General features: G+C 38.2%; 3 protein-coding genes across 7 annotated transcripts in view; all 3 read right to left on the bottom strand.

Annotated features, from left to right (window-relative positions):
* Nucleotides 1-1,683: 1,683 nt before the first annotated feature.
* Nucleotides 1,684-13,569, bottom strand: LOC146325704 (serine/threonine-protein kinase 38). Of its 3 annotated transcripts, none has more exons than XM_084721850.1 (14): nucleotides 13,487-13,569; nucleotides 9,376-9,513; nucleotides 8,720-8,771; nucleotides 8,349-8,471; nucleotides 7,990-8,073; nucleotides 7,754-7,877; nucleotides 6,752-6,906; nucleotides 6,447-6,549; nucleotides 6,210-6,271; nucleotides 6,003-6,120; nucleotides 5,779-5,902; nucleotides 5,518-5,613; nucleotides 3,168-3,262; nucleotides 1,684-2,523 (listed from the first exon to the last, which is right to left on the bottom strand). In XM_084721850.1, the coding sequence occupies exons 2-14, from the start codon at nucleotides 9,504-9,506 to the stop codon at nucleotides 2,387-2,389; spliced, it is 1,404 nt and encodes a 467-aa protein (XP_084577976.1). In that variant the 5' UTR covers nucleotides 9,507-9,513; nucleotides 13,487-13,569; the 3' UTR covers nucleotides 1,684-2,386. The 3 variants fall into 3 exon arrangements, with proteins under 3 accessions (XP_084577976.1, XP_084577974.1, XP_084577975.1); XM_084721848.1 differs by having other exon boundaries at nucleotides 6,438-6,549; XM_084721849.1 differs by lacking the exon at nucleotides 13,487-13,569 and adding an exon at nucleotides 12,972-13,100 and having other exon boundaries at nucleotides 6,438-6,549.
* Nucleotides 13,570-18,535: 4,966 nt separating this feature from the next.
* dennd2da (DENN/MADD domain containing 2Da) lies at nucleotides 18,536-54,330 on the bottom strand. Of its 3 annotated transcripts, XM_084721851.1 has the most exons (18): nucleotides 54,123-54,330; nucleotides 46,357-46,423; nucleotides 45,557-45,637; nucleotides 45,351-45,416; nucleotides 43,208-43,267; nucleotides 34,002-34,049; nucleotides 33,457-33,549; nucleotides 29,310-29,485; nucleotides 28,556-28,668; nucleotides 28,353-28,422; nucleotides 28,179-28,256; nucleotides 27,296-27,436; nucleotides 22,944-23,092; nucleotides 21,344-21,515; nucleotides 21,201-21,251; nucleotides 21,022-21,103; nucleotides 20,681-20,926; nucleotides 18,536-18,878 (listed from the first exon to the last, which is right to left on the bottom strand). In XM_084721851.1, exons 1-18 carry the CDS (start codon nucleotides 54,150-54,152, stop codon nucleotides 18,811-18,813), a joined length of 1,791 nt encoding a protein of 596 aa, XP_084577977.1. In that variant the 5' UTR covers nucleotides 54,153-54,330; the 3' UTR covers nucleotides 18,536-18,810. The 3 variants fall into 3 exon arrangements, with proteins under 3 accessions (XP_084577977.1, XP_084577978.1, XP_084577979.1); XM_084721852.1 differs by lacking the exon at nucleotides 43,208-43,267 and having other exon boundaries at nucleotides 54,123-54,329; XM_084721853.1 differs by lacking the exons at nucleotides 43,208-43,267; nucleotides 45,351-45,416; nucleotides 45,557-45,637; nucleotides 46,357-46,423; nucleotides 54,123-54,330 and adding an exon at nucleotides 41,630-41,877.
* A 17,461-nt stretch (nucleotides 54,331-71,791) lies between these two features.
* The window catches only part of igf3 (insulin-like growth factor 3), a 6,319-nt gene continuing 6,021 nt past the window's right edge, over nucleotides 71,792-72,089 (bottom strand). The window contains exon 3 of the mRNA XM_084720071.1: nucleotides 71,792-72,089. This exon is cut by the window's right edge and continues 399 nt beyond it. The gene's annotated coding sequence lies outside the window, so the exon portion shown is untranslated.

Below are 72,089 nucleotides of genomic sequence, written 5' to 3' on the forward strand. Positions count from 1 at the left end.
TGTGTGTGAGTATGTTAGGGGTGTAACAACCCAGCAACCTGGATCAATGCATCGATTCAAGGGTCAACAATTCAATATGATCGACGCAAAGCAAAAACATCGATTCATATCAGCATCTTTGAGATGCGCCTTTATTTTGAAATTCCCATGGCATGTGTCAGCGTTTGCTTCCAAGCGCACATCCTTCCTAAACATTAGAACAGTGCAAGCGCCAGGCAGAAAAAGATGATGAGCATATTCACTCCTGAGGTAAAACACTCTGATCCGTTTCATCAGTGATTGGCTGAAAAAATGTGAACGCAGGCTGGAATTCAACCGTGGTTTTCTGTTGGGAGATGCAGTAACTTAAACCAGAGGTGAGAAAGAGAACTACAAGTTATACATGGAAGTTGTTAAGCTATGAGAAGAGGGAAAAGTCTGCTAGCCTGGCTATGCAATGTAACATGCAATAGGCTTAAGCTAATAATAGAGACTAGCAAAAGACAGCTGTTTTGCACATGAACCTTGACACTTATTATTGACCCGAATTTAAGAAATCTGTAATATATTTACTGTAATAAATCATAAGATGACCATGATGTGTCATCATGGATCAAAGAAACATGTTAAGTTGAAATACTTGATTCACTTGACATGAACGCTACAGCCTCCAGTCCAGACGAAGTGTTTTGTGGGTCCATTTCACATTAATCAGAGATCAAATTAATGCTGAATTTTTGTTGAACGATTGTGTGTCTGTATATGAGTTGCAAGAAATCATTAATAATCTTGTAGAAGCCATAGGTGTTTATAACTGTTAAATTGAGCGAAATGTTAATGGAGTTTGGCGGGCAGTGAGACAGGCAGTCACTGAACTCATTGTCAATGTTAGATACTTTCAGAGCAGTGGGCTTTAGTTTTCAGGATAACTTTACACTGACAAACAACTGACAGTGGAGGACCCGTTCTCGCTTGTTATTGTCAATTTACAAGTCGGAGGGGACACAACTCGCTTCAACAACAGATCATATATTAAACAGCATTTCAACCTATTTAATGTACAGTTCATGGCTTCAACTTGCCCGTTGGTCTGCTGTACTCATTTTACCACGTGCAATAGCATTTTAAAGCCCTTTAAAGCCATGTTTGATGTGTGTTAGTGGAGTCAATTTAAAGCCAAATTAACTGCACCTAACTGGTTACAATTATTTAGGTGTTGTTTTTTCCATTTTATGGACCAAAGCAGAAAAGAAGTGCAACTGATGCCATATCGTGGCAGACTTCAGATATCAGCAAGTATTGTATCATTGACCAAAGAATCGATATATCATATGATGATGGATTTGATTTACACCCCTAACATGTGTGTGAAAAAGTGTGAATGTGTGGCAAAAACCTTGTAAAGCGCTTTATACATGTAGCTATTTAGCATTTATATCTAGAATTTACCACTGTGAAGACTTGGACACGGTCAGGCATTAAAATAATAAAATGCAGACATTTGTGGGGAAATGGTAGCTTCAGTTCTGAGACCACCGTCACACTCATGTGGCCACAAGTGTACTTTCCCAGTCCAATAAAATCATCCAAATGAATGCTCTGTAGGCCTGACTGTACTGGAGTTGGATCAAGCATCATATAAGGTGCTAAAGATTATTAGAACGGAAGCGGGTCGTTGTGAAAATGTAACAAGACTCAACAAAATGCACCATTCTCATATATTCACGCTTTTCAACAAGCAACTCTTGCAAATATCAATCTATAAAACTACAATTCTAAGTGACAAGACAGAGAGATCAAGCAGACAAACATCATTCAGCTCAGTCTTTGGTTAGGTCGTCTTAAGAAGCCAGCAGCACTTTAGAGAAGCCTCATAGTGAGCTCTTGTAGGAAAACAAAGAGAAACGTTAGGACAGGATCCCTGAAGAGCACCTGATTCACTTCAAGTGGCCACTTAATGCAACGTTTGAGCTGAGAAGTCAACGTGAAAAAAAAAAAGGTGAATGGAGTGGAGGTCCTGGTTTGGAAGAAGAAGAGCCCTTGGTCCAAGAGACTGGTGCTGGTTTGTAGAGAGGGAATGTAGATGATGCTGGTGTCAGGAGGAAAAGACATCCCACTGCATCCACTGGTGAAGAAGGCAAGTGGACAGGATCACAATCACTTTAATCCCAGTTTGGAAGCGTCAGAGAAAGTAAAGACCTGCAGAAATGAAGGCAGCGGTTCCTATGGTTGGAAAGCGACGGACGAAATTGAGCCCCTTTGTTTATTTGCAGAGTCCGAGAAGCCTCGTCGCTCAGGTAACAGAGAACAGACGGAACAGTTCTCCTGTCGGGGCTGGAGTTCCTCAGACAAACGGGGGTTTGGACGACTCATTCAGGTTTAATGGTGGAGTTGGTTGTCTGAAGGTTCATCTCTTCCCTGTCTTCATGTAGGACGGGATGGCTCCTCGAGCCGTCAGGCCCTCGAAACGCTTGTATGTGTAGTTGATGAAGACCCAGTCCTTGTTTTTCAGGTCGGCCTCCGTCTGGTTAGACACCGAGGTGGCTGCACGAGGAAGAGGAGGAGGAGGAGATGAAAGGACAAGAAAGAGGAGAAGTAGTAGCAGAAAAAGAAAATAAAGAGCAAGACGAAGGAGGAGGAGAAGGAGAGAACAGAAGACGGAGAAAACAAGATAAGAGAGAAGAACAAGAGGGAGAAGGAGAAGGAAGAAAGAAAGGAGGAGGAGAAAAAGGACATGAAGGAGAGGAGGGCATGAAAGAGAAAATGAAGAGGGACAAAAATAAGAAAGGAGGAGTACAGGAAGAAAAAGAAGAAAAGAATGTGAAGAAGTGCAAGAAAAGGATGCAGGAGAAGGACATGGAGAAGAGAAAAAGAAAATGAAAAACAGGAATAAGAAGGAGAAGAAGCAAGAGAGGGAGATGAAGAAGAAAGATGAGAAAATGCAAGTGAGAAGAAGATTAAGGAGAAGGACAAGAAGCAGCAGGAGGAGGACAGGAAGAAGGAGGGGGAAAAGAAAATGAACCATGAGGAGAAAATGAAGAAAATGAAAAGGGGAGAAGAAGACAGAAGAAAAAATAGAGGAGGAGGAAGAGATGTAGAAGCAAAAGAAGAAGAATTTGAATCATTTCAAGATATGACCACAACACAGGCAGAGTCTGAAGTGTGTTCATCAGAAGCAGGTAACATACCTGTTGGTGTGAGGATGTCTGAATCAGGGAACTCGTCGAAGTTTGAGGTGTCGTCGATGCTTTTGATCTCTATGGGAATGGCAGCAGGTCTCTCTCTGCAGGACACAACAGTGATGTTAGAGAAAAGAGCTGGACACATGACATTTGAGAACGTGGAAAGCCGGGTGACAATCAGCTGATCATCTGCACCGTTCGCCCGGCTTTCATACAACAGGTGCAAAGAACGAGTCAGAAAAGTAAGAATGTCTCTAATCTAATTTGATGAGTGTCTGCACAATCACCAAAACAAGCACAAAATGGACACTTGTGGATGGTGCACACACAAAACACACTGTCTGATTATTCTGCTGCTTTGCCTCAACTGTCAGTGTGACAGGGTTTCCTGATGGACAGATAGCTTTACTTCTTGCTAAAGTAACCACTAACCATCAAGAGGTTGAGCATAAATGAAGCTAGTAATGCTTTTAAGTTCATAAGATCCCTAGCCGTATGCTAACTGAGCTAACTAGCTGACAGCAGCTATAGTTAGCAGTTACTTCAGCAACGCAAAAAGCTATCTGAGGGAATCACAGGGAAAACCAGAAAATATTTTCTCTATAAAATATGATCATATTTCACCAAAGTCAGTGAATTAAGTTATGAAGTTGTGTTTCTGTGTAGTAATCAGCGAGGCTCAGCCCCACGAAACACACAGCAGCATTTGTGGCTCATCAAATTCAAGACAACAACAACAAAACTGGTCCTAGCAAACTGAAATGATGTACGTGTTCATGTGCATATAGAGCAGAGAAGTGAGAGCAAAGTATTGAAAACTCGTGTACAAGGTGGTTAAATTGCAGCGTTGTGTTTAACAACTTTGAAGCATCAGCGTAAGTGAGATCATTTGCATTTCTAAGTGCTACTTCTGTATGTGCTGGATTGTGGCTCTCAGTGACACAGCAGCCTTTGTGCAGTGGCAGTATGCTTTAAATATCACACTGGTTGTCTGTCCCTCCTTTTAATACAACTATTTTGGGTGTTGGTTTGGTTTCCAGGCAGACACTCATTTCAATACTGGAAACTTGCCTGGTCTGCTGGGATATGTTTCTATGGTAACTACAGTCAGTTTTTGGTAAACTTCCTTTATGAATGAAGCTGCCCTGTACAATGATCTGTTTGCCACTGGAGCATCTGAGAATCGACGGCATGGCTTAAGCACACTTTATTATGATCAAGTGCATTTCTCAATGTGTTTTTTTACAAATGGCAGAGACACAAAACTCTGTTTGAAATTCAGTGTAATGGATTAACTTTACAAATATTTAAAAATCCACTAAGGTTGTAAATTTTGTACATTTTTCTTAACTGATAGTTGAAAATGCTAACAATTGATTAATCACTTTATTATTAATATTCAATGAGATATAAAGTGCATGTTTTTTTCCTCATTATAATTTTTTCTAGTTGTTTTTTTTTTCATGTCTATTTTTCTCATTCGAGGTTTAAGGGAATAGTTCTCCCCAGCATCAAAACTTCAGATCTCGCCCCTGGCCTGTAGTGCTATTTATCCATCTAGATAGTTTTGGTGTGAGTTGCAGAGAGGTCTGCTTCCTCTCCAGTATAATGGAACTAAGTGGCACTCGGCTTGTGGTGCTCAAAGCACGAAAAAAATCCATTTGAAAAATTCAAAACCAGTGTCTCCTTCCAAAAATCATGACCAGTTTACTCAAGATAATCCACAGGCCTTGTTGTGAGCAGTTTCATGTAGGAACTATTTTCTTTCTAGTAGAAAACAAAGCAGGTCTAGTAGATTCTACTGCAGAAAGAAAGTAGTTCCTACATGAGACTTGTCACAGCAAGGGACACTGGTTTTGAATTTTCAAAAAAAGAAATCTGGTGCTTTGAATACTATAAGAATGCCGTTTAGTTCTATTATATTGGAAAGAAGGCAGACATCTCTATGGCCATTATCTCAGAAAGTCTGCAACTCACATTAAAACATTCTATATGGCTAAATGACACTAAAGGCCAGGGGGGGAATAGGTATTTTTGATTGAACTGTACCTTTAAGTTTCCTTATTAAACAAATGCCTCTACCAGAAAAAAAAAACAAATCAAGTGAGGAGCAATTACTGTCATATCTAATTATCAATTGATATAATTTTAATGTTAAATTCTTAATGGTGATTAATCATTTAATGATTAATCATGAACACCCCTACCACCAACCTCAGGACATTGTCCCCAGTTATAGCTCAGCCAAGGCACAAAGCAAAAAAGACTATCTGTGCAAACACAATTACAGTCTGTCAAATGTCAACACATGACATGTTGTTGTGTTTAACATGAACATGTGAGAAGAGTCCCTCACCTGATATGGTCGTAGTCCACCCCCTCAAAGAAAGGATTGGACTTGATCTCCTCCACTCCTGCAGCACCAATCCTGTGCTCCTCCTCACAGCAGAACCTGCTCACAACATGTCTTCAATTAACATCACAAACGTTCACCAACTCAATACAAACCACTGACATGTTCAAAAGCAAACAATGCATCCATGCTCAAAATGCAAAAACAAACACAATCAGTGATATCAATTCTGGTACAAGTGAGAGAGAGGAGAGATGATCCTGCCTGAGGATGAGGTCTTTGGCCTTCTCTGATATAGGCACTTCTGGAGGGAAGATCAGCGTCTCTCGCCAGTTCATCACTTTCCTGTATGTCTCCTGAGGCGTCTCTGAGCAGAATGGAGGGTAACCTGCAGACAGAGAGGACAGCATAAATACCAACTATTGTTTAAACCACATCTGGCCTGGTTTAAAACCCCTGATGGTGAATAATCATATCTCAGTCATTACCTATCAGCATCTCGTACATGATGACACCCAGACTCCACCAATCACAGAGTTTGTTGTATCCGTTTTGCATGAAGACCTCAGGAGCGATGTAGTCTGGGGTTCCCACTGTGGAGAAAGCCTGATAGGGAGCAACAGAAAGCATGTTAGAGGCTGTTTGCATTGACCACAGTGCCATCAGAGAGTGATCACATCTCTGTTGAGACCTACCAGCTGCCTCCTGTTCCTCTTCCAGGTCTCTGCTTTCCTCTTGGAGTTCATGTTCTGGAAGGCTGTGGAGACACGACAGCTCAGTGTTAGGACAAGCTGTGACCATTCTGATGCAGTAAACACTTCAACTGGTGTTTGGATGAAACGAGTCATGCAACATGAATAAATACGAGTGGCTGAAGTTGCATGCAGGGTAATGTATGAAATAAATGGAAAGGGTTGCCTGACTTTGCTTACTGAGGTCACTGGGCAGGCTGTGGTTCAGGTTCTTGTAGAACTCGGTGCGGTGAGCCCTCTTCAGCCCCGTGCACAGACCGAAGTCAGACAGCTTCACATGACCCTGCAAACACAAACACACTATTATAATCACTGTATGTTAACAATGAGTGCCTGAGTCATTAGTAAGGCTAGGCCACTTTGGCCTTTGATAATACATATTTATTGGAGCATGGCAGCAAAAAATGTAGGACACCAAGGCTCTTTAGTCCATTTAATTAAAATAGACACAATCCTGATGGAAGAGGAGGTTAAGTGTGACTCACCCTGGAGTCCAGCAGCAGGTTGTCTGGTTTGATGTCTCTGTGAATGAAGCCCAGCTGGTGGATGGAGTCAATGGCCAGCACCGTCTCTGCTATGTAGAACTGAGTCGCCTCCTCTGTCAGAGTGTCCTTCTTCATCAGGAGAGTCATCATGTCTCCTGCAGCACAACAGCACAAACATGTTGTAGAGGTGGACAAAAACCTATTCTGACCATGCCTTCCCTACTGAGCCTTTAGCTCCCAGGTTAATTCCTGACATAATATTCTCTGGCTCTGTAGTTTCTGGAATTTTTTAGTTGAAAACAGCTACCATAAAGATTTATCTTGGTTAGAAGTGAGTCACTTTAGTGGTGTCAGAACACCTGTGTTAAGCTGGGTTGTGATGGGTTCTGGTTGTTGTGAAGTTGAAGCTTCAAATGCAGACTAATACAGGTGTCTTTCAAAACCAAACATTTAACTCTAAATATGCTGCAGTTTTACAAAGTCGAATCATGTAGAAATCTAAACGACTAGGGCTGCATGATTCTTACTAAAATGTGTCTGAGATTCTTCTTCTAAACAGGGCTTTAAAAAAAAGACAACATAAACATAACTTATATCAAAGTCTTGGACCTATAGGAGTGAATGAAACATTATCATTTAGAAATGAGATTACCTAGACATATGAATTAAGATTGTGTTCATTTAAATGATTAATCTTGCAGCCCTACTGCCAACTTGTATTCATAGCATCATTAAGCAAACAACAAGCTCTCAACAGATTACGTACTGCAATTCCAAATAAAATAATCTCCTGTTAGCATGGTTCAAATTGCTATTAAATTACCATCAAAGGGTAACAGATTCTTGTAAGTAACATAAATAGCATAATAATAGCATATTAAACTAAACAACATAAATAATTTTATTTAAACACTTTGAACTTGGCTTCAAAATAAACATATAATAAAAATAATTCACAACACTTTTCAGCCAACAGTGTGTTGCAGTGTTGGAGAGTTATACCTCCAGGCAGAAACTCCATGATGAGGTAGAGGTTCATCTTATCCTGGAAGCTGTAGAACATTTTGACCACCCACAGGCTGTCCGCCTCCACCAGAATGTCTCGTTCAGCGCGGATATGACCAACCTAACACATGGACGGACAGACACACACACACACACACACCAAAGAACATGGGTCAAAGATGTCTGACAGATGCAACAGCAACATTCTAGTGTGTGTGTTTTTGCTGCCTCACCTGCTCTTTCTCCAGCATGTCAGCTTTGCGGAGGATCTTCATGGCGTAGACGTGACCAGTGTCTTTCTTCTGCACCAGACGAACCTGGATGCAAAACACAACAACACTCAGACCAATCTGACAAAAGGTTAATTAGCGGGAGAATGACTCAACTCTGCTGAAAAAAAAACCAAAGAGTCTGATCAAATCTAGTAAGAAAAAAGTCCTTGTGTTTCAGCTGACAAGTGATCCAAGACAGATATCTAAAGGTATGTTGATTATCAAGATGAAGCACTGTAATCTTAGTTTGAAAAACTGCACTCTTGAGATGATGATGACATCTGAATCAGCTCCTAAGTATTAACATAAAAGGTTTTTACCTCTCCAAAAGCTCCTCGGCCAATCACCTTCAGGGACTCAAAGTCCTCCAGGCCCAGTCGAGTGCGTTTCAGTCGCAGAAACTCTGTCTCTTTCCTTGCATGCTGAGAACGCCGCATTCGTTTCTGCAGCGCACAGACAGCACTTTTAAAAACACATTTCTGTATGATACACACTTGATTATTCAAAACTGCGCCTTTATAAATCTCTAACTAAAATTCACTGTTTCTCCAGCAATTTAAGATCTTGTGATGGCAGTGCAGCAAGAGTTCTGTCACATGTGGACAAGCACTATAAATGCTTACTGTTCACTAAAAACATTAGGCACTTTGCAGCACTGTTCCAGCTAATCTAAAAACACTGAAACGCTCACCTCTTCATCAGCCAAGCCTTCCTGATCCATCACTTTCTCCAGCTTCTGCTGCCTGAAATGACAATTTGACATTAGCATTTTTTTCCCATTTGAGTTCCCAGTTGGAAATTTCAACTGAAATGCTTTCTGAAGTTGCATTTTTTTGACTTGGAGAGTCAGAGGAACCTCACCAACTCTGACCTCAAAATTCCCTCTAAATAGTAGTGAAAACTGTTTATTAGCACTTGTGTCTCATTAAATCAGTTGTACACACAGTGCTGTCTGTTGACATGTTGCTTTTTTTTTTGTGCTGGACAGAGGTCAGCTCAGGTGTGACGTCATTCCCAGCTCTGATTTCTGACTTCTGAAGTAAATGGAATGCATCATTACTATACCTGTATTCCTATCCCCTACATGAAGGCTTGGAGGCTACAAATTCATTTGTACACATTTGTATGCAAATTCTGAAGTGCCATTAGAAAAGGTTGGTGTGAACAGCAAAACATCCAGATGGAAGCATGTTTCCAAATAAGTTCTGACATAGTGAACATTTAACTTAAACTTGACTCTGACAGAAAAAGAAATAGAAGAAACAGCAGAAGAAGAAGAGGCTGAAATAGACTGTTCAATATAAGAATATTTAATTTTTTTCGAATAATAAAATTTCTTGACGTTACCTCATCTCTCTCTCCTCATGCTGGGCGATAAGGTTACTATAAAAGTTCTCCAGGGTCACTTTGGCCATGGTGACCCGCTCCTTGGTGTGGTTACTCATGGAGGAACACGAGCTCTGGCCAGTCATCGCCATGCTTTACCTGGAGAGAGGCACAGTCAATGAGGTGAGCAGAGAGCATGTCCTGCTGACACATACAGAATCTGGGGGAAAAAAAACATTGTACCAGTGAGGAGGAATAGGTAGGACGGAATAATTGAGGGCCAAAGGAAACAGCAAAAAGTCTGATCTATTTAAACATATCTTGTTGTTATGCTGAGGTCAGATGTTATAACACTGAGCTGTGCTCTAAAAAAAGTTCAACTATGAATGGAGATGACTGTCAGGAAGGATGGAAAATTAGGAGCAGCCACCAGCCAAATGCTGGTAAAATATTAACGTGGGTGGTAGATTTCTGGCGAAATAGTGATTTACATGGTGAAGTTAAACATTTATCTGTCAGTGGCTGGTCTGTATTCACATCTTAAAAAGTTAATTTCCCCACCCTGCTGTTGTGCCACGAAAAGAGGAAGGAAAGCTGCTGCCTCTGCTGTCTGAGCAGAGCAATGTTGATAACATTGTGAAAGGGCAGTTATGAAGAAATGATGAGGAAATCTGATTTGTGCAAACACAAACTCTCCTGTGAGATAGATAGGGTTTTGAGGCAAACTGCGCTCCTATAGGTTTCTTTATGTTTACTTAATGAGGGGAAGTGAAACAATATAGGTTAATCATACATCACGTAAGTTCCCTCAGACAAATGCATTTACTGGCTTAATTCAAGTGGTCATACCTGCACTATGTGCAGTTCATGTGACATTTTGCTGGGAGAGTCATGTGCAAATATGGAGTCAAAACAGCAACAGTAGTAAATCACTTAAAGCTATTTCACTGACCAAGACATGATCTTCACTGTGGCATAACTGAGAGCATCACAAACAAAGTTGTTGTCAATACTGAACCAATCTTGGCATTTTATCCTGTAAATTCTGGAAAATGTAAAAACTGAAACAGCATAACTGGAATGGACATAAAGCATGGAAGGGTCAAAATTATGTTTTTCCTAAGTGTCCTGACACTGTTCCAAATTCTACTTTCAGCTGCCCCAAATTTAACAACCACTGTCCCGAACTGAAGCTCATTTCCTCTATTATCCACCATAAAAAGGTCTGCTACTTATTCCCTGCCCTTATATCTGAATTAAAAATTAAAATCACTCTGGGTGTTTGGCCAATGGCCCCAGTCAGTTTTCATTATTCTTTTAGTCACTGGTTGAGTTACTGTTTCTTGTTTGATCAATAAATGTATCACTGGAAACTGCAGTGCAAATGCAAATGGGTTTCTAAAAGGTAATCATTTTAATTGTAATAATAAGGGATGTCACAATTTCAATATTAAATTGAAAATCAATCAAAATGAGCTCTGAGTTTCAATAATTGAAGTCACAGGCATCTGGCACTTGTCAGAAGAAAAGAAAAAACACTTAAAAAAAACAGCACAGTGTATCTTACTGGCCGTTATGTCACAATTGATGCTTTTTGAAGAATTTAACAAGGAATTTGTCAAGGAACTACTGACCTTTACAAGTCAGTACTTGATAGTCTAGCAATGGCATAACCGTCAGTGGAAGACAAAAAGTTTAAATTGAAAGATCTAATTGAATCATTACCTTAAAATAAAGTCATACCGAATAGTAACACCCACAGTAATGTTACATTTTACTACTGACTTGTCCCAGACACTATATTTAAGTGCCCCAGGTGCTATTTTAAATGCCCCCAGGACAATAAGACATCCTTAATTTCAAGTAGTGAATGCTGGTGAGTGATAAATGTAATCCTAAAGGGGAAAGATGTAACATGCTAGCATTCCAAAATGGTATTACAGTCCAAACAAAGTATTGAGTGAGCTGTTTTCCCTGCTTCATCCTCACAATTGAAGCTTGGGCAGGTTGCCTGCAGGTTGCAGGGACATTTACCTCAAAGCAGACTCCAGAAAGTAATATTAACTGAACTAATAGGCCTCCTTGGTGTCTGCATCTGCTTGAGAGTATAAATCGAGCCCTGAACCTACACAAGCGCAAGACACGCACAACATTATACTTTGACAATGACAAGCAACAACTTCTTAAATCTGTCAATGTCTGGCGATGTAAAGCTATGCACGTTAGCCTGAAAAACAAAAGCCCACTGCTCTGAAAATACACACTCTGGAGTTGGAGTTCAGTCACTGCCGGCTTTACTACTTTACAGAGTCTGTTTACATATTGTACAATTTAACCATTAAACATTTACACCCTCTGACAGATAATTAATGATTTCTTACAACTCATAAGCAGACGCTAACTTGCTTGGTGAACATCTGGGATTAATATTAGCTCTATATAAAATGAATAAATGTGACATAGTGTGGAACACATGGGCAAAAACAAAAATAGATGTTATGGAAGAACTCATTGGCTGTAACACTGGAAGCCAGTATTTCAACTTTAAACTTGATTTCACAATGTTTATTTTATTCATAAGGACTAGAGCTGCAACAATTAATCGATCATTAAATTAATCTTCAACTATTTTGATTAACGATAAATTGTTTGGAGTCATTTTTTAAGGAAAAACAGTCGAAATTCTCTGATATCAGCTTAATTGTGATTTTTTTTTACGCCTCTCTGACAGTGAAGTGGATATGGTTAATAATGACCAATGGGTTGTGAATAAAGCAAGACATTTGAGGACATCATCTTGGACGTCGAAACATTGTTTGTCAAATTTCCACCATTTTCTGACATTTTAAAACAATTGTTGATCAATTGGCTATGAAAATAACTGTTAGTTGCAACCCTACATACTTCCTTAATCTCTAATGATATATCATGGTCGGTTTATGATTGAGTATAGTGAATATCTTAAATATTTCTCCTTTAAGCGATCCTTTAAGTGGCATTGATGAAAATCGAAAATTCAAGGGACACAGTTGCTCTGATGAGATTTCATTCATGCAGTTGCCATGGTTTCCTGGTTCATTAAACTGATTTCATTTGCTTTGTGTACAACAGATGATAATTAGATTAAGTGACAGATTTACACAGACACCGATAGTTACAGTGCTCTTAAGAGGATGGAATACAGCGTGCATTTAATCTCTCTCTGTGTATTTAAAGGTTAGGCTCAGATTTGATAAATTTCTCCTTAATATAACACTCACATGCCTACACTGAAGCTACTGGCTGCTGTAATAATTTCATGGACCTGAACTAATGAAGTGAACGTGTTCCGTGTTACGTGTAATTTGGTTACATTTGTACGTTACACAAATTAAATAAGATCTAATCGTGGCGTCCTCCATAAAAACTCTCGCAGGACATGAGGTTATGTGGGCTATTCACAAGGTGAATGATGAATAATTTAGGTGTTTTGCTCAGCTCTTGTCAAAAACACACTGACCCAGCCAGTGTCAACAAGACGTCGGTGGTTAGTTTCGGTTGCAACGCAGTCATACGTGTCATAAACTACATAAAGTGTTAAGAATTATGAACAGAGAGGATTTTAACTCAACACTTACCTGCTATAACGTAACCGTGTTTCAAATACAGTTTACAGTTTTAAGCTGGGGTTGTTTACGTTAACCAAATGATTTAACTTGCTAACATTAGTTAGCTAGCAAGTTAGCTATTAAAGTTCCTGGCTCCGTTAAGTGCCGCAGTGAAAGTACGGAAAACACTAAATATGTCCTTCAAAATAAAAGTGTCACGCATGCAGATAGGCAGTTTCAGCCCTTGCTCATCACTCTGAATTTTATTTTTAGAGCCTTTACCCGGAAACGTCTACTTCCATTTTCTCAAACTTGACAACTTGAAGTTACCCAAAGCGAATAGCTAAGGGAAAGTTAGCTAGTAAACGTTAGCCACTTAACCTATCTGCTGGAAGAGCTCGAATCGTTTGTTTTGAAATAGGACATCGGAAGACAGGGGACGTTCACGGTTCACTTAGTAGGATACTTAACTAAAGGAAACGTTCAGCATATTGCCTTCTACTTCTTTCATTCTGTATTTTTACAGTTGGTCTTTGTTCGCTTACCTTGGTCGAAGGTGCGGTATCTGCCGTCTCTTCCTCTGCTTCCCCGTGTGTTGCGTCACCATTAATTTCAACTCATCACGACACCTAGTGGCCACACAGGTAATAGCCACAGTGCCTAATGTGGATTTTTATATTTCCAGTTTATACTGTTCCTATTTTTATATTTCCCCTGTTCATAGTGTTCCTGTTTTTATTGTTATATTTCCTCGCTTTAATTTGTTCATATTTTTTTATATTTCCTCTTTCTTATAGTGTATGTTTGTATTTTATTTATTGTTTTAGTTTTTTTTTTAAATGATACTTTATATGTGCAATCCACACTGTAAATTTCCCAACTGTGGGACTAATAAAGGAATATCTTATCATATTTTATATCATATATAATTACTTTGGTATACTTTGCGTGTCTTGCAGTTTCTGTGACTGTCACTCTCTAGTAGTTGCTTAGAGCAGCTTTAAGTTGGTTGGGTCAGCCTGTTCATAATTTCTAGCCATTATTATGTTAGCAAAGAACAAACAAACAAAAAAATAAAATAAAATAAAAAATATTAATGGCATCACTTTAATTCCATTTTTGTACATATCAAAGTATATGTCATTTATGAAAAGTTTTGGTTTGCTTAAATATCTAAACTTGCTCCGTGCCAGAAAACAGCCTTGGCCCAGACAAGATATCACAACTTCAAACAATTTAAAAATGTGTTAAAAGTCTCTAATATCTAAAACTAACAATACCTCTTGATAAAAAATGTGCTATTGTAATCAACGTTTTTGACTTTAAAATAGATTTTTTTTTTTTTTTTGTGGAAATGGCTGTCAATCATGTCAGATTTTTACAAAAGCATGATTTAATCAGGCTAATCAGGGTTAGTTACACACTAAGGAACTCTGTCTCACTTCCTGGCTTGAAAAAGGCAGGAATACTGCTTAAGTACTGTAAACTAACTGGCAAGTGAAAATCAAAACCCCCTCAAAATTCAGTTTTGTCCATTTCAAGAATGAGTGAGAGTCTCTGATCACTTGAACCATTCAGCCCTATATAAAAATGCATTACATCATTATGTCTAATGTAACCTTTAAGTTCTCTTATCCTTTGTTCTAAGATGTGTGCACTTTTACCTCATGGCCATTTCAAAAAATAGAGCACATTTTCAGTGTTAATGTGATAAAACACTTAACAGGAAAATGTTTATCCTCACCACTTTGCTGAGTAGATTGGGATCATTGAACTGCTGGGTTAGAGCTGGGTCAGACGCCAACAGGCCAGTGTATAAGAATAGTGTTTTTGTGGATATACACCTGAGATGATGTTGGTTATACATTGAAAAACATGAAAATCTTTATAGCAGCATGTCTTGCTGCAAGTGGTCCCTTTTTCTATGGATCATCCCTTCGTCCATCTCCTTACATTTATACACAGTTGGGCTGCAGTGACAGCAGGCTATTTAGGGTAGACGTCTCTTTCCCCAGCATCATTTTCCAGCTGCTCCAGGGAGATCCTGAGGAATTCCCAGCCCCTATCCTCGGATCACCTTCCTGTTGGACGTGCTGAGAAAACCTCCACAGGAAGGGTCTTCCTGTTAAAATGCCCGAACCACCTCATCTGGCTGCTTTCGAGCAGCGGCTGTTCTCCGAGCTTCCTCCGGATGTCCGAGCTCCGCACCTCACATATCTTAATTACATGTTTATAATGGTTTTGATTGTTAAAACTTCCCTCTACAACAGACTATCATACATACTAAATTTTGCCCATGTCCAGCTAGAACAGGAAACTCAGTAGAGATGTCCCAATACGATACCTGAACCAGTGCATTAAAAAATAAATCTCAGAGTTCAATCCACTCCAAGCAACAGAATCCATTTTGTTTTCCTAAAAACCCTAACCTCAAAACAATCCAGCCCATGGCAACCCAGTTCACAATCACAAAGACAGACAATTGAAAAAGTCTTAAGACCCAAGATTTGAAAAATTATTGTGAGAATTGTACATCTGCGCATTGTATAAACTTAATATAACACCCCTGTGATTAAGGTCTGGGTCAGCTTAGGAGTAAAAAACACCAGGTTAGAGATAGATCATGGTTTGGGTTAAAATAATCACCTATTAAAATGCAATTTCTAAGTCAGTATGTTTTCCAGATAAACAAAAACACTAGGTGTAAATGCTTCGTGATCAGAGTGTGATCAAATCTTTCTGACCACATCTGGAGGTAGTTTGGTTTGTATTGTGTTGTATTCTGTTATTTGGGTCTCAGGTTTCCATACAATCTGGATAACGTACTCAGATACAGATCACATTTTAAATGCAAATGAGGCGAAACGTAGTCGGGTTTGCATCATCAGCCTTGGCTCTACTAAAACTGCTGGGAAATACACAATCCACCAGATTTTTCCTCCTCCCAACAGACCCAGAGACCTTCAGCTTACCTCAAGCTGGCTACAATAATGCAATAACTTGCAACCTGATCTGATGTTGAGAAAAATAAAGCTAATGTTTTGCTTCTCCAGTGATCACAAAATTTGGCATATGGGATGCTAGCGGGACATAGCAGGATCCTGTCTGATGCTAACACATAATTGGACTGATGCATACAGTACACATTGGAACTTGCCAATCATCAGTGTTGCATTTCAGGTTGTACTGGAGGTGTTTTCAGAAACTGGTATTGTTATCAGAACACACAGAACTGGGCTGGACTGTTCTGTTAAGTTTTGTGAATTTTAAGAATGGGTATTGTTTAAAAAATTACACTACAGTACTAGTACCCTTAAAATGATACCAATACCAAGGGAGTACTTCATTAAATACCTATAGGTCCTACTTTAGGTCCTACTTTAGTATTTTTTTTCCTAGATCTGAGTACAACAAGGAATGAAGGCAGGTATTGTTTGACTGGAAAAGTTTCGATGCCACTTGACACTAGGGCTGTGCATCTTCACTGATCTCACGATTTGATTCGATTATGATTATCCTGTCAACGATTCGATTCGATTCGATTTCACGATGCATCGCGATGGATTGCATCCTCAATTTTCTATATTACTGCACATGCAAGCAGTCAGATAAATATGAACTCCCTTTTTACTGTTTAGAAAGTGCTTCAGAAATCAATATCATAAAACTCTAAACAGTAAACTGTAAAATAAATAAATTGTATAGGTCTAGCCTCCCTGTATTTGTGTGAATTTGTTCCATCCTCAAAAACAAAAATATTTTTGCAGTCTAGCTGCAGCTTCTAGCATCTGTCTTCTGCTCAAGTAATTGCTAATAAAGCTGCAACGATTAATTATTAATCCATTATTAAATTAATCACTAATCATTTATCATTAAATTAACTATTATGATAATTGATTAATGGTTTGGGCTCATTTCTTTTAATCATAAAGTGTCCAAATGTTCTAATTTTATCTTCTCAAATGTAAATATTGTCAGATTTATTGAGTCCTCTTCTGACAGTAAACTGAATATCTTTGTGTTTTGGACACAGTTCTTGGCTGAGCTGGTTCTGCTGTTTTCTCAGTAGTGCCAGCTGTTAGCTTCTGAGAGTGAAAACAGCTAACGTGGTTTCTCAAGTCAGTGGTATTTTCAAGGTGGTTGATTTTTGTGTGACAGACTTAACACACAATGGGCCCTATGTTACGCCGATCTAGGCAAGGCAAGGCAATTTTATTTATATAGCACCATTCATACACAAGGCAATTCAAGGTGTTTTACAGAACTTGAAAATGCATTAAATTAGAAACAATAGATAATTAAAAACTAAAGCTAAAAGCAGGACAATAAATAGTTTAAAACATTACAGAAATGCATATAAAGAAAGAAGCAAACATAAAACAAAAGCGACAGCAGACGAATATAAAAACAGTAGCTACAGATTATCCTAAAAATATGTAACGTATCCACTTCACTGGCAGGCTGCAGTAAACAGTAATGTTTTTTAAATAAACCGACAGTTTCAGCTGACCTCAGGTGTTCTGGAAGTTTGTTCCACAGGTGGGGAGCACAGAAACTAAAGGCTGCTTCACCTTGTTTGGTTCTGATCCTGGGAACACTGAGTAAACCTGTTCCAGATGATCTGAGGGGTCTTGGTGCTTCATAACGTATAAGCAAATCACAGATATAGGTGTATCCTGCTTTGCGCAAAAAAAGCGCAAGTGGCAAGCACAACACGCAATGGGTTAAATTTATTCAAGGTGTGTCCAAACCCACATTTGCCGTCCTGTACCAGGGGCGGGAGTGATATTTTGCCCTGCCCCGCCCTTTGTGCCACCAGCGCAAAGCAGGATGCACCTATCAGATGTGCCCGAGTACCCTCATTAATTCACAGGCGAGTTTAGGCCGAACATGCAATAAACCAATCAGAAAGTCAGCTCTCATCACCTTTAAGACGCAGATGAGCCAGCAGCGCAAGCGGAGGCAGCATGACGGCGGATTTACCAGGAGGAAACAAAGAGAAAAGATTTTAAAGTGAGGAGACAGATCATCAGATCAGATCTGTTTAACTATTATGAAAAGCGTTCTGTGATTGTGGAGATGTGCGCCTCAGCCAAGCGCGAGACACACGAACGCGTTTACCTGAAATATTTACAATTTATTGCTGATAGGAAACATGTTCAAATAACACTTAACTAATCGACACTGGAGGAGGACTCGGTTTTTTACATCGATGATGCTTTGTGCTCAAACTCATTTGAAGTAGATGGATGTTGTTTTCCCAGATGTTGAACTTTTTCTGAGGATGTCGACCATATTATCATCACTATATTGCTGCTGTTTACATTCAACCTGATGCAAATTTTAGAATTATTGTGTTGTATTTTGTGTGTATATGGTGAAGAAACTACAACTCTAATTTCATTATACAACCCTGTGTTGTATAACGATAATAAATGTCCTTGAATCATTGCATTTCATTCATGGAAAGGAAGGAGGCTTTAGTAATTTGTCAGTCACAAATCAATAAAGAAAGAGAAACAGACAGATAACCAACAAACACAAAATGCTTGAAGTCAAGGAGACCCTGTTGTCAAAAAAACAATCCCTGTAGGTCCATGGAGTTAAAAAAGTAGTCTTTATTTGAAATGATTTCCTGCTCATCAGCAACAGACTGTGGCCACAGGCTGAGAACCAACACGTGGAACTGGAGTCTCTCTTTGTGCCAGTGTTTCACAGAGTAGCAGCAACATACAGCCATACAGTAATTCACACATTAGTACATAATTATTTAAAACCAAACTGACACAGGAAATAAAACACACAGTGCAACATTCACATCTTGTCCTATGTACTCCTCTATATACACCCAGGGTCCCCCGGTCAGAAGCTAGTGTTTCTTTGTCTTGTCCCTTTTCTTCTTCTCTTGGTATTCAAGGATCTTCTTGTGAAAAATCCCTGCAAGACAAAGGACAGGATACTGAATCAGTGCACTGTGAAAAAAAAAAAAAATTAGGTTGTTCCAACATAGGCTCAGGATACAAGACTCTAACTATTCATTAATTCATGATGATGAGTGAACTAATGACAATAAAATACATCTAATTTGTGCATTGTTTGTTTGCTGTATTTTTTTTTTTTTAATTCTAAACTTGCTCTGTGCCAGAAAACACCCTTGTCCCAGACAAGAATTCACAACTTCAAACAATTAATCATCTTTGTTTTCAAATCGATTTTGTTATGAAAATGTTAGCAATTTAAAGTTATGTCCCAGTGTTCCATCAACTCAACCACGTTTTTTTTTTCTTTAGATTATTTTTTGGACTTTTTTGTCTTTAATTAGAGGATAGCTGAAGACATGACAGGAAAGGAGGCAGAGAGAGAGGGGATGACATGCAGCAAAGGGCCGCGTGCGGGAGTCGAACCAGCAGCCGCTGCAGAGGACCAGCAGCCTCAGTACATGGGGCGCACACCCCACCAACTGAGCTATAGGGACGCCCCAACTACGCCAGATGTTTACAAAAACAAGCATGAAAAGTTTTAGCTATACCCTAAGGACCCCTGTCTAACTTCCTGGTAATAAAGAAAAAAAACATTAAATAATATTACTATCAGATGTGTCTCAACCATAACATGTCAACTCTGTAGCCCTTCAAAAATCAAAGACAAATACAGATTATAGTTTAAAAGTGTGTATTTTGATTATCATTAGGAGAACTCTGAGAAACTTTAACAAATAAAATGGCTGCTCACTCAAACTATGTTGTGAATAACACTTTGTCAACTCTGTGAGACATCAGCTCTGTCAGATGGAAAAATGTACATGTAATAAAAAATGTAATCACTAGGAGGGTGTCAAGACAAGGTTTAAGATCTTTTAAAATATATTTCCCCAGCATAATTTCAAAAATCACCCCCCTCAAATACAGATTTAATCCAACTTTTTGAGAAAAAGTGATTTATTTTAAATATGTGTTTGTTTCAAAATACAGGATTTACCAGGCTACCTATACTGCAAGACAGGTTCAGGAAGGAAGTGGTCTGACTGTCGTCACCTCCCCCCATCCAACCACCAAGAGATAAAAGTCAAGAGAAATCAAAAGAAAAAGTGCAGTTTGAATCAAAAATACAAAAAAATGGAGAAAAGAAGACGGCAGAGAATCTTTCAAGTTTCACAAAGACATGCCTCTGCTTTTACTGTTGAATGTGTTTGCATATTATGATTGTTAGATCCAGACAAAAGCAGCAGTAGATGTACTGTGTACTGTGTTTTGGCATGACACTTGTTCAGGAGTAAAAATGATGCAAAAACGCCCCAAGGCACCTTCTCTCATGGTACTTGAGAGTCAACTGTCCATGTAGATGATTTTGCACAAAGTGGAGCCAGGAAGAAAATGCATTGCATTATGAAATACTATTTTATGATTAATTTAGGCTTACAAAGTCCTCCTGTGTATAGTTTGCCTTGTGTAAATGTTGCTGAGACAATATATGTATCGTAGCTCTCATTGCTGCTTGCTGCGTTGGCTGGACAAAGCTAACATCTATATGTGTCAGACCTGGAACTGTCACAGATGACTGTTGCAGGAGAAGACACAGTAAGTTGGTCTGACAGCTCGGGGGGGGTGTGAACGCTGTCAGTGCGCTGCTGATGTGACATTTGTGGTCTAGACAAATGATTAGAGATGAACTTGTGAAAGGCCTATTTACTAAAGTCACACCCTGGCACAGATATATGAAAGGAGTCTATAGATACCCACCTTGCTGTGGTCCCCGCTGCTGCTGCTCCGCCTCCTGGATGAACAGGTCGAACATCTGCGTCTGGATGAACTTCTTGACAAAGTGTCGAGTGGTCTTGGACTCGATGGCCTTGTAGAAGCTTCTCTTTTCAAACACCCCCTGCTCTCCAGCGCGACTGTGTTTCACATATGAGGAATAATGGCCGACCGTTCTCACAAAGAAATGCAGGAAAGCTTCTGACACCACCCTGTTCAGCTCCTCCGCCGCTGAAAGAAAGGACAGAGAACAATTGTCATGACAGTGCTTTTATTTCTGTTCCTAACTGACACACCTGTGTTTATTCTAGTTGCAGTTTACTCACATGGGGCTTTTTGTCTGTGACTTAGTGCCTCTAATATTTCAGCTTGGAGCTTTGGGGGTAGAATAGAGTCTTCATCACCAATCTGAAAAAGGAAAAGTTTACAGTTTGTGTACTTCAAAATGATTTAACCTTTAAAATTGTTTTTGATGATCCAACATTTTTGTTGGTACAACACTTACTTTGACAATGAAGGTCTCATCTTTATTCTCAGACAAGTCGACCACCAGCAGCTGTGTTACAGACAGAATAAAAAGGGCAGAATGAAGATGTCACTCTAGCATGCTTTTAAACATGTTTTGTTGTGTTCTCCATGATAACTCACATCACCCTGGTCAGTGACCAGGTCCAGCAGGCGCTTCTGGACCCCCAGCAGGTAGGGCGTGGGCGCCATCACGACATCGATGAGGATCTCTGGAACGATGGAGATGAACGTGTGCTGCCAGGTGAAGGGGTAGAGGAGAGCTGCTACTGCATGAATGACCTGTGAGAGTGTGCTGCAGAGAGACCAGAGAGCTGACGTCACAAATGGTTCTACACAAACTGTCCAGGTTTAGTGAGATACTGTCAGTTACGCTGAACACTACCAGGAGAGTTTTTACATCAAAAGCCTGCTGGGAAGGGAAGGGATTATGCCTTTAGACATGTGGAAGGATTCTAATGAGAATAAAGTTGAAATGTCACTCCTAAGTGTTAATGTTTTAATGACAAGATCCAATTTTCATGTCAAATTAAAAGCAGTATGTTCTCTTTTCATTGGTTGTTTTACAGTCAAAATCTTTCAATTCAATTTTTCTTCTTGCTCTCTGTATTTCAAAATAAATTTGATATGCGCCTTTTTATTTATTTATTTCTTTTTTTTCAAAATCCCTATATTTTTTAACAAATGTCATGGAAGTGATACCTAATAATGCTTTACATTCTCTGACTTCTGACATGTCTTTAGAGACATTTAATATTGTGGAAATATAAATAAGTAATATAATGTGCATCTTGTAGCATAGATTATTAATAGTGTATGTTACCTCATCCATCACAATAAGCCATGTCTGTTCAAACATGTTCACAAAAATGTCAGCAAAACAAATACACAACATTGGAAATGCAGCTGCTGAAGAAACTGAGCTGCCACTATCCATTACTTAAATTACTGATTAATCTGTTGACTTATTTTGATAAATCAATTAACTGATTTCAGTCTTAAATGGTCAAGGTGATGAACATCCAACACAGTTTCCAAGATTGTGAAGAAAAGCAGCCAATCATCAACTTTGAGAAACTGGAACCAGAAAATGTTTGGAAACATTTCTGCTTGATGGATGACATCCATTTGTATGAAAATCAACTATCTAACTTTTCAACAAGTCATTTTCTGTTGCTTGACAAATTAAGAGCCTGTGACTCAGCAGCCTCCACACATCCAGTTCAATCAGCTTCCAGTTTTACTTGTTTGGAGCCGACACACACAGATAAATGAAGTCTTTTATTCCATCAGATCGTTGCTTTTAACCAAATGTGATTTGGCCTGTTACCAGCTGTTTCTGATGATATATCCATGTTTCCATCATAAATTTCATCACTTTATACAGATATTAAAGTATCACAACAACAACAAAAAAATCCTCATCCTTAATTATGCGAAAAAGTGAAAGAGTGATAATGTGCTTAATGGGAGACAGAAACACTTTTTCTGAATGCTGAAACTACCTTTGCGTAGCCCAGGTTGTTCACTCCAAACCAGTTGATGGAAAAACATCTAATTGATATTTTCTTTTTTTTTGTGACATTTGAAAAGAAAAAAGAAACATGGGTAAAGACAACAGTTAACCAGTGTACCTACTAGTACACACTTGTACTTTTTCACTGTTGTCTGCTTTTTTCGTACAGATTGTGTAAATAATAGTGTACAGGTGAGTGTGTAATACCCCAGTTCATCAGCGATGAAAATGATCCGTCTCTCCAGGACAGCGGCGGCAAACACCAGTAACACCTCCTCGTCTGTCAGGCAGTCGAAGAGCGTGGCGAAGTTCACGTGTTCCAGCCAGGAATCCAACGGCCGCGTCAGACTGATGATCTGATGGAGAGTCACCACTGTCACACATTTGTCAACAGTGGTAGCAGCATGTCATCACTCAACTGACAAGTCACTGACTGTCAACTCTTACACACCGCTGTCTGAGTCTGAGGACACTACAGCCCTATCAAAGTGTAAAGGAGGGGAGGAGATACAGGTTTGATTTAGAGCTTTTCAAGATTTGTTTCTAAGACAAATAGCTTGTATTTGGCTCTAATCACACTCTTCATGGAAAATCAGTTTGAAAACTTGGTATAAAGGATATGTATACTGATCACATACATGAGACCAAGCTCCTGGGCTTTATTTTAGATAGTAAAGTAGCATGGACAGAACACATAAATAAGATAGTAGCTTAAATGGGAAATGGTATTTCTGTTATTAAAAGATGTGCAATTAAACCAAACTTTAATACCATCCCATTTCAACTATTGTTCAGTAGTTTAGTTGAATGTTACAAAGAATAAGATAAAAAATTACAAATGGTACAAAACAGAGCAGCGCTCCTTTGTAGATACAGAACAAATGTTGCTATGCATAACTGTCTAGCTTGGTTATGTGTTAAAAACAGATTACTCTATTCATTACTTGTATTCATCAGAAATAACTCTGTTACAAAGACTGCAGAAATTATTGTTTAGTTTGGTCAGACATGACTACTTTATCAGACAAGCTATAAGTGTAAAGCTGAAACAATTAATTGGTTAATTAATTATTAATCAACTATTAAATTGATCTTCAACCATTATCATAATTGACTAACCGCTTTAATAAAAAAATGTGCAAATTCTTTTTAACACTTTACAATAAGGGTCCATTAATTAACATTAGTTAATGTTTAATAAGAAAATTTAGTATGGCATTAATTCATACATTAGTTCATAGTTTATAAAGATGCTCTTAATATTAGTTACACCCATAATAAGTATTAACTAACAATTAATTAATGCTATAATAAACATTACATTCTGTTAACAAATGTCTCTTGTTATCATTTATTTAAGGTTTACATGTTAATTAGGGTTCTAACTATTACTAGTATATGTATATTAAGAAGGTCACAGCTAAGAGAAAAATATTTTGAAAAATGTTTATTTAAGAGTAATAATGGGACACACATCCATCCGCCAACTTCTGAAATGTGTTTTGGTAAAGGTTGAGATCAGTGGACACAGTCCATAGTCTACATGTAGTTTGCTTTTTCCTTTTTTTTTTTTAAATATAGGTGTACATTGACTTTTAGCCTAATCAATAATTGATTGTCAGAAATAATGCTTATTAAACATTAAGTTATGTTTATTAATGGACCCTAATTGTAAAGTATTACCAAATACTCTAATTTCAGCTTCTTAAATGTAAATATTTTCTGGTTTCTTTACTCATCTTTGACAGTAAACTGAATATTTGTGGGTTGTGGACAAAACAAGATGTTTGGGGACGTCACTTTGGGCTGTGGGAAAAAACTAACCAACATTTTCTGACATTTTACTGACCAAACACCTACTTGATCAATTGAGAAAATAATCAACAGATTAATCGAAAATTAAAATATATAATTTTTAAAATAATTAATCACAAATAATGGGGCGGGGTTTTTTTTATGTTAGAATTATAAATGTTTTCATTAATTGATCAAGTGATATGGGTATGACTATAGTATACTTATAGTCAGATCAGTGCTGGATACAATCTTAAGTAATTAAGTCAATGAATATCATCTATTGGACTTTGTATGTTCAGGAACTTGTCTTGTCTGTGTGTGTGCATGTAGTGTGCAGTTTGTAATGCTAGGTGTTATAATATAAATTGTTAGTGTGTTGTCACAATGTAAAGCTTTTGTGGAGCCCAAAAAAAGCTGCTGCAGTGTTGTAGGCTAATGGGATCATAACAAACTAAACTAAACATATTCAGAACAGGCTCTGACCACCATCAGTCCAGTGAACCATGTCTTTGTCCTTCCTTCAGCCTGAGGGCTGGCCTAAGTAACTGTAGCTCAAACCGAGGCCACCATCAGTGATACTTGAGATGATGGTGAACTGTTGAAACATGGCAAGTGGCCTGATGGGAGATATGTGCTAAAGGTTGGGTAATGCAGGACAGGTTCAGACACAACTCCACGCGAACACACCCACCTGGAGGATCTCAATATAGTAAGTCGTTGTGTTATGCTGTACTGTGTTTAGCCGTGTGTATCAGAGTGTAGGAGAGTTTTTCATTCTTTTAGCCTCCTTACAGTTTCACAGTTTTTCAGAGAAATAGGAGAGTGTGAGTAATGACAACTGCCTCTGTATTCATGTTTGTCAGTTCTCAAGAACTCTTATCACCACAGTCCTTTGGAACTTCCACTGCCTAAGATAATATCTCGTCCTCTGTGTAATATTTTCCTCTAGTGACTTTGAATGTCAGAATGCCAGCTGACTGGCAGATGCTGGGAAATCCTCTATATTACTGCAGAGGGAGATTCCATCTGCAGACACAGGCTCTAAACTCTCATAGTATTCTATCAAGATTAGAGTAAGACAAACTTGTGAGAGCTTTTTCAAATTTAAAAGGAAAACGGTAGGCTACAATCTGGGTTGCATTTTTGTATCCTGGGTTTCTGCGGGTTCATTTTTTCCTGTTCAGTTCTATTTGTATAGTGTCAAATTGTAAAGTAATTTCAGGGCACTTTTCAAACAGCTGAAGAGTGGCCAGGAAAAGGGGGCAGAGAGAGAGAGGGCATAAAGTGAAGCACAGGCAGCTGATGCAGAGGACTAATAGCCTCATTACAGCCCCCTGATCATACTCTTTATAGAGCCGGTAGTTCCCACCAAGAACAAGCACTGTGGTGAAGAAAAACTTCCTTGTAAGATGAAATGTAAAAATGTAGGACTCTTTATGATGTTTATAATACAGCATGCTGTTTCTAGAGTGGTATCATTCTTTTTTTTGTTTGTTTTTACATTCAAAGCCTCTACTGAGTTTTTCAAATGAAGCCTCAAATGTCTGTCATCATTTTATGATGCCATCACCCTATAAATAAAGCGACTGATTGGATTAAATGAGCTAGTCTATTTTAATTTGAGCTGAAATACATATTTTTTTTACATCATCGTGGAAGTTTCCCACTGGAAAATGCTGAAAAGCATTTATAGGGAAGTTTCAGGACTTTTCATGTGGATGTCCAGTCAGTGTTGATGCTGAATGTAGTCAATTGAAGCAATAAATTGCTGAGATCTCCTGCTGCAAAATCTGTTGTTCTTTTTGAATTGCACTGTATCACAGTGATCTAGTTTTTTTCTGTAATAGAATCTACTGAAACTAATTTCTTTCTACTAGAAAGACAGCAGTCCCTACATGTAACTGCTCACAACAAGGTCTGTGGATTATCTTGAGTATCCAGGACATGATTTCCCAAAAGGGAAATGGTTTTGAATTTCTTAACTGTAGTTTTTGGAGTTTTCTGCTCTACAAGCCAAGTGCCATTTAGTCCCATTATACTTGACAGAAGGCAGACATCTCTACAGCTGATATCTCCCAAACTCTGCAACTCACACCAAAAAAATCTAGATGGACAAACTGCACTACAGGTAAGATGGTGATGGTGAACTGTCCCTTTGAGGAAGAACTAGCGTGCTAGATGAGTATTTTTCTCACCTAACACTATGTTTTGAGCAACAAAGTAACAGATATAGCCTTGATGGTGATACACAGCAACCTGGCCCTGGGTGTCAGAAGCTGCCACAGCTCCAGGAGCAGGAGAACTCAGCTTTCTTGACCAATATAGCAGCACTGAGGAGTTTATTGCTTCAATTGACTACATTTACCATCAACACTGACTGGACATCCACAGGAAAAGTGCAGAATTTTCCCATTTAACTGTTTAACTGTAATTTTTATGTGCTACTGACCCATCACAGCAGTACATTGCCTAACTTCCTATGCCAGTGCACCTGTTGCTTCTCCAAACTGGGGGTGTGTCGACTGCCATCGACTGTTGGTAATACGCTGACTATGGGTAAGTACCTCATACAAACCCACTTCAAACTATCCCTTTACAGTTAAACTCTGATTTAAGCCATCACATTTCATGTTAAGACAGAATAAACTGCTCGATGGATCTGCTGTAACACTGAGAAAAAGCACATGGATATTTAATATCAATATCATCAAACTTTAAGCGGACTCTTATGAGCGGAAGGTGGGGGGGGGGTTTGGTCTGACCTCAGTGCCCGACTCAGGAATGAAGCTCTTAATCTCCACAGTGTTTCCCGGAGCTGGGAATGGAGCCTCCCTCAGCTTCTGCATGAATGGGTAGATCATGGCCATGGAGATCTGCCGCCGCTTCTCCACCTCGTCAAATATCTGCACACACACACAGGAAACACAACGTCATGACACAGTACAGACACATATAACGTATATACCCAACTCACTCTTTACAACGTTACAATGTACTTTACAAAAGTAAAAATAAAAATAAACAATAATTAAGATGAGGATCAAAGGCCTGTTTCAAATCCTTGCCCACACTGCCAGGAAGAACATTCTGGTAGGGAAATACTAAACCATTCATTTATGTTTATTGACCTTTAAGTAGCCAAATTTAAATGTACTGGATCTAATTCCTAGAACGTTCCAGAGAATCATTTATTCACAGCAACGTTTCACTCCAATTGCTTCTGCATTCAGAGCGAATGACACATATCACTAGACAAACAGAAAACCACCTGACACAGGTGTGTCTCCCAGTTAATAATAAATAAGTGTCACACCCTTGACACATTTACTGCTCTGTTAGTGTTGTTAGCTCACCACAGAGCTGCTCTTACATACAATACACAAATACAGATAAATCAGTAAACATGCCAGTAGTATTTAAAGTTCAAACTGATAAACTTTACTGGCTTTTATAAATATACACTCAATCAAATTTTGATGCCTCTAACGTGTTCCAAGAAAGTGTGATACATCACCCTTTCTTTTAAAAACACCCAGCAAATATGTGGGGATTGAGGACACTAATTGTTAGAGTTCTGAAAGTGCTACATCTCAAAACAATAAGAAATAAGCTGAAAGACACGTGTAAAAGATTTCCCGAACTCACCTTGGAGAAGAGGCCGAAACAAGCAAGCGTGCTGATGATACAGTAAGCCTCAGGAGGTCGAGCTCCTCTTCCTCCAGGCTACAGATTAAAAAGCGAAAGGAGAGGATATTTAATTAGCAGTACAAAATGAGATCTAAATGATGACACAGTGAAGACGCCTACAGTCACACTGACCAGTAACCTCCTGCAGTATCCATTTCTTCTGCTGCCGTCAATCTCAGTCAGAACAAATGAGAAGGTTTCACTGGAAATACACCAGAAACACCAGAACAAATGATGTACACTGATGTAAAATGAAGTGAAACATGAATGCAGGAATAAAGGTTATCAGAGTTAAAAAACAAAAAACAAAACAGCAGACAGTGGAGCAGCTGTACCTGTGGTATTCTGTTAGAGGAGCCCAGTTGATGCCTTCTGGGAAACAAAACAGAGTGATTGCCTTGAGCGTCTTCTCCTCCTCCTCCTTCTGAAATCTGGCCATCCCATCTCTCTGAAAGTAAATACACACACACACATCTCTGTTCATAAAAACTCTGCACAATATAAACATCTCTTGATTACTTTCCTCTGCTTCACTGTGGTTTCTCCGCCAAGAAACCTCAGTTCCTCTGATTTAACACTCAATTAAACATCTTGAAGAAAAAAATACTTTAGATTGATAAGCTGATAATCTAGTTCTTTTTGCTCCAAGTTATTAGGCAAGCGAAAACAGACAATGTAAGGTGACTCATTTGTTATTTATTATTTTCTTAAGAAAACTTCCTGTGTGCAAAAGTGTAAATTCAGCTGAGTCTGTTTGTTTAGACTGTTTGATTTTCTCTGGTATACATATATTTTCTTAAGTTTATTTCTATTTATCCTGTTTGTACCTTGCTTGTTTACTTATTCATTAAATTTGGCTCTTTATTGATGTTTCTGTTATTGTGCTATCCCCTGTTTCTGCTGTAACACTACTAATTTTCCCACCGTGGAATTAATAAAGGATTATCCTTTTGTATCTTATCTTAAATTCTGTGTCTTGTAATGTCTTTTCCAAGGGGAAAAATGTGCAACTGTAATCTGTCTTACTCCAGGTTTAGGTCTTCGGGCTGACCTGCTGCATGTATGTTCGCAGTCCACCATCAAACTGACCTTGGGAAACTGGTAGGTGATCTGAGGTTCATAGTTGCTGCTGTCCTTGGCCTTCTTGAGGCTGACCACCACCAGATACTCAAAGAAGTACTGACCGCTGACGTAGCGGTGCTGCCTGGATTTCTCGTCTGCCGCCGGAGGGCCGGGTGCCTCTAAAGGCTCAGGGTCTTTAGATCCTACACAGAAACGGAGAAATACATGCAAAGTTACCCCTCTGATCTACACAGAAAGGTTGACAGGCCTCATTAGATTGCAATGTCATGGCTCATATCACAACACTGTAATACTTTTCAACCTTGCCTCGAGAGCAAGAGAAATATATCGGTCAGATGGTTCATCCAATAAGCTGCAAAGTATTTTTTCACCTGGAGGAAAAGAAAAGCTAACTTTTAATGAGCTGACCGACATGACATGAGATTCAAGACTTAAGACATTCAGCACAAGCTGGGTCACAAGGGTCACAAGCTGAAAGTAGAGCCACAGCACTGTTAAAGAGCCACATGCTCCACCAACCGAGCTACTGGGGCGCCAACTATGAGGCACCATTAAGGAAAAGTGCAACGTTTTTGGAGAAAATGTATTCTCTTTTTTCTGAGAGTGAGACGTTCAGATGGATCTGAGTTTCATGGCTGTGTGCTGTGTACAGAGATGGAGGGTCGACGTGGCTAGCCTAATTTAGCATAAGCTAAGCATTCCCCAAATGTTAAACAGGTACTTTAAAAACACTTCTAGTTAGAAGTGTTGTTGGCAATTCCAGCTCAAGTCACTACACTCAAACACACTGAGAATGATCTAAATGAGAATGAGACGCAGCGACCTGATCAGAAGGCAAAAAACTAGAATCAGTAGAGACACTGTATGATTTTATCTCCTGACTGTCAACAACATGTGTATTTATCTACAATAGCTTATTAACACAACACAGCTCAGCACAGTTTGTAGGTATGTTACAGTGTGTTTGGTAAAATTAGGTAGTTGTTGCAATGACAATATAACAATATTAATATTACAATGAAGTAAGATAATATTTTGTTACATTTCAACTGATGATTATGTTTTTTCTGATATTCAAATGACTGTTGAATATAATTACATTTATCCACTCTTTGTATGAAACTGTCATTTTAGTTAATTATTCATTTACAGTGTCTGCAACAAATGTTTGCTCACAAATGTTGGCCTGACATCTCTATACACCCATGTCTCCTGTTGACTGTCCTGCTCTGTCCAGAGTCCATTATTCAGCCCCACACAAACAGAACAGCTTCGCTGTGTCTCCTTCACAGGCTGCCAGCCTGCTCATGTGTTCTCTGCTGCATTCCTCCCTTTTTGTCTAAAATAAAAGCACCCCAGGAAGGAGTTGTCAGCGTTCAGGTTGGCAGCTGTGTGTCTCTCTGTGTTAAAGGTCTGCTGGTGCAAGCCCTACAATACCACACTTACATGCAGAAATATTCTAAGCTGGCATAATCTATGTGCAATTTGATGATCACTAGGCTGGATCTGCCCTACAAAGGCTTTGGGGTATGCAGAAAAAAAACCCTGTTAATTTGAAGGGAGTTGAAATGAATCTGTAAAGTTGGGAGTTAATACTCAGCTGAGTAGTTTTAGTAGAGAAGCACAACATGGATTTTTTTAACCAATATGACAGCTGCTTCTGTCCTGCTTCTCATGACCAATATCTATAAGAAAGAGTGATACCTAGTGAGCAAAGATGGATAATTTAAAGTTCCAGAGCTGAAATCGAACTGACATCAATATAAGAAAACAAAGAACAGTTATGACTCTTCAAATGTTAATTTTTCAAGTAAAGTTCATCAAAAACCTTCACAAATATAGACTGTCTTTTAGAGAACATTTTGCCAAAGAGTTTAAATGAAATGCTTTGACATAATCTGTCAAATCAGATATTAGTATAGCTGATATTTATCAGTTAATATGCACCGATACCACTACAGACCAGTACAGCTGGAGAGGCCAATACCTGATATGTATTGTGCATCCCTAAGTTTTGGTAAAACACTACAGTAAACAGACTGTTTTGCTATGAACTCATCTGTGCTGATATTATTTTTGAGATTGTTGCCACACACTGACACAGCTGTTTGTGTACTCTATCAACAACACATGTTACTGGTATTTCTGTGTAGTAAATTACATCTGCCACAATCCATATGTGGACAAGTTGCTTAAACATTGTGCTACCAGACAAACAGAAACCACTGCACAATGTATTTAAATGCAATAAAATAGCTCTGTAAGAAATACTTTTATGAAACTTATGCTGCTCTATCACCACCATCCTATGCAGTTATCCATAATGGCTATTTCAGGCATCTGCCTTCTGTGTATATTTTAGAGACAATAGTTTGAAGTGATTTATGTAAAATCTAAATTTGAAACTCTACAACAGAGGTGGCAAGTGAAAAGTCAGCACCAACCAAAGAGCCACAATAACCACACTTATGAGCACTATGTCAGTCTGAAATTCGGGCTGTCCTGAATACCATTTTTGGGGCTTCTAAGCTTCAGTGAAAATTGCCCATGAATGTTTGAAGCTCTGGTGAAGGGGCGGGGGTGGCAACACAAGCTATCATACTTATATACTTTGCTATTATTGTAATTATGAGTCTAATGATGAGATAGGAAGGGAGACATCAGACATAGCGAGTACAGAGGGTGGAACTAAGAGCAGAAATGCTCCCTCACATGGCTGCTTTTCTTTGTATAAGATGCATGTGCCTGGTTTTTATGTTTGGATTTTGAGGCTAGTTAAAAACCACAGAGGAGGTTAAGTTCTCGCTCTTTTTCAGTCTTTTGTGATTTCTTCTTCCTCTCCACAAAAAACAAACAAAAACAAAGAATATAAATACTGATTTCAACCTTGACAACCATGGCAAGAGTAGAAGCTTCAAAGCTCTGAAACATTTGAGTTAGCTTTATTTAATATAAACCAGAATTTTCATTTAAATCCCTTTCACCAAGGTTTTTCAAAGTGTGACTCTTGGGCCTTTTCCACCAACACAGAACCATCCCCGTTCTTGTTCACGCAACTAACAGTTTAGAGCATGTCCACCAAGAATAAATTAGTTCAGAACACAAAAAAATGGTTCTCGATAGCTTTTCTAGCACCTTACAGCTGTCATATTTGAAATATTTATACACGCAACATAAATTATATGCCCTATTTAATTTCTTCATCGCATAAAATCTGATGTTATTGGCTTTAAACAACCAAAATTATGTTTCTTAACAGAATTCTCTGGAAGGGTGAGAAATTAAGGGACAAAGTTTCATGGCATCCTATATAACATGGCTGAGCCAATATACAACAATCATTCAAACAATTAATAGACAAATAACTTCAATTTAAACAAAGGGTGACAGATCGTCATCAAGTGTAGCCACACTCACACAGTGGCAAGTGAGGATCAAACAGATACATCTTCATTTTGTGTGAAAGGCAAAAGCAAAATAAAAAGCAAACAACTCAGTCAGATAAAGATTATTATGAAAGTCACGCAATTACAATTTCAAGCACTTAATCAAAAATGTGTAAACCTTGTTTCTTAATTGTGCATGCTGTACAAACTAATTATGTTTTATAAAGTGACAAAACTGTGGTTAATTTCAGTGTGTTTTGGGGCGCTATAAAGGAAGTAAACAGGAAGTATAGTTTTTGAGGTTTTTTGCCTTTATTTGCTTACGCCATCAGATAACTTCCTGTTGTTTTCAGAACCTAAGCAAAAACCTCTGCAACGGGTCTAATAAAAACTGATTTAATCCATATTTCCTGTGCCATGAGAGCACAGAAGAGATGCAGCTGAGGGAAGAGAGGAGCTGTGTTAGCCACATGGAAGGACGTAGTGTCTGCAGCAGTATTCTGATCACTCCCTGTAGCAGCTCAAAAACCGTTTGTGAAGTCTGTTCAGTTTGTGAAGTCTACACCGCCATTGTGTGAAAATATCAGAAGTCATGTAACCCCAAATCACAATATGACCAAACATCTAGAGCCACTTTTTTCATGAGGATGATGAAATGAATTTCAGTGGGCAATTTTCTGGTCAGATAGGGCACTGAGGTAACAGTAAATAAGAAAAAGGAAGTATTGGTAACACAAAAAAGTGTATCATGTTTACATAATACTCACTATCTCTTTTGCCTCTGCGGAATGACGTCCACATGGCACTGAACCTCTTGAGGGCCCCCTGTCGTCCACCATCATCTTCACCTGATGGGATGGCTGATGGAGAAACAAAAGCAGCAGCTGATCAGTACTGAAACCTTCACATATCAACTTCCCCTGCACATCCACACAAGTGTTAGTGTGGTATTCTGGCTGATCGGTCCTCTGCTGACACTCAGAATTATGTCAGTGACATCGACACTGAGCACACAGATCAAATATGGAGAGGTGGATTATGCTGCAGGAATGAAGTGTCTACGAATGTTTTGATATGTTCCAATGCATTTTTTTGTGACTGTAATCTATTTAAACAGCTGCTCCTCTGCGAAGGAGAAAGCCATAAACTTTAGAGCTACGTTGCAAGCTGACAGGCAGAGGTTATTAATAGTCAAAGTAATAGTCCACTGAAAATCAGACTATCTAAGATAACATGCTTAAAGAAATCCTATCTTTACAGTCTAAAGAAAAGTGGAGAAAACAGCCCTTCCTACTATAGCTCCTGTACTTACTGTGTTTTCCAGCGGCATCAGAGATGAGGTTACCTTTGGGCTGCTCACCTAGAAATCACACAGAAAAGTAGGCTAAAAAAACAGTTCTGACATGACTTCTTTTCAGTAGAAACCACATTTACTAAATATGTTATCTTCATCACATATAAAATACTACATTTTATATCCTGTTTGCATCCACTTTCTATTTCAATCAAAAGCTGAACTTTCGGCTCTGAGAGTGGGGCTGATTTTGAAAGGCCAGGGTTGAATGAGCCTAATGGGGCTGTGCATTAATTAAAAGATTCCAATACCAGTAAGAATAACAGTATCTGAAGACTGGGTTGCACCAACAAAGAGGAATTTAATCTAAGTTTAATTCTAATCAGAGTTGAGGTTTAAACTAGGTTTAAAATTAGTAGGGATAGGGCATAAGTTTATTGATGTAAATCAAAACATTACACTGTTTGCTAGCTAACTATTACTTTTTAAAAAAAATTCGAATCTTATATTGTTTGCTAGGTAAACAATATAAGATCAAAAAGAAAAAAAATGAAGACGGGAATGCAATAACAGAGTAAGATGTGTTGGGGAGGATTGGGTAAGAGTGTGCAAAGTAAAATTTATGATCAAAATGGAGGTTAGAATTTTATTTTATGATATTTTTGATTTTCTTCTTTGGATTGTAAATGTGTTTAAATGCACTGACACCAATGTTTTGAGCCTTGTCCTGAGTATACAGTTATATGTACTATTTATTTGTACTTATTTAATGATTTTTGATTATTTTTCTTTATTTAATGACCATATGTGCATGGAAAGCACTGTATAGAAGGTTTATGGGATTACTCAATTGACTGGATGAGCAATGCAAAGCTAAAGAGCTAAAAAGCTAAAAAAAAAAAAAAAAAAGTAGCTATAAAGTCAGTGATGGTTTGGCAGTGAAGTTCTAATTTCTCCTGCTTTGAGAAAAAGTTGTTGGTCGAATTGTCAACCAGAGTGAAAGAAAGAAGAGACGCTTCATAAAGGTCAGCTGGGTTGAGTCTGTCCCCTAACTTGTTAGAGGAACTTGGTTAATTTCTCAAGACTGGATCACAGTTTAAGTTGAAAATTAGCTTTAATTTAAACTATGTTGGCTTAAACCAAAGCCAAACTGATGTGTAAAGAGAGGTTTAAATTTAATCTTTCTTCATTTCACGATCATTTTAAAGTTCGGTGCAAGATCATTTTAAAGTCAAGTTTAAAAATGAATCTCTGCTGGTGAAACCAGCCTTAAAGTGATACCGAAACCAAACAAGTATTTCATTTCACCTTGTTTACACAGTGCAGCTGTCCACCCTGAACCTTTCTCCTTGCTTTTTGAGAAGCTTTATCACATTACCACGTTTTTTCCTTTTTTTCCTGAAATAATCTGTTCATAATTTATTTTTATTAGATGTCAGACGGCATGTAGTGTAGCTATACTTTCAAATGTTTTGGTGGCATCTCAGTGCGTGTAACTGCCAACTCCAGCAAATATACCTTATTTAACTTCACCACTACAGACTTGTAGTAGTTGCAGTAAAGTGCAAATCACATCGCATCGACTTGACTGTGGCTGTGAGCAAAACCATACATATAGTTATTTTTTTCTTGATATGGGTACAGAAATAATCATTTGACTGAAGAAGTTTCAGTATTACCTGGTACTAGATTATTTCAGTCAACAGGTACTGAGTGCTGATACACTGATGCTCTAAGGCCTAACGAGCTGAACCAAGACTAAACTGTTTCATAAAGAACAATTACACACACAGCTGAGGACATCAAATTAGGTCAAGTATAGTTATGCAACTGCTGAGATGTGAGTTTCCTTTCTATCATAAATGCAGAGAATGAATGTAAAAGACGTATAAGATGCAAGATGACACTGACAAGCCTAGCTAGAACGTGCTAAATGTCACACTTGCTTTGCGGGATTGCTTGACAGGAACTTCTGTTCGAGTGCTATTGGTTGGAACACTAGTTAAGTCTGAGGTGAAGCTATGCAATAAAACCAGGTGGACCAAGACCAGGTCTAGAGAGGTCACATTTACACAGTAACTTAGATCAGACACTGTATGTCTCTGATCCAAAAAATATATTTCTCAGGGTGCAGAATGAGTTCTTGCATTTTCTATGGAGGCTCCAAATATTAAGGTTTTCACGTTCAAGATGATAAATAGAAATTTATTAACACAAAGTTTGGTGACAAAGGCTTTTCCTGCTTGTGGGTGGAGGGCACAACATCTCATTTGGACGAGCATGGCCCGCAAATGCCCCCGATGACACCGACCCTAGCATGGGATCTTCATTTTAGCAGATTAAACCACCCACATGTGCAAATCACAGGTGCAGTCTTAGTCACTTTGATTGAAAAATGACTGTTAACATCTCCATGTTGCCTAACAAAGATGATTTTGTAACAAGTTGGCTGTCTTAGTAATCCTCTGTATATGTTGCAGCACTAACAGTCGAACAGCTGAATCATTTGTTTACTGCAGACTGATGAAACAAGTTTCTTGTGCTGCATTCGGGGCATGTGGGAAAAACAGCTTTCTACAGGAAAATACTGTCAACCTCATTCAGAAGGTTGATGAACAGGTTCAGGAAAAAGCTGGTTAATACTTTTCAAACTGTACAATTCTTCTCAGGCTTCAGAGTGTGACTATTTTAAGAAAATATTCTTCATCTTAACTTTAAGGACAGTTAACTTTACTTGGTTTGGTGATGGACTGATTTCTCAGACCAGTCAAATTCTGGTATTACAAATAAAGAAATATCTCAAGTCAAGTGTATAAAATAAATTTGTTAAACATGGAGAAACAAATCACAACTCTTAAAAGCAGTGGAAAGAGAAAGAAAAGGAGTGAGAAAGAGAAGGAAACCTTCTTGGAAACTGGCCCAAGTAAAAGTGAAAGTCACACATTCCAGTGGTACTTGGAAGATAGGGGAACTTCAGGGGGTGTAAGGTCTGTCATGTTCAGAGAACTCAATATCTAAAGTAAAAGTTGGTTGGAATTAATAAATACAAAAGCTCTGACGCACGTATTCCGTCACAATAAAGGTACTGATGAATCTTAAAGGCACAGTTTGGATTTTCTGAAGTTGGGTCCTATGTATTTTAAACACCTAAAACTGTCTGACAACAGTGAAAATACTAAATATAGCTTACACTTAAACTGATATTGATTTTTAGGTGCCTAAAATATGTTTTGCCACTGACCCTGTCAACAGCAGTACATTAATTTGCTTCCTACATCAGTACTCCTGCTGCTTCTCCAAGCCTCATATAACCATAAAACTATCCTTTCAAAATGGACATAAAATACAAATTGTTCGGTGATGGAAAATGAACAGCAAACAATCATTCTTTACAACATGAAACTAACTAAAGGCCTGTATTTTTCAGCTCATTTCATTGCAAGAAATGACAGTAGTGGGGGTAACTGACTGTTTTACTTTCATATAGTGAAATAAAAATGAATGTAGTGAGAAAAATTACTAATTGTGTGATTCGTGACAAAAAATGCTTGAGTACAGTAACAAAAATGTATTTCCACATCACACACCAGTGGCTGCAGCATAAAGACTGGAAAGATGGGTAAAAGGCTAGCCTGGCTCTGTCCAAAGGTAGCAAAATCCCGCAGAGGTAAAAGGGAAAATTGTAAATGCGACAGATTCTCTTAAATCACTTGTAGTTCCACTTTAGAATAATTTGAACAATCTCTTGTCTGAGGTTCAGTGTTTGCGGAAAGACACCTTGCTGCTAAATGCTTCAAATATGATTTTTCACTGCTTTGAGGATAGACGTCTAAGAAAATATTGATACAATTGAGTATTGCAATACTATGTTTTGTGATATTGTATTGATTCTTAAAAAGACTGCAGTGTGATATAGTGATACATGCAGAGATGTGTGGCAGTGGTTCATCAACCTCCATCCACTGAATTGCAGTGTTGTTATCTCTCTTCTCTGTTCTGATTACAGGATTAGTGTTGTAAAAAATATCGATGTGTCACTAAATATTGATACTGAATATTTGAAATGCTTTCAATGATTATTTCTTGCATTATGGACACCCCAGGATCAGCTGCATTTTCTTGCTCTCTCTCATGTCCGATGGCCGGTTGACACACACCACTACAGTGCCCACATAATCCTGCCTCGCTGACTCATCACTTGTCTCATTGGCTCTACCTGTTGTATGTTATAGCCTTGTTATATTTATCTATTTGTAAAACCTAAAATTTTGTGCCATCAATACTGAGTCTAATTTTTCGGTGTGGTATCTTAAATGGCATCAAATATCGATATTGTTTAAGGTATTATATCAAAATGAGAAATTCTAGTATTGTGACAACACTATTAGGGATGTCACAATACCAGAAATGTAGTAACAATACCAGTGAGTTTCTATGATTCTCGATACTCAATTCAATACCATTACAAAAAACAGGAAACAAAAATAAAATTCAGTCATTGTTTGTCTTTGCCACAAAACTCTTTTGAGCTTCTAGGACAAAAGACTGAGGGGGAGAGTTATTCTGCCTGACACACTGTCAGGGGAGCATGTTGTCACATCTGGAAAGTGATGCTAAAGAGCAGTGAATTCTGATGCTGAACTCTGAATATAAGCTGAACTCAGAGTGCAGCAGTAGTTTACATTTTCTGACGTGGAAAGAGAAACATACTAACATTAAATTTTGTAATTCTGAGGACAGATGAGAGGACGGTAGTCTATGTGGTGGAACATACCTATACAACTAACAAAACTAATGTTGACGTGTATTCCAGGATAAGAAGAACACTGATTACTTTGTTAATATAACGTTAACATCAAGTGAAACTAACTCACCCTCTGGATGTCTGTCTGTGAGCTGCTTCACTAAGTTGGAAGTTGGAAGTGTTTCTTTCTTTCGTCTGAAAAGTTTCCATAGTGGTTACTGCAAATTTATCATTAATCTCTAATGATCCACCTTGAACAAATAGTTGCCAACTTCCATGGATGACTCTATTTACCATTTCTCTTTTCAACAAGTTGAGGTGGAGCTGTGACTGCAGCTGTGCGTGTTGCTATCTCACACGTGAAGTTCTTATCGTTCCACCATGTCGTCTTCTTCTTCCATCGGCATTTAACAGCACACTACAGTACTTGGTGGCGTATATGTTGTGTTTGTCAGATCAGGAAGCATTGCATCTCCAGTACCTTTGGTACTGTAAAAGGACGAGTATCATCGCTTTTTCTACATTTTCTGAATTTTTCGTCAGTCCTCCTAACATCCCTAGTTCTGATTGTAGGAAAAAAGTAAACTTTTTTAACTCAGATTTTTATGCATAAAGCAGTGTATTGACTGTGCAGTGTATTCTTCACACTAACTAACACAAATTTCCTAAAATTGTATTTAAAAGTAGCAATATATCACCTTTAGGGTTGCATGATAGGGTAAAAAAGTCATATTGTTATTATTTGACTGAAATAATAAAACACATTTTTGCTTTTTCAAAAAACTGTGATTTTGTTCTGTGATTTGGATATTATACTTTTGATTTCATTAACTTTGTGATTAATTGTGCATCCCTAATCACCTTGCTTACAGTCCAAAACCTGGACAAAAAATTAGTAAATATAGTTATTTGGATGAACTAAACCTTTCATACTGCAAGTGTGTAAAGCAAGACAAGATACTGAATCGCTGTGTGTCTGTTAAAGAAAGGTCACCGCACAGAAACTGAAGCTCTCTGCAAGCCAAACTCTTTAAGACAAAACTGGTAACACTTGACCACAGACTGCATTCTTGTCGGTCTGTGGTTGTCACTGCAATCTTTGGTTTGCTGCCAGACAAGATATGACATTCATCACCCACTTAGATGTACTATGTGTTAAGTTAATGAGCTAAGTGAGCACATACAGTACGTGAAGAATGAGTTCGACTGAATCATACAGCTGGAGCATCCAACTAGACATTATCCAGGTTTCAGTCTGGCTCACCTCCAATGTTCCTGATAACAAACCTCAGGTCCCTAATACACAGCCTCTGTTGACAGGACAAGGTGAGTTTATACTGTGTCAATAGCAATGGCAGTTTCCCCACCCAACGCCCAGCAGTAACACAACTCTCCATTCAATTTGCCACGAAGAAACATAAAATATACAGTAAAAATCATCTTCAGCTGTAGCGTCATTTACTCTTGACGTAGTCATCAGAGCAAGTTTTTCTTAAGTCGACACACTTTTCCTGGTTGTGCTACTGCTGTTCATTTATGATGTGGGTGTAAATAACAGTCCTTCTTAACAGCCTCATGCCCCGAGGCTCCTGAACATGTTACAACACCATGCTGTCAATTCTGCAAGAAAAGGAATGGTGCAGTCACAAAGAGCCAGCGAAAACTGCCTGAATCCTGTTCTGTTCCTTTTCACTCGGAAAACCTACAACCTATACATTTCAAATTAAACCTGTGCACTTACTCATTTGTCTAATTGTCCAGTTACATCAAAAATATGGCAGCTTTTAGTTGCATTCTGTTTCATCAGTGATTAACAGCCACATTCTCGGTTTAAAATGTGTAGCCAGCCATTAACCCTCACCTGCGATTTGATGTGGTAAACGTGTTGGTATCGCAGATAATACTATCACTGACAGTATTTCAAATCCACTGCAACCAAAGCCATTTCTGACTGTAATATCAGCCACTTGCAACTAACTATTATTTTCATTATCTATTAATCTGTTTGGTCCATAACATGTAAGAAAATGCTGAAAAATGTGACGTGATTTTTTTTTCTTTACATTTCTCTGAAATACTGATCAACGTTTTCACCATTTTCTAACATATTATAGAAAACACCTATTAATCAATAATCTAGAAGGTTATCGCTTGATTAATTGACTATTAAATTAATCATTAGTTATAGGCCCAGTTTTGGCCACAACCCAAGGATATTCCATGTACTGTCACTGAGGACAAAATGAGGCAGAAAATATTCACATTTGAGAAGGTAAAAATAGAAAATTTTACACAATTAGTATAGTGTAGTAAACTATAGTATAGTATAGTATAGTATATTCTTTTAGAGTGGCAGAGTGAACACTGTTGTACCCTTGTTATATTGAAGTATCATACCAAACATCATTTAGTAATAAACCAAACATCATTTAGTAATATGTGAATTTTATGTTGCCGTCCTAGTTGTTTGAGGTAAATATCTCGCAGCTCCACAGCCTGAACGTCGGATTATTCAGTTCGGCATGTTTATATTCCACACTGAACTTTATTTATGCCCGCAGTATTCAAGTACCAAAACATATAGCGAAGGGTCGTATGTTAACTTATTGTGCAAACTCATGTAAAAGTCTAGCTTTCTGTTTACACGGAGTGGTGGATACTTGATACCCGGATATACAAACAGGCACAACCTGTTTGAGACAGGTCAACACCGCACGTCCTGACAGGTATGCAATACTTCTTGTTTGTAGATAAATGAAACACCGTTCAATATTAACGGAGTTTTCGCGGGCTTTAAATCTAAAATAACACGTAATTAGCCCAAAGCTACGTAGGTTCAGTCAGCCAACTAACGTTACACGATAATGAACAAGCTGGGCTATGGTAGCGCTCCAATACTCACTCCATCTGCTCTTAAAGTTCGTCAGTCCACCGGGCCCTTTTCTTCTCCTCGTCACTGTTTCACTCATGTCTGTTTAACTCCACAAACACTCTGAAAATTACTCTCAGCTGTTTTTATCAGCACACTCTCAGTATCCCAGCAGCGGCACTGTGTCGTCTCCATTCCCGCACACACATAGCATCCTGGCTCGGGTTCACCACCACCGCTCCGCGTGCTTCACTTCACACTCTGAACTGCTCTGCTGGGAGCGCGTGCCCAACCGAGCGGTGCTGCGTTCAAGTCGTGTGCGAAAAATGGCCTCCTGCTGCAAGTCGGTCATACATCGGGTCAAAAACAACTAGACAGGCACAATCAACATTAAAAACACAAACAGGAAAGTGTGTCACAGTATGTCTGTGACACCCCCACCACAAGAGACTCACTCCCGCCTTGATAGTTAACTTTAGTTCAACCAAAAGATGTCAGAGAAGCTCAACAGGCCAACAACAACAAACTGCTTGAGCAAGTGCAGGCCAGAATAGCTTTTACCTTCCAGGAACCTGTTAAATGTCAGAGTACTGAATCAGACCAACTTTAATGACTTCTATTTCACTCTGACAAGATTGTTTAGACAGGTTGAGATTTCTGGAATATGCTGTTTACTAGCACTCTGATAAATACGGAAACATGCCAGAGCCTTCATGGGGCTAAAACGACTACAAAACAAAGTTCACAAAAATAAAGTTCACATTTGTCAAGTAACCTTTGACCCTTGATCTCAACAGTTTTCAGAGAGTAGAAGCCAATTTCTGCCAATGTGACAGGAAAAAAAGATCCTTTAGTCAGTTTTAAAGAATAACTTTCTTGGGAAAATGACTCATCTCTAAAAATTACTCTGTATTGCAAAATAACACACACTTTCTCAAAAGAATACTAAGTATGCCAAAATAATGTTTTGGTTTTACAAAATGATCAGTATCAGAAAATAATTTTTCTTAAAATAATGATTTAGTATCTCAGATTAAGATACTATGTCACTATTTTGAGATATTAAGTCATTATTTTGAGATACTACGTTATTACATTGAGATGCTAAAGGACCTTTTTACATCACATTGGCCCTAATGGCTTCTATATGAGATGGCTAACAGCTAACATATTTCTCAACTTACTTTCAGCTGTTCACTGTATTGCCACAATCAATGTGGTCTGGACTTATAAGGGCAGTGCAGTCATTTAGTAATGCACTTTCATAATACTGAAGAACTCAGTATAAGTCTGACTAGTATGACTAGTACTTGACTAGTATGAGTCAAACTCCAAAAAAGCTGGATCTTACTCTACCCATAATGCAACACAATACAAATGTACCATATGCTATACAGCAGACTTTAGAAAGCTCACCCAGAGCCACAGAGGACATTACACAAATGTATTCACAAGCTGTCATGACTAGAAAATAGACTTGACATATAAAAATAGTGGAGGGCCCCTTTAATAATCATTTAAGGATTTTGTCTGATTGCCGTTTTTGTACTGGTGATTGCTTTCATTTAGATTTTATGGAGATTTTATGGAGAAGACAAAATGTAAATTTACCTCTAGAGTCAGTGCCACAGAAAACAGGCTGGAAATGTGTCATACAGCCTCTGTTTGTACCTGTATTCAAGTGTAAGAAAATATTTATTTTAAGGTAAAATATGTCAAACTGTTTTTACAACCCAGTCTCAAAGAAATTACCTCTATGTATTACAAAAAGGTTTTATGTAATAATATGTAAGGTATAATATATAATAATATAATAAAGAATTGCTGCCTGGATTATGTTCACTGGCACTGTTTTTTCAGTCTAAAGGTGTTTTGTACCCACCATCCACCAGGGTGAAGGACTGACTTTGCATTTGCATTTGTTGCAGAAATTTTAATACAGGCAGCATTATCCTTGTTTTAAAATGTATTGACTGTTTAAATTAGTAGTACATAGATGTAATTTTTAGGAGACTGGGTCACTTTTTATTGCATAAGCATTTTTGGAATTCTTGCACAGGCAAGGCTGGACAGACTGAGCTGGACCTTTGAGGAACAAACTAATCAGCAACACAATGCATACAGGTACAGGGCATCTTTCCAATGCACTGGGCTTCCATTAGGAATTGATGCATTTATAGGAAATGGCAACCTGTTCTCACTCCCAGCTTGTCAAATACAGTGGTTTGGTCAGTGCCCTATATTCCTCAATCTATGTTGAACCCCACTAGCATGAGCGGGATGTTGAAGTTAGCAACATCTGGGTAGACTTTCAGAATAAAGTCAAAAAAGATTTAAGCAAGAAAACTGCTTGGCTTGGTCAGGAATATTTCATGGTTTGGGTTAAAATAGCATAGTTATAATAAGTGCATTAGTTGTGTAAGGTACATCACATAACTTATGCCACTAATGCACTTATTTTAGCCCAACATATCTTAAGTAATTTACATAATGTTAGTTATGTGTGTTATGTAACTTAACTTACATATGTTACATAAGTTCAACAACACTGACTTTTGGTTTCATTTGGGACATGGGCCCTGGTCTCCTGGGTGAAAGTCCTGTTTGTCTGACTCATCCATCCACCCAACCTCCTCCTTATGTCAGACATATACTTGCTTTTTAACATGTATCCTTAATTTCCTGAATTCAAACAAGCTGTTTAAAGCATATATATTTTTGGTCATATGTTGACATTCTCTGTGACTTCAACCTGTTTATTCCACTGGGCTTGGCACATCTGTGTCTGTGTTTTGATCCGTCCTCTGCACAGCTGCATGTCCCACCAGCAGCGCTTCAGCAGCGGAGCATTTCGCTTGCCTGATTATGTTTACTTACTCACATGTTATTGATTTGATCCTCTTTCCTTGCTTTTTGTGCTAGGTTACGTAATTAAATGGTTTCTTTTCTTTCTGTCTTTACGATCACAAGTCTTCACAGGCTCTTTTATTTTGAAAATTAACTGGATTCTCACTGCTGTTTCATGTCTACCTGCTTGATCTGCTCTATGCAGATTGATGGCATCTGTCAAAAATAGAATTATTTGAAGTGGACAGCCGAGGCGCTGCTGGTGGATCACAATCATTGCATAGTGGTTGTGAGGCAGCACAGCCATGCCTGGTGGAATCTAGCCGTAATGAAACATAATGCTAGAGGGGCGCCTCAAGAAATGATGCACCTACAGTGTCTTTTTTGAAGTATGGGTCACTGACCAAGTATCCATTTGATGAGTTGGGAGTGAGCACAGGCTCGAAATGCTGATACAGTTAGATTTGGTGAAAAAGGCCTGGGTCTTTGAGGGGGCCCAAATGATCAAAGCAGCAGCAAGGACCCTGCTGGAGCACATAGGAGCAGGTGAGGTGGTGGAGGGAGCTGCAGCAACACCTGGCACTGGCACGAGTGTATGAGGTGTGTTTAAACAAAACGTGACTTTCCACTGACTTTGTATGCAGTCACTCTGTGTCTAAAGTTCACTTTGCATCCTGTCTGAACACACCTTAACAGTCATGTTATAAATGCCGCACTCTGCACCTGTATGAATAATATGACTGGGTGCTGCTAGCCAGCTGGTAGCCAAGCAGCTGATGACTGAGCCGGAGATGAAACAGCTGATGCTGATCAGCTAATGCAAGCACGACATCAGTGCTCTGCTTTAAAGAATGCAGAGCTCCAGTTAACATTTAGCCACGCTTTGCCATGTCACCTCCATACATACCTGTCTTCTTCAGCTGGTCCTGAGCACTGTTTAACGGTGTGGCACCATCTTCATCCGGGACACGCTCTAGAATTAAAAATGAAAAAGAACAAGGTTTTCTTCATGTGATGAAGAGAATGTATGTAAATATTGTTATTACTTTGGTAGATTTAAAATAGCGAGAGAAGTTGACTGACTGGACATGATGTAAGTATATTTTTTTTTACCCTTTCTTGTCTCTCGTACTGATGAAAACGACAGCAACCCTCTGCGCCGTGTGAATCCAGGCCCTTCATAACTGTGACTTTCTGTGGAAATTTTACATCAACATAATAAAGTGAGTTATCAATAAATAACCGGCTAATTGAGATGATATGGAAGTGTATTGCTGCCGCTCCAGAAAAAGAAAAACAGACCAGCATCACATTATAACAGGTCCATTTGAAGTCATTACAACATACAAAGGTTATAACAAGAAACTAATAATCTTGATTTTATTTTATTGAGGATTGAGGAGAAATTTAGATCTTTACTCTTCGATTATGCTGGAAAATATATTCTAAGAAACTCTTGGGCTACAGTGTTGACATGTTATGGTTGAGACACGTCTGATAGCAATAGTAGTTAATGAATTTGTCTAAAAATAGAAAGTTTACCAGTACGTGTGCAGTATTCCTGCCTTTTTTTAAACTAGGAAGTGAGACAGGGGTTCTTAGGGTATAGTTAACCCTTTTGGTTAACCCTTTTTATGCCTGATTATTATCATCATTATTATTTTTTTTTTTAGAAAACTTAAGTAACAATTGAAATTTTCATGGTAAAATGTGAAATATTTTATGTTAGAACAAGAAAAACACTGACATGATAGTTCAAATAATGTCATAATGTGAAAATATCTGTTATAACATGAAAAACATCTTGTTGTAACAATACTAAAAAAATCATGATTTTCTTTCTGCTGAGGCATTAAACAGACATTAAATTAAGACATCAGCATTAATGTGTAGTGTTTGGTCCACCGTCTTACTTTTAATACGAAGAGATGAGAAGCTGAAACTCCTCCTTGTGTTGGGAGACAGTGGCTCCGTTGGACTCTGAGGCAGAAGGGAATAAATAAACATTAAAATGAAATATTAAAAACTACTAAGTAAATTCTACAAATAAATTGGTGGGCTGGAAGAATGATATGGCTCATTTTCTGCCTTGCTAGCAAAAGAAGTAAGGATGATAATCAGTCAGCAGTCAACCAGTGTTTCAGGGTTTGTCATCGGACGTCAGCCGATGGGTTCCAATATTTCATTTTGCTCAATGCATTCTAACACTTTCCACACAGACTGTTGATCTGCATGCAGTTCAGACACGATTGGTCAATAGTACTCAGACTAGAAACGGAAAATGGAACACTTCCGATGCCAAAATCTTGTAGAGTGCTGATCCCCACCAGGCAACAGATGGTGAAGCAACTTCTGCTAAGTCACCACAACTGCCAGATGCAACCAGCTGAGATTTGCAAAGTTCCACCAACATTAACATGACCTCTACATATACTGTCCCAAACTAAAATAAGACTTCATACTGAAGCAGTTGTTGACCACTTGCACCCTCTAGTGGCTGGTTAAAAAGAGTGAGAAGTCAGTGTACAATGGTCGTGAAAAACCTTAAAAAACCTTTTGCATGCGTCCACACAGTTACAGCCATGACCAGAACCACTGGTTTTTCATCACATTCTTGTGAATCTCAAAAAGACTTTGAAGGAATTTCTTCAGACATGGCACGAATGATCACCTGGACTCAAAGATGAACTGATTAGATTTTGGTGGTCAAAGTTCAAAGGTTCCTGCCAAGGAACAGATGGTGAAGCACCTACTGCAATGCCACCACAACTGCTAGATGCAACCGTCGGAACTTTGCAAAACTCTGCTAACATTAACATGACCTCTACATCCACACCAGGCTAAATCAGTGCAGCTTTAAACTCTTTTACAATGCAATACATGCATACTCTGATACTCTTGCATACTTGCATACACTTGCAATACTCTGAGCCTACTAGACCTTGGTGTTCAGGCTTATGCTCTCTATCTTTACTTAGCTCTAATACTGTAGTTTGTTTGCTCTGCTGTGACTTTAAAAGGTCAAGTCAAAGTCAATCCCAAGTCACAGACGTTAGCTACGACCATTTTATGAATACAATTACTTATCTTCTCTGGTTTATTGCTGCAGCTTTTATAGTTAGTTGACCTACTGACCCTCGTTTGAACACTCAACTTGAAGCTCATGCTACATGTACTGTGTGTGAGCATTATTGGCTCTGCATGGGAAGACACGGCTACTATTTATAGCCAACCAAAATGACAGGACATGACGATGCCCTATGGGAAAACTCCTCAGCAACATAAACCACCAGTGCACAAGTGGAATGCATCAAATTAGGGCTAGTGGAGCATGACATAAAGAATTTGTAATATTAGTCTGCTAAAGTAAAGAGACATTGTTTAACTCTGCTTTTGACAGTTGTGGAATTTCCATATTTTAGTTTCTGAGTGCCTCAACATTTGCTTTTTAGTCAGTAATCGATCTTTCATGGGAAAACAAAATGCTCCGGTACAGGAAGTGATGAGTTTTATGTTTCTTGTTTGTTTTGAATGAATGAAAGAATGCACACACTGAAAACCAAACTAAGTTAGCAATACTTAAGAAAATTGAGCCAGTTGCCACATTTTTTTATGTTGAGGTTATCAGAGATTAAATATAGTTAATATTACATGTACTGTTTGATTACAATGAAATTAAAATATTTGATTAAGCCAACTTAAATATTTTCAGTACATCGAATTTTCATTCACACCTCTCAATGCAACAAGTTAACACACTGGAAAAACAGAAAAGTTGAGAAAACAAATATTTTCAGGGCAACTTAATTCAATAGATTTAAGTTTTGAGCCTAAATCAAGTTTTTATAAAAAGTTTTACCAGCTAATAATATTTTGTTGAAATAATTTTTAATTTAATTTCCAAGCATCCAAATAAAGACAAATCAAGTTCAGGTTCAGTTAGCTGTGACAAATTTTATAATAATACAATTTTTGTGTGGTTTCTAAAACTCACAGGATTCAATTTTATCTAAAGAAGAAAAATAAATTATCTCAAAAAATTATTAAGTAAAACTTTGTTTAGTTTGTTTCAAAACTTTCTCAAACTTTTGAGAGTTTGAGTTTGATAAATCTAGTGAATGCAACTGCCTTGAAATTAAGACTTTTTTTTAACAGGACAGAACTTACAGTCATGGCTTTGATTTGCTACATACTTTTTTTTTCAAAACTGCTAAACAAGCAGTGACATCCATCTGTCTGTTATGCAGAAATAGGGGCAAACAGCAAGCCTGGCCCTGTCCAAAGTTCAAAAACACAACTACCAACACCCCAAAACTGACTAAGCCAGCCAAGTATCACAACAGTCAAACAGTCATAGAATGTAATCTATAGATTTGTGTACATGGACACGAATTGTCAATATTCTTCATGACAGTCAACATGACATTTAACATAATATAACCAAGTATAGTATAAAGAGCATCAGAGTCTGTATGTGGAGGAGGGAGGGGTAGGAGGGTGTGCACACAGGTGGCATACACAGGACTTTAATAGTGTTGGTTGTTTTAAGGAAGTAGTTATTTTAACCCAAACCACAATCTTTTCTTAAACTCATCCATGCAGTTTTTGCAACTAAACCTGCAAAAGATGTTAATTTTGAAAAAGGTAACTGCACATTGCATACATTGTTTTAAGGGCAGCACATCCAACATAATGGACCTTAAAGGAATAGTTCACCCAAAAATGAAAATTCAGTCATTATCTACTCACCTTCATACCAACTGAAGTTCAGATTTATTTTGTTAGTCTGCAAAACACTGCTGGAGTTGCAGAATCTCCCAAACAATGGAAGTGAATGGTGACCAGTTTTCAAATATAAAAACAACTGGAAAAACATGGTGGAAATTACATTTCTTTAGTCAGCTTGTCATGTCAAGGCTTTAGGAGACTTGGATTACACCCAACATGCAGTATGGAGGTTTTTATTCTGTTGTTTTTTTAATGTTTGAAAACTGGTCACCATTCACTTCAATTGTTGATTCTGCAACACAATTTTCTTGTGAAACTCCATCAGTGTTTTGTGGAGTAACAAAATAAACTCAAATCTCAATCTCAATAACATTATGTTATGTATGACACAAGACAGAAGTCATTAACAAAATGAAACAAAAGTTTTTGGTTTCACATTAGACTCTAAATCTGGTCTCCAGTGTTTCGTTGACCTATCCATCTGCCTCAACCACCTCCATAGGCAAACTTTCTCACTCTTAATACCACATCACCTGACTTCCTCCATTGCTCCTGTCATAATTACTATGGACACTAGGGGTCTCAATAAATGTAAATATGGATTGTAATAAGCTGCTTCTATAGACCACCTATATGCCCATTTTTCTGGTGAGAATGCACTGTTAAAAAAGTAGTGAATGAACCCAGACCACTATCTTTTTGTCCTAAATCTAACCAGGACCTTTATTTTGAAAGTGTGACCTGATGTTGCATATATTGTTTTAAGAACAGCACATCCACATACCTAAACAAGGAGACTTGGGTGAAGTTATACTGTGTTGAAATAAATTAACTAAATGTTCAGCCTGTTAGCATTTAACATGCAGTTTACTTTATGCCCCAAAAATATATATTTAAATAATTAAATTTATATCATAAATGTGCATGGACTAGTCAACTATTGGCTTGAACTGATGACTGCTGGGTAGCACTAGTATTCATCCACCTGACACCACCTTTAACCCAGCAGTTTAGCACGAAACATCAGGTCCTGAGCAGCGCTCAAAGTAAGTTCCAGGAATTTTTCCCCACAGCGGGCAGTGAACAGTGTTCAGTTCAGGTTTTGCTTTTGGTCTCTGGTACCAAACCTGACAACCTCGCTCTGATGACAGGACTTCAGGAACCTGTACACAATTACAGCAGCCGAACTTTGGACAGAGTCAGGTTAGCTGTTTCCCTCCCCCCTCAGTCTTTAAACCCAGTGAGGCGGCGCTAGAATCACATACAAACTTAGTATGCACATAGAGGATTTAAATGAAATCAAATCCTGCTGCAGCCCTGGTGAAACACATCAGGCCACCAAAATGCAAATGTTAGGCTATTTTAGGCCTCTGGCTGTGGGGGAGGTTTTCTACCTGTGCACACATCTCTGTCCTCTGGCTTATCATTCACTTCAAAGGACAGATGGCTTCAGGCGGCTAAAGTGACCACGCCTTTAAGTACACAATCCATGATGTTCACAAACACACACATTTATGACACAATTGCAGTGTGCTTCTTTAGCTTATCTTTTCAACTTCAATAAAGTTGGTCATTGTACCATCCACGTCTCTTTAGCTGTATTCAAGACTGCATACTAGACTAGCAGTTGCTACACAAATGTTGCATGTAGTATGCATCATGCAAACATGTCAAAATCTGATGTCATACTGATTTGGAAAAAAAAAGACTCCAGCATCAGTGTTTCCCAAACTTTTTTCCTGGTACCCACTTTTTAAAAATGACAAACCATCGTGACTTAAGTCACAATAAGTCATATCAATACCTTTCAAGGCATTTCTGACCATTTTAACTGCCTTTTCCACATCAGCCAATATTATCTTGATGCTTAATTGAAAACATATAAACATGTTAAAGTTTTAGAAATGAGAAATAAATGAATTTAGGCTGACTAAACAGGTCATTTTATTGCTTTCATTTCCTCTTATCAGTAAAAAAAAGCACACTGCATTTTAGCCTACTTCATAATGAGACAAAATAAGTTTCTTCAAATGGAATTAACAGGTTCTTGTTTTTTTCCTCTTATCAGTAAAACAATAAACACATTTTAAATGTTTTATAAAAGGTGTACTGCACATATAAATCATAATTTTGTAGAATTTCCTCCATAGTCTTTTATTTATTCAAAAGCAGTATGTAGTGTGTACTACATGCTACATACTGTGTTTGTTGGTAGCATATACTAGGCAGCTCTGAACACAGCCTCCAGCTACATTCCCACATCCTCAAACCACAGCCATTCTTCCTCCATCCCCCAGACACCCCTGGACTTGTTCTCCGTTCCTCATCACATGACTGCCCCACTCATCTGCACACCTGTTCCCTTTTTCCTCATCTGCTTTGCATTTGCCTGAGCGTCTCCACCCGTCTCCCCACCTAATGTCTTTATCAGCCTGCATCATTTACAGTATATCAGCTCCTTTTCCCCACTCAGTTGTCAGATTGTTGTAGTTCTGAGCCACCTGTGCCTGCCAGCATGTCTGGCTGTGTTTGATTAACTGGACAACTGAAATCCCCAAAGGTAAAAGAAGTATGCAGGTCATTTATTTAAAAGCAACTTAAAAATGCCCAGTTACAAGTAGAAGAAGTCCGGTATTGAAAAGCTTACTTGGTTTAAAGTACATTTGTTAGGGTTGCCTGATAATAGTCGACCACGCAGAGTCTTAGTTATTCATTAGATGCAGAAGAAAAATAACACCTGCTCACTGCTAACTATATAGTCCACTGTGTAATGAGTTTGCCCTTTTGTACTGCTGTGTAGGGATGGGAATCGAAAACCGGTTCTTGTTGAGAACCGGTTCCCAGTGTTTCAATTCCTTGGAATCATTTGCCAATTTTGCAAACGATTCCCTAATCGATTCCAGTGGGCGCGAATGACGTCACTATGCACATTGCATTTCAAGAGAAAGGATGACAACAGGTCAACTTGCAATACTTGCAAAGTGGATATTTCATCAAAGGGAGGAAATACTAACAATATGTAGAACATTTTCACACACAGCATGCAATAACTTTGAATGAATGTCACTTTTTCAATCCGTTCCGGAGTGAATCTCAACCCAGCAGTTGCGGCAACGTTAGCATGTCCTCTGCTGTTAATACTGCAGGTAACTAACTATCTAACACTGCCTATCATGTTAGCGCCATTTGCCTCATGTAAAACCTGCTATTACTAACTGTTAATGTTAAATGAATGCCTTCTCATGCATTACATTTAGATGACCATGATGTGTTTGTTCTCCTTTTTTCCAATGAGAATCGATAAGAGAATCGATAAAGAACCGAATCGTTAAGCAGAATTGGAAATGGAATCGGAATCGTAAAAATCTTATCAATTCCCATCCCTACTGCTGTCTGAATGTATTGTGAGAGTTATGGACTCAAAGTATCTCAGTATGCATTGTGAAAAGTAATGTACAATCGATGGTCAGTAACCAAGCACTATGTCCCACAATGCATTGTGCTGAAAGAAAAACAATGGCAATGGTTTAGAGTAATAAATGGCACAACCTGAAAGTGTTACATCTTCACCATTCACCCAAGAAAATAATTAACCCAAAATCCTTGACTTTAATATGTTTTACTTACATGTACATTTTTCATGTAATTTTATTACATAACTTTAATATAAAGAGTTGCATTTTACATGTTTTTCAATCATGTTGAGCCGGTGTGAATACATTAAATATCTTAAACCAGATGTGATTAAGTTAATGCAAACTCCCTTATGCAATAAACAAAGTTTACTTGATTTGTTTACATTCCGTTCATACTGAGCATATTCATATTATGTAGTGAATGAGTGAATGATTTTGGACACAACCACAGCCTCTGAGATGGATTGAAACAAGTTGAAGACTGAGTTTGTAACTAAGCCAAGTGAATTTGTGAGTGTACATCATCCAGCCATCCACAACGAGGATTTACTGTATTGAAATGAAAAAACAACAGTCATAATTAACCGACAGAAATGCTGAAGACAAAAATGCTGTAAGAGACATAACAGTACAAAACAGAGGGAGACTTAACCGAAGAGAAAAGGGGAATTTTAGTTAGCTTTGCACAGAAACAGAACTAACATAAAACAGTTAGTTCGTCTTCTGTTTTTTTACACATCTACATCTACTTGAGTAAAGGATGTGTGCACTTTTTCCACCTCTGCTTGGGACTTGTCAGTCTTGACTTGGGACTTGACCTGAGACTTGAGCATAAAGACTTGAGACTTACTTGTGGCTTGCCAAGCAATGACTTGGTCGCACCACTGATGCATATTGCCTCACATAGTACCTTTAAGTGCAGTACTTTTTTACATTCCACCACAGAAAAACACATCTGCCCATCAAGATTATAGATTAGGACCCAAGTCAAGATCTAGTTTGCTTGAGCAAGTTACCACAAAGTCATCACTAACCACTAACACACACAATGAGAGATGTAAGGGTTGATCAGAACTTTAGGCTGCACCTGCACCAAGCTTTATATCAGGTTGGGGAAACCTGATGCGATAAAGTAATCAAATACTGTGTTTTTTGTTTCCCTGCCACCGCCCTGAGAATCAGCATGAAAATGGTGTGCACTAGTAGTGTAATTAGTACACAGGAAGTAAAAGTGAAGTTGTTCTTAAGATCAAAGTTCTCTATTCCTCCTGACATGTGATATTTACAGGAAATGTCAGTGCCACAAACGTCTAACGCCTGAAATTTCACTATGTAACGTTTCTTCTGGTTCCCTAATTGCCACCAACTGCTCAGAATATTGCACCTTCATTTCCCCTTACAGGCCTGCTTCAGACACTGATATCAGCAAATCATATGAAAATGGCAGGTTGATCACAGTTGAGTCTATTTGTACAAGTGCTGCAGCCTGGAAGTGAAAACACAAAGAACGTGGCTCATGGAAGGAACACACTCACCACCTGTGCTTGCTGTGATGTCTTGTCCATTTGTCTTGGCTGAGCAGATGAAAGAAATGTATTTATCCACTAGATCCAGTGCTAGGGTTATGACCGTGTCATAACTATCTATTTCTTCATCAATCAGTACCGGCTTAAACTATTCCGTGCCACAGCTTATGCAGCGTGTCTAACTGTTAATAGTAACAATGAAGTAGCAAGCACACATATATGAGGAAGTCACTGTCGAAGTGTGTGGTTGGTGGACTTCAGTCTCAAGCTGGGATTTCCTCTTTCAATGTTAAACCAGCAAAATGAAGCAGATGACACCCTGTGGGCGTGTGAATCATGTAGTGAAACCTGTTCAGCAGCTTTTGATGCTATTATTCTATGCACTCCTTGATACTGGATATTCTATTTTTCAATGCACTTCAATAGGTTTTATCGGCATGATATCTAACATGTTGCATGGTAGAGTAAACACAGGTTTTCCCCTCCATTCAGAATTAGGGTGCAGCTACTGTTATGTGTATTCACTGTATATAAAGATTGATGACGTTACAGCTCCACAAAAAAGACAACAAAACATCTTGATTTCCCCCTGGTGGCTGGCTGCAGTTTCGGCCATAAACCCCAACCCCTTCATTTTAGGAGATGGGACATAGACTAAACTAAAAAAAAAAAATCACACATCAAATAACTTTTTCTCAAAGATTGTTTCAGTAACTCTTTATATTAGTAAATAGGTGTTAAGATGTTTATTAACGTTAATATAAGTTAATAAAACTTTGTAAGTGTTAATAATAGCATAACATACATGTTTATTGTGAGATTATTAGACATTCATAAGCACTTAAAGGAAATTTGTTCAGACTGCCTAAGAATGTTAATAAAAGCCTTATGAGATTCTTTTTCGTTTATAATAACATTACAAACACATTTATTGAGTTTAATTAACTTACCTATTATGGCGCTTATTAACAGTTAACTATATGCATTTTTGGGGGTACAGGATCTAAAGAGTGGCCAGTGGCTATTAAAGTTATTAATCCTTTATTATGCACTTGTTGACAGTTACTGATGCACTTATTAACAGTTAACTGTGCATTTTGGGGATATCAGATCCCAAAGTGTCAACAATGCTTATTAAAGTTAACTAACCCTGTATCATGTAATTATTAATAGTTAACTGAGGAATGTTGGAGGTACCAGTGTGAAAGTGTGAAAAGTGCTTATTTAGGTTCATTAATCTTTTATTATGCACTTATTAACAGTTAACTATGCAGTTACTAACAGTTAACAATGCATTTTGGGGTACCAGAGCTTAAGTATGAACAGTGGTTATTAAGGCTGATTAATCTTTTATTATGCACTCAGTAATGGTAAACAATGACTTTAAAAAAATATATCAGTATTTTGAGGCTGTTTGCCTTTATATGCTTTTATTGGTGACAGCTGCAGAGAAGGAGAGGAGGAGATGAGAGGAGAGTAAGAGGAAGTCCTGAACTGAATTGAATCAGGTCCTGAATCAGGACACGGCAATAATGACTGTCTGCATGAAAGCATGCACTTAACCAGTTGAGCTATGGAAGGATAATTTGTTTTTGTTTTTTTTTAAAGGCATGTTTAACTGTTAACAAGTTCATAATAAAGGATTAATTGATCTTAAAAAGCACGGTTCACACTTTAGATCAGGCACCTCCAAAATGCACAGATAACTGTTAATAAGTGCATAGTTTACTACTAATAAATGCATAATAAAGTATGTATGTAAAAATCTTAATAAAACAACAGCAAGCCTAGTTAAGGTTTGACAAGGGCATAATAGTAAGTTACTTAAACTCAATGAGACTGTCTCACCAGAGAGTGGCAGAGGGAAATTGTACCTGGTGAGTTTCTCACAGAAAGTAGTTCCAGTTGATTCTATTGCAGAAAGAAAGTAGTTCCTGTAGATTCTACCATAGAAGGACAGTAGTTCCTACATGAAACTGCTCACATCAAGGTCTGTGGTTTGTCCTGAGTGACTGGATGATGATTTCTGGAAAGGGACATCACTTTTACCCTTTTCAAATGTATTTTTTTGATGATGTTGTTTAGTCCCGTTATGTTTGAGAGAAGGCAAATATCTCTACAGCTGATAATTCCAAAACTGTGCAACTCACACCAAAACTATCTAGATGGATAAAGAGCACTACAGGCCAAGGGAAAACTGATTTTAAGTTTTTCTGGCCTGAGTCGAGGATCTAACGATAGGTTGTACAGGTTGTCAAGCCTCTTCAGGATTTGTGACACTGGGCTGTATGAATAAAAATGACTTGATATTTTTGCTCATCTACAGGAAGTCACTGATACCACTCCCTTACCCACACAGAACACAGAGAGGTTGCACTGATCAAGGATGAGATAAACTACAACGTGACGTTACTAGTTCAAGTGTGATATCGTCTTATAAACCCGGTTGGGCCTAGAAACACTGGGTTGTGTTAGGTGTTGAGCACCATCCAGGCCACAAGAGTGCAGAGCACACTCACAGGATGAGATGGGGAAGTGTTCAGCTGAAGGCTTCATGAAACTGATCTCACTTTGCTGCAGTTCAGTCAAAAGCAGACACAACAGACAGTTGTCATCAAACACAGCTAACTGTAAATGCTGAGGCACAAACAGCAGGGGAACATGGACTTATAAGGTGTGTCATGAAGTCAGATTAAAAAAAAAAGGGAACTTGCATAGTTTTACATGGGTGGAGGCTCCTTTTCTCACATCACTTAAAATAATACACATACATCACTCACATTGTATTGTCTTCCAAATCCTTCAGCTATATGCAATACCATATATGGCTTTTTGAAATACAGATGGTTACCCTACCACCACCGTTGTGGCCGTTTGTTAAAAAGTTAGTTAGTTAAAAAATTAGTCAATTCAAATCAAACTTAAATCTAAGTTAGGATCCAAGAACCACTGCTGTAACATGGGCATGTGATGTACTCAAGCAAAAGAAGTCCATTGTCCATGCAAAACTATTGCATTTCTGGTGCAAGCAAGCAAGGGTGATCACTCCCCCTGGTCCTCCCGTGTTACTCTTGGATGCCCCTATGGTAGATAAAATGTGATAAACTGGCCTCTCGGGGGTCCTTCTAGTCCCCTCTGGTCTGCACTTCTACTGGACAAAACATGATAAAGTGCCCTCTAAGGTCCCCTTACAGTGGACAAAATATAACAAAATGTCCCCTGGCTTGCCCTTTTGGTGGACAAAACATGGTAAAGTCTTGGTTGTCCATCCAATGGGCACAAGGTGGCCTTCTGGCCTGCCCTTCCAGTGGATAAAACATGTCAAAATCCCCGCTGGGGTGCCCTTCTAGTAGAAAAAACATGACAAAATGCCCACTGCGGTGCCCTTCAAGTGGACACAACATGACAAGATGTCCTCTAGGGTGCTGTTCTAGTGGACAAAACATGACAAAATGCCCACTGCGCTTCCCTTCTAGTGGACAAAACATGATGAAGTGCCCTCAAAGGTCCCCTTACAGTGAACAAAACATGACAAAATGTCCTCTGACATGCCCTTTTTAGTAGATAAAATGTGTTAAAATGCACTGGGTTGCCCTTCTAGTGGACAAAAGTGCCCGCTAAGGTGCCCTTACAGTGGACACAACATGATAAAATGCCCTCTAATGTGTCCTTCCAGAAAGTGCCATCAGCTGCCCTACATACTGGGAAATCATTTGGCGTCTTTGTGCCTTTAATTAATTAAATAGTTCCTTGTGTGTGTTTTATTACAGAGTTGCAGTAGTTGTTGTTGTACAATAAAACAGTTTAATCTTTTTCACCCTTACAGGCAGAACAGTTTTCACTGTGCCGGTCACCCACCATGTACAGCTGGTGCCCTTTTTATTTATTTTTTGCCCTTACGCTTCAGACAGTCTGAGTCCGCCACTGTTGATGTACTCCTCATTAATAAATCAAAACCATAGGATTCACAGAAAAACATTGGAACTATTATTTAAAGTTGAACTCATTTTTTTCTCTGTATATATACTGATGTAGACTGTAACTGTGCAGTCTATCAAATCTAAATCTGCATTCTGAACAGTCAGTCTGTTGTTTACTCATCATGTCCTTTCAGATAAGCCTCACAAACTGGAGCAGTTCACATCAGCTATATCATCTTTAATGTACAGGATGTTACATAATGGCCAGCGTCATATCAACTTCCTGTTTAATAAGTTTTATTTTCTTATCTGACAGATACAGAGACCTTCAATATTTAGGAAACAAAGCTCACATTTAACATTGAGAGTGTTCCCCCTAGTGGTGAGGTGCAGTCATTCATATTAAGTTGCTGTTCTTTTTAAACAGTTCACTTTGATATGAGAGGATGTAGATGGGGGCGGGGGGTATGTACACATTTTTAACAGATCTCCCCAAATACACTTGATTACTACACCAATTTAAATCACAGTAACTGAATTATATTATTATTAGTAGTAGTATTTTTGTTTCACCCGTATGCTTTGTTTTGTAGAATCTCTGATTCTGTACATCATAATTTTTCCTCTGTCCTCGGATATTTTATCCTTGTGTCTATCAGTGTTAAATCTGTCACCATGGAAGCCCTGAGAGGCAAGTGAGAATAAAACAAATTCTGGTGATTGATTTTCAGAGACTGATCTAAATAGCGTTCTCTTCTGTGTTTACAGTGGGTGGAAAAAATAAAAGTTTTGCCAGGATAAGAAGTTCCTTAAATTCTTATTCTTCTAGTAAAAGCTTCAGTGCATGGCTAAAACAAAAAAAGCAGCACCTCCACCTTTATCGTCTTCTTTAATTTCTTTTTTCATCTATGAAACAGGTGGAAAAAAAAGTTTTGTTGTTGTAATACTCATCTCAGCCACAAGAGGCTGAAGTTCCTCACTGCACCACAAGCCGAGTGCCATTTAGTCCCATTGTACTGAAGAGAAGGCAGACATCTCCACAGCTGATATCTCCAAAACTCTGCAACTCACACCAAAAACTATCTAGACGGATAAACAGCACCACAGACCAGAGGGAAAATATGTCATTCTGATTTTGAAGTGAAATGGCCCTTTAAAATACATTTCTAGCCAAAAGAAAGACATGACAGGAGTCCTGACAGTCACATGTAGGTTTGTTATTGAGACAAAACACACACAGTAAAACTACACACAACTAGCAGTGCTTTAGACGTTTGGTTTTATTTACATTTCAGTACAGTATGTTCATATCTCCTGAAGCTCTGTTAGAGGAGGTGATTATGTCAGTGTCATATCTCTTCACTGATGTATTCCTGGCTGTCACTCCGGCTGATAACGGACAGACTGGATCAGGACGTCACTCAGAGCCACACAGTCTGGACATGTTAGAGAAGGACTAATCACAAAGTCCTTGTCCCACATGTCAGTGTTTCATCATGTCTCTGGTCCAAAAGCATGTCAAAGATAAATCGCATATAACGATGTTTGTTAAAGTTCAAACATCAGATCAATCCATCTGTACGAGGAGAATGTTTTTTTTGTTTGTTTGTTTTTACATCACTACAGATTGTTTTTGCCACTTTGTGATATTTTCTATATGTCACATTATCGTCATAATCTCTTATCTGTTCTTGGTACAAGTCATCCAAGTTAAACAGGTTTTTATCTGTTGACTCATCAGCAGGACATTATTTGTCTGCGCTTTCCAAAAAAATACAAATTGCTGTTGTATTTGATTCTACAGGGTGGTTGCAAATGATGTATTTTGTCACTTAATCGACTGTGGCGTTCTCACTAAATTGCCTGTACATTGTCTGATTTCTTTGTAAACATCATCACTGTCTCTGAGTGTCTGACACTCAGAGTAAACAAACTCATCCATCATTATTTACTGTCTAATTATGTGTGCAATACATTGAGCATTGTTATTACACAGTTATCTATGATTGTCATTTGTTGCACATTATTGTACACACCGGTTGCACTAATTTTCGTATGTCTATTCATCTTATCTTATCATATATTCCATATATTACTGTTTTATATTTATATATTGTAGATAAGGCACATGCACCTTTACAAACTTTTATTTTACATATTTGTTATTATTGTTATTATTTCTTTTATATATATACATACTTACATATATACTTGTATTTTCTATTCTTTTTCTTTCTGCTTATGGCATAAATGCAACTAATAACTTTCAAATTTCTAATTTAAAATGATTTGTTAATGTTACTGGCTGTCACTACAAGAACATCAATTCTGTGGAAGCCTAAAGAAAGGTAAGCTAAGTGCTAACATTAGCAATCTGCCTCTGCAGCAAAACTCATCAAAAATCTTGTTTCCACTCCCTTAAAGATTTAGCAAATATTAGCAACACATATTAGCTACCTGCCGTATATTCTATATGTTTTAGGGTGCTAGTTTCAGTTGCCTCACATGTATTTGCCCCTTAGCCAGGTGGGCAATGTAGTGTTAATCTGCTGAGAGACTGAGGGGAGAGGGCAAGTGGTAACATAATATTGTTCTTTGGTAATGTTTCTGCTTCTGTTAAACAATTATGAGACAGGCCACATAAAGCTATGTAGCTAACGTATAAAGTTACATTACATCAGTGTTGGTAGTTTGTAAATTCTGCAGTGCAGTGCTTTCTGAGACGGCTGGGACAACGTCAAACTTTTATTCATACCTAGAAAGGAAGCAGAAAGAAAGGTAAGTTAAGTGCTAACATTAGCAATCTGCCTCTGCAGCAAAACTCTTGAGAAATCTCATCAACAATCACTCAAAGAGATTTAGCAAATATTAGCTATAGGTGTTACCTACTTACATGCAGTGTTAACTTTCTGAGAGATGGAGGGGACAGGACAAGTGGTGACACGTTGTTCCTTGGTTACATAACTGCTTATGATAAACAATTACAACACAGTCACATTAAGCTATGTTGCTAATGAATAAGTTATATTACATCAATGTTAGTTAATGTCATAAATGCTAAATGCTCCCTCAGTTGGGTGAGAGAGCCAGAGATCACAGTTCGAAGTCTTGGTCTTGACTTGGTCTTGCGTGGTCTTGGTTTAAGTCAGGGGTCAGCAACCTCTACAATTAAGAGAGCCACTTTTGGTTGAAAAACAAACAAAAAAAAGTCCTTTTGGATTTGGCATCCATAGCTACTCAAGGGAGACATAAGGCTAGCAAACTCTTAAGTTTTGAGATAAAAGTTTTGCTGACCTATAATCTTTAGTTGAGATAATTTACTTTTCTTGTTTAGATAAACTTGAACCTTTGAGTTTTAGAAGCAAACAAACAAACAAACAAAAACCTTCTGAATCTGATTTGTCTTTTTTTAGTACCTGAAAAATTAATTAGCTTTAACTGAAAATATTAGAATCTTAACATTTACTTTCACTTCAACAAATTTACTGATTTTTTTTAAATACAATGTTTTGAGAGTTTCTAAAATTAAAAGCTTTAAATTTGAGTTGGGTTCAAAACTCAAATCTATTATAGCTGTTCTCTTGAAATTTGGAGTTTTCTGAACTTCTTTATTTTAACAATGTAGAGAATGTAAGAATCACTTAGGGCCTGCAAAAATTACAAAGTATTAAATAATAATAAATAAGAACTGTTATTCATTTCCATTTAATTTTTTTTGGCAAATACAAGGAGTCACTGGAGAGGGTCAAAAGATCCACATGTGGCCCTCGACTACAAGTGTCAAGTAACATTCTTCAGGTTTAAAGTTACAAGTGACGCAGACAAAAATAAGAGATAATTAGGACAAGAATACAAAATGTTGTATGTATGTGAGCATGAAACTTTGATGAACACTTTATTTTACACAGCTGTCTGCCAGTGTCCAAAGCTGTGAAAGCAACACACTGAGAAAAAAGTCAAAAGTGACAAACTGTTGAATAAAAAAAAATGTTTACAAAGATGAAACACTTTTTTCTGGTCACACTCAGTAATCTGTGTGTTTACCTACTAATCTTAACAGTGTACCCAAACACTTATCACAATCTACTGTACGTTTGTTTCTTTGTCATATTCACTCCGACACTGCGCCACACAACTACAGAGGATCAAAAGACAATGAATAGATTGATAAGTAAAGTTTCTGCTTGTGTTGGCCAGAACATATCAACACCTCTTCATAAAAAAGGGGCAAGCTTGCACAGCCAACTGATATAAATTCAGAAATAAAAACATGTGTTACTACTTGGCTCTGAGGGCCATAACAAAGAGGGTGACACAGTTTCAAAGATGAAATCAAGTAATTTATTTAAAATAAATAGTTTAAATAGTCTGAATTATAGGAGTACTGCTAAACAGGTAACAGCAGGGGTCACCATACAAGGAAAAAACACATGGTACGTGTTAACCACAGCAAAAGACTACTTTTTTTTTTTTTTTTTAATCTTCATTGGTTTAATTTGACTTTCTGAGGAGAATCAACATCTTTCAGTGGATAAAATCCTGCTGTTGCTTTCCATTTTCCCTGTTGAGTATTTTGTCATCAACAATTCAGCTTCAGGGCTTCATCAGTGCCTCGTACACTAGAGAAAAATAGTTTTTAAGCTGTTCCGCAATATACAAGATCTCAATTTACACATTTTCTCTAATACAACACACTCTCACAGAAGATGGTACAGTGCTGTAGATTAAACTACAAGTAATGTTTCTCCAAAAACATCAGATATAATAGTATAGCACTGACAGGGACCATTTTACTGCACGAGTAATGCTACTATTACTTTGACACTTTAAATACATTTTACTATAGAGATTTTGACTTTTGTAAAGTTTAGAATGCAGAACTTTAACAATAAGTGGGGAAGCAACTGATAGAAATGGATATGATCATTGAATTTTAGAGAAATAAAGGTCAGCATGAAAGCATCAGCAAACTCTTGTTTATTCCCCCTCCCTAAATCATTTAGGGAGCCCCCCCCCCACCAGTTTGATACCTGCTGGCTTAAGTAATGGACTTTAAATTACACACCCACAGCACCTGTGTGTGTACATAAATTCATCTATGTGTTCTAACCTATAGCATATGAATGCACACAGTTGTGCATGCAAACCTTGTGCAATATGGCAATGTGCAATAAGACCAGCACTTCAGCTCCTGTGGTCTCATTTTCTCCTGGACTGTCTTGAAAAACATCTCAATATCATTTATTTGAGCTAAGGTTATGTACAGTTGTAATTTGTGAAGTTTTGTTACATAACATCAACCTGCCAGGGGACTGCAGATGAAAATTAGCCTCTACCTATAATCTTGCGCAGTGGTTCCCATCCCAGCCTTTTTTCCTCGGAGCCCCCCCGACTTGTATCTAAGGAGAAGCTGAGCTCACCCCAGCCTGAACACATCCTTTACCTGGGGTTTCACTTATTACATCTCAATAAAGATTTTCATTTATTAAAAGGAGCGGGAGAGAAAAGAAAAAGGTCTGAGACCATAAGAAACCTGAGGGACATTTTAATGTTGGTCTCACTCGTGGTGGGAAATTTAGGACCCTTTCTATTCATAACTATCTCTCAGGAAAATGGACAGTTTATGCCTTACAACAAAAATGACCCCAAAAAAGTGTGTGCACTTTTATTTATGAACATTTTGTATTGATTATTTTGATTAAATCCACCTGCACGGCACACACAGTTGTGTGCTGAATGTCTTTAATTGTTTAATGAAAAAAAAAAAGAAAATTAAAAAAAGAAAGCACAGTTTTGTATCAGCCTGATTTGACTGACCTTCTGTAGTGTATTTGGCAGAGCCTGACCAATGCTGGATTTTCCAGCAGATTCCAGTATTAGGGAGTAAAAAATTCCTAATTATCAAAGAGGACATTGAAGATCCAGTGTAAGCAGCCAGAAAAAACACTGGGTTGTCTTAAAAGAGAAGGCCACAAAGCTGAGCAGGTGGTTGGTGGTTGAAGGCCAGTTTTCTCAGTAGCTGAATCCAACGTGAACACTGCAGATAAGGAAACTCAGTCTGACACCACAGACATGACAGAGGGACTGTGTACACTGTAGTCTCACTGTCAGGTACAAAATGTGAAATAAGAACAGACTGGGGGTTTTGTTGTTTGTTCTCATTGTGCAGTGCTGTCACAAACTGGCTCAGGAACTGGAGCTTCACACGAGACATTTAACTTAAAAGTAACATCATTTATTAAAACACAAAAATAGTGCATGGATGTGTGTTGTGTACTGTAGGTGTGTTGAAGGTGCAGAACCAAAATACACAATGCAGGGTGGATGTCAGCCCTCCCATGTCAGCCAGTTGTCTGCAGAGGCTGGCCAGGACAACCAAGACGACTTAACTGCAACCTGAATCCTTTTCATCTTTTACGTCATTTTAGTCTTGTTATGTTATTTGTGTTGTTTTCATCTTTATCTTTCATCTTGTTGCTGTAATGAGTGGTTGGACCCAATGCAACACACAGTTTAACAGGCATTGCTGGTAATGACGGGCAGACCAAAACCAGGAGGCACATCTCGTGGTCAGTGACAGAACGCAGTGGGGAACTGGGCCTGCAGAACCGTGACGATTACATCGTTTTTGTCTTGTTACGTCTTTTACATTGCTTTTGTCTTGTTACATTGTTTTGTTATGTTATCATCTTCATCTTGTTACATTGTTTCATCTTGTTCAGTCTTTTACATCATTTTCATCTTGTAATGATTTTTACGTTGTTTTTGTCTTGCTATGTCTTTTCCATAATTTTTACATCCTTTATGTAATTTTAATCAGGTTATGTCTTTTACTTTGTGTCAGTCTTATGTTTTTTACATTGTTTTCATCTTGTTACATTGCTTTTGTCTTGTTACATTTTATACATAATTTTCATCATTTTTGTCTTGTTACATCATTTACATCATTTTAGTCTGATTATGTCTTTTACTTAATTTAAGTCTTGTTATTTTATTTTTTATGCTGTTTTTGTCTTGTTACATCTGTGATGGATACACTGAGGAATCATCTTTTCTATGCTCTATTGTCCCATCCATTTAAGGATGCAAAATAAAAATAATCAATAATTCCCCTCAAATTAAAACTTAACTTTAAAATTAAAGTAACAAACCTGTTTTGAAAATTCAAGGAGTAGAAAGTACAGATATTTTTCTTAAAATGTAGGTAGTAGAAGTAAAAAGCTGTCCGAAAATAAATACAAATAAAAGTGCAGATACCTGAAAAGTCTACTTAAGTACAGTAACAAAGTATTTGTACTTAGTTACTTCCACCTCTGTGTATTATTGGTCCAGGTGGCGGGCTGGCTGTTAGCTGGGCAGCTTGCTCTGCTTTAGGTACAATACAAGCCTGCTGATACGGCAGCAGGGTAAAGAGAGCATCCTTCAGCAGAGACATAAGACACAACAACAGTGAAGTCCTGCAGGCAGACAGAGACAGACCTGTTGACAGGCTTTGCACACTAAAAAGAAGGACAGGATTTTGTGCATGTGCAGCAAAAATTGGTATCAAATCAAAACCATGTGAGCACTTGTAAAAGTTCATAATAGCTGGTAGCTAATTTAACTGTCAAATATCTGTTTGCATGTATGATGATGAATGAGCTTTATGGTCCACCAAACAGGCGTCACTTAAATATTATAACACTTATAACACTTTATACTTCATAAGGTACTTAAATCATCAAAATACATAGTACAAATGTTGCACTGAGCATGATTTCGGCCAAAGAGTTTGGTCCCAATTGCCCCCCACCCTCTATTCCACCATGCGACACATTCTCACTATGTCAAATACAGCAACTTTCAAACTACGATGCTGTAGGTCCTCCTCTAGTGTCAGTTTTAAAGGGATCTGTGGTCAAGTAAGTGATAGTAAATATGCTACATCCAGGAACACTTTCAGAATACAGACATAAAAACTACTGGGTTAGGTTTAGGAAAATATCATGGTTTGGGTTTATATAACTTACTCACATGAATTAACATATGTAACATAATTCAGAGATTCCAGAGAAATCTTTATATTTATGGGTCAAGGCGGAAAACCAACATTGAAAACCTGCATTAAAAACCCACATCACTGTATAAAGGATACTACATGGGCTCAGGAACACTCTGTCAGTAAACACAGTTTGTCTCTGCATCTACAAATGCAAGTTAAGACTCTACAATGCAAAGAGAAAGACAAATATCAACAACATCCAGAAACACTGCAGACTTCTCTGGACCTGAGCTCATCTGAGATGGACTGAAGCAAAGTGGAAAAGTGTGCTGTGGTCTGATGAGTCCACATTTCAGATTGTTTTCACTAATCATGGACGTCGTGTCCTCCAGGCTAAAGAGGAAAAGGACCATCCAGATTGTTACCAGCGCTAATTTAAAAAGACAGCAGTTGTGATGGTATGAGGGTGTGTTAGTGCCCATGGCATCATGAGTAAGGCCCCATTAATGCTGAAAGGTACATTCAAGTTTTGGAGCAACATACACTGCCATCCAGATGATGTCTTTTTCAGAGACGTCCTTGTTTATTTATGCATGTCCTGCACGTGTAGTCCAGTACTGGCCTGTAGTCCAGTGCAAATCATTGCATTCTCTTTCTATTTGTGTTTTACACAACATCCCAAGTTCTTTGGAAGTGAGGTTGTACATATTTGTACAAGACTTGCGGGAAACATTGGATCAGGACCCAAAAGGGTGATAAAAGGCTGCTGATTGCAGAAGATTGCAGTATATGTTGCTGCACATAGTGTAAATCAACTATGTCTGACTGATGATGCCTTAGAAGAAAGTTACAGTATTCCTTCATCACAGATTTGTCTGTGCATATGGCATAACCTGTGCAAAATGTTACCATTCTATCATTTGCCCTTTCAGTGAAAATAACAGCTCACTCGTGGCCATGAGAGACATGAGCGAGGGCTTTATTATAGCTCTGCATGGGAAGAGATGGGAGTGCATAACACTATCTGACAGTGACGCAGGCAGCTGCAAAGAGAATTCTCTCCCTTCCTGCCTTATCATGCCTACTGTGTACAGCTGTTACTATGTTGTGAAGTCAAAAGGCCAGAAAACACCTTCCCTCCTGAGAAAAGACCTTTCAGAGAGCTTGTCACGTTTGAACCAGAGGTGTGAGTTGGATACAGTGGGGGGACAAAGTAAAGTCAGGTGGTTCAACTACATTTCTTATCTACCCATTTAATACACCAGTGAGTTCTGCATGGTCACAGTAAACCTGTCCCTGCACCCGCAAAGCTGTGAACCAGAACTGATCCATTACCCACAATTATCTCCTAGTCAAATCCGCACCCATCCACACACATACAGTCATTCACTTGTTACTCACTTGTGTTCTCAACTGGCGCAGCACCTGTGCTCTTGCAGCTGTCTGATGTTTTCCACTGTGACAAAGAACCTAGCTTGCGGCTAACAAAAGCTAATACTTATTGAAACTTTTTACAAGCAACTTGGCCTTTGACAATGTTTTGTCCACAATATGGGATCTGCCACTTGTGTCCCCCACATAGTGCCAAACAACAGGACATCACTATTTGATCTCGTAAGGATATAGGCTAGCTGATTTAGCTAAAACTGATGGCATGAAGGCAAAAATAGCCAGCAGAGGACACCAAATTGTGGACAATACATCGTCAAAGGCCAAGTCAAATGTTGGGAGAATATGCTACCCTTAAAGACTGTGTGAATAACATTGTCAGCTACTTTGCTGCTTGCAAAACACACTGACAGCTGCAGGAGCACAGTGACTGTATGTGTGTTAATCAAGGTTGCAGGTGGGGTTTGGGGCTTATTTTCACAATTCTGGGCAGGTGCAGATTTGACTTAGAGATAATTATGGGTAACGGATCGTTTGTGGTTCTAAGCTAGCGGGTGTGGTTGGGGGTGGGTTTGCAAAACTGGACTCATGCAGGACTCTTGCATGGATGGACAGATGTGGAATCTCTGGCATTTTTGTGTGAGATCCTCAGCTGAAGCCGTTGCGTTTCTGGAAAACCCAAATACTTGCAGACCATAGAAATAGTGGCATGTCTTTCTTTTTTCTTTTTGCAGCCGCTGAGGGCCGAGATTTTCCAAGAAAGTGGTGTCTTGCAATGCAGTTTTAGACATAGTGGTAGATATATGTTTGAACTTTGGACAGAGCCAGGCTAACCATGTCCCCCTACTTCCAGTCTTTATGCTAAGCTAGGGTAACCACATCCTGATTCAGCTCCGTACCTAGCACACACACTTTAGGCTGATATCCATCTGAGCATCTCTATCTCAGAAAAAACATGTTTCCCAAAATATTAAACTATTCTTTCAAGGCTTGCATCCCAATATATCTTGGACAAACTTATAAGCCATGAGCCAGCTATGCCCCCGCCAAAAATTGGTGAATCTGCTTTTCACTTTTGTGCTCGGAACATCCTACCAGATCACGTTAGGTGTGCCACAACACTATCATCTTTTAAAACTAGATTTAAAGCATTCCTTTTTAGCTGCACCGATTGAATGCAAGCATGGTGTATTGTTTCAGTTTTCTAACTGGTCCAGTTTGCATTCACACCCAGTTGATTTCTAGTAGAAAACTGGGTCTGAACCGTGTCTCCTGAAATCCAACCAATATCCTGTCCTAAATCTGCCCTGGACCAGCATGGCTGTGGGCAGGCTTTAGCCGGCTGGTTGGCGATGCTGCTACATTCCAGCTGAGAATATGAATTAACTGCTCACATCTGACAACAACACAAAGTACCTGTGAACTCAGGGAACCTCTCAAAACACGCAATACCTCTGCTCAAAATGAGGTGTAAAATTAGTACTGATGGTGCATCTCCCATCTGAATCAGTCAGCTTTCAGTATTAGATTTGTACAAAGTACAAAAGCATACAGCAGCAGTGGATTGTTGTGTCTGAAGTAGTTTTGCATTTTCTCAAAAACATATTGAGTTGTAGAACTTCAAATAGTGCTGGTGCTTTAATCATTAGACTGCTGAAGGGGTGCACAGAAATGTAGCTTGATCTTTTGTTGAAAAGTACAAAAGGTTTGGGATCTCGGAGGAAGAAGAATCTTCGATGAAAAACTTTGAAATCAGAGGATGCAAAGAGTCTTCTGTGCAGTGTGCATTTAATGTAAATGTGGTCATTTACTCGTATTGCAGAGAGATAGATGAGAGGATTGATATCACTCTTGTACTGTAAATAGGAAGATACTGCCTGCAGCCACTTTGCATAGCTCATCTAACAAGACTTGTCACCCACTGGGACTCCACAGTAAAACTTGGCACTTCCTTTTGCATGGTGATTTGGATGATAGACAGGAAATAGTGCCTAAATGAAACTGCTCACAACAAAGTCTGACGGCTATGTTGCATAACCAGGTCATGATTTCTACAAAGAGATATTCCTGTTGTGTTTCAAATATAGTTTTTTGTTGTTGTTTTTTTTCAGTCACTTTGCACAGCACATGCCAAATGCCATCTGTGTAATTCTGTTAGAGCAGAGAAAAGGCAGACACCTCTGGGGCTGATATCTCAAAAACTCTGCAACTCACACCAAAACTATCTAGATGGATAAATAGGTAAGAGGAAAATTATGCATTTTTGATTTTTTGGGGTGAACTGTCCCTGTCAGCTGTGCCTGCTTCCAGAGAGTGTGCTCCCACTCCGCAAACCAGCAGTCCACTTTTCAAACATATCTTTTATGTTAATGGAATTTCATGATTATATTTTCAGGTATTTAAAGGGCCTGCTGTGGAAAGATGAGCCAAGAGGTTTTTGGGGAGTTTGATTTGGCTTCTGTCAAGTTTGATGACAGTGATAAAATGTTGCATTGGTGCTATACTGAGGGAAGACAATGAGGTGCTTATCAAAATGCTCAAACACTATATATAAAACTAACTGTAAATACTATTAATGGGGATGCATGATAACTATTTAAGCCAATATGAGCTATATTGTACTATATTGGTATTGCCGTTTATTGGCCAGTACATATTGGTTGTATTAGTATCTGATCTGACAGATTATGTCAAAGCATTTCATTTAAATTTTTTGTTGTTGTTGTTGTTAAATCATCCATATTTGCTCATTATATCTGAGCCTTTCTTACCCTCAGATGCGCATAAACTACAGGTTAAATGAACTTGATATTATGATATTATATTTTTAATATACCAAAATTTGAAATTATTGGTTATCTTGGTATTGACCATAAGAAGCAGCTAATTATTGACTATCTGATCAACTGAAAAAAAAAAAAATCCATATTGTGCACCAAACTATTAAAAATGTGTACCAAACCTACTGTTACTAATTTAAGGATGAAAAATCATGAGGTTTGTAGGCGAAGTAACATGACTGTAGTGTTGACAGGAAGTAAAAAGAGACGTGCAGCTTATAAAATGGATACATCACACTACATTGTGCAGAGAATTGTCTTTCGTTCCAACTCATTGAACTATACACGTTAAGACATGTCCACATTTACTTCCTGGAGAGCATGGTAGACTTTTTTTTTAATGTACTCACTAATCACAGAATAATGCTTATTAAGCATAGAAAAGACTTGTTTTATCAGGCTGCTCTGGGCTGAGATGGCCTTCAGAACTCCTGGAACGAGATGATAACTTCATTCATGTCAAAGTCAAATGAATCACTGAAGCTTGTCGTCAAAATAAAAGGGCAGGTTGTGTTAAATGATATAGTTAAGAATTCTTCAATTCAAAACAACTCTGTGAGCAACAAGGTGAGTGAAAGTCACCAGCAGAAGGACGGCATGGTCACACCTCATTTTCTTTTCTTTAACTTTTTCCTCTTTCAGTGGCTTCAGATCAACTCATAACAGCATGAACATCACACAGAATTGTAAAGTTTTGGTATTTATTATATTTATAATATTTTGTGATAGTGAAATAAATAATGAATGCATTTAAACATGTCACATGCAAAATTCGAAACAATAAACACCATTCTTGATCATCTCTGATAAAAAATAGAAACAACTGCAGTACATCAGACTCATTCAATAGTAAGTGCATAAAATTGTTCAGGACATTCTGTCTCACGTGACGAGAAAAAGTGCTATGAAATGTATCAAAAATGCACATGAACAGATGCAATGTACCTTATTCTAGACTGGAGAGACTTTGCAGGTATGCCACAAGTTAATCATACAGATATGATCATTTTAGTGTGATACCGTTAGCTATAGTGGCTAACCAGCTAATATTGCATTGACATCATGATTAGCTCTCTGTCAAAATTAGCAAAGAAATAAAACATGTATTAACCCATGTAGCTCTTTTACAGTGCAGGTACGTAACATGTAAAAACCCACTGTAAACTACCTGTCCACCAAACAGTGGACAGGAAACATTAACAACTAGCTGGTGAACATAGTGGAGCATTTACCGGCTAATTCTCAGGAATTAGTTAAGTCCAAAGGACAGATAATAGAGTGACTATAGATTTCAAAAAGAACTCTTGAGCTTGTGGTTACGACATGGGAAGTAATGTACATGACATGCTTGGCGTTCAGCCGGTTTAGTTGCAAGAACGCTGCTACCTAGCAACAGCAAAATGGATGCCAAAACTGTCATCATCTAAAAGCCACCAAGGCTCACAATTTAGCAAGCTGGCGAGTGTAATGTAGGAAGTGTATAGACATATTATAAAATTACTTAGAGAAACTCCACATGACTAAAACTTTTAAAAGTATATTTTTTTTAAAAATGTAGCAGCTTTTAACCAACGGCACAACAACATTTCCCACGAGCCCAAGGTTAGACTAGCATCACCAGATGCCAGTCTCATAGTGAGCTATCTGAATGGATTTGACAACCTTTGTAGTCCAGACGTGGCTGTAACAGAAGTGTCTAAAAACACAAGAGAGATGCCATTAGGATGCATATGGATAATGTTGAACAGTTACAACAGACACACAACGATACTTCCAGAAAGATAGATGAGAGAAAAGCTCAGTGAGTTCTGAAGCTTGTGTAACAGCGGCGAGCCCAGATGTGGTG

This window comes from Lutjanus erythropterus, chromosome 6, assembly GCF_056507025.1.
Source record: "Lutjanus erythropterus isolate fLutEry1 chromosome 6, fLutEry1.hap2, whole genome shotgun sequence".
Classification (NCBI taxonomy): domain Eukaryota; kingdom Metazoa; phylum Chordata; class Actinopteri; order Lutjaniformes; family Lutjanidae; genus Lutjanus; species Lutjanus erythropterus.

Excerpts from the sequence above, each read along its gene's own strand:
- LOC146325704 (XM_084721848.1), bottom strand. The coding sequence starts at position 9,506 with ATGGCGATGACTGGCCAGAGCTCGTGTTCCTCCATGAGTAACCACACC. Across the intron at positions 6,550-6,751 it reads ACCTGCTGCTGGACTCCAGG|GGTCATGTGAAGCTGTCTGA; the intron begins GTGAGTCACACT and ends TTGTGTTTGCAG. Across the intron at positions 5,614-5,778 it reads GCCAAAGACCTCATCCTCAG|GTTCTGCTGTGAGGAGGAGC; the intron begins GCAGGATCATCT and ends TGTTGTGAGCAG.
- dennd2da (XM_084721851.1), bottom strand. The coding sequence starts at position 54,152 with ATGGACAAGACATCACAGCAAGCACAGGTG. Across the intron at positions 45,638-46,356 it reads CTCATCTCTTCGTATTAAAA|AAAGTCACAGTTATGAAGGG; the intron begins GTAAGACGGTGG and ends AAATTTCCACAG. Across the intron at positions 28,257-28,352 it reads GATACTGCAGGAGGTTACTG|CCTGGAGGAAGAGGAGCTCG; the intron begins GTCAGTGTGACT and ends TTTAATCTGTAG.